Source organism: Centroberyx gerrardi, chromosome 1, assembly GCF_048128805.1.
Source record: "Centroberyx gerrardi isolate f3 chromosome 1, fCenGer3.hap1.cur.20231027, whole genome shotgun sequence".
NCBI classification, from domain to species: domain Eukaryota; kingdom Metazoa; phylum Chordata; class Actinopteri; order Beryciformes; family Berycidae; genus Centroberyx; species Centroberyx gerrardi.
Genome location: NC_135997.1, coordinates 28104198 through 28171309, shown reverse-complemented (window position 1 = coordinate 28171309; position 67112 = coordinate 28104198). Strand labels below are relative to the sequence as shown.

Genomic DNA, 67112 nt, shown 5'->3' with positions numbered 1-67112 from the left:
GACTGGTTTGCCGGCTGTTGCGTGCTGATATGTGGAGTGGATTTAAACGCTAAGTGCTGTAGTTTGATTAAAATCTACATTGGAGTGTTTACATCCCACAAACTCACATGAGGGAGGGAGCATAGCCTCAAATTCCCTGGAAATATACTGTATGTGTATGTGTGTGTTTGCAAGTGCATCAGAGAGACAGAAGCATGTTCTTGTGAACTGTGCATTACTGTTCCCAACCAGTCTGGAGTTTCAAACTGGCAACCTTCACGCCACAAACCTGCTTCTCTGACCTTTGCTGTGTGTGTGCGATATACAGAAGGAAAGAGAAGTAGCCTACATATGTTAACAGTGCATGTGGATTAGTGCCAGAGTTGGCTGATAGCTACAATGTAAAAGCCATTAGCCTGTGGCTTTATACGGCTGCTTTGCTCTAATTACACACATGATGGGTACCTGCTCTGATGAAGTGGGTGGCAGCAGCCTAGAGGTGAGAGAAACAGGCTTGTGGCAGTCAGCCTAGCAGAACAAAATAAACTGAGGTCCGGACTGATGCTCATCTTCAGCTATTTCTTCATATGTTCTTAACTGGTATGAACACCAGAGAAGAAGAGCGCAGGGAAGTCCATCATGCTATATTTACAGGGATGGAGTCAGATTTGGTTTTATTGTGACTGCTCACATCTAAATTGACACTCAGTGTAAACCTAAACATGGGTGCAGTGTCACGGTAGGGTAGCCTATAGGTGTAGTGTAGATGAGTATGTATCTGATCAATGTTGAGTCTTCTGGATTTGCCATGGACCAAATTCAACAAAACATCTGTGATGGGAGGTGCACACTTGATAACCCCAGTGCCACCTTTCCTTTAACATCAAAGCCAGGTTTCTCCGTAAGTACTCACCTGAAAATAGCACAAGGGACACTTACATCAATGTATTTCAATTCAAATCTAATCTTTCTTGTCTCTTTATAGTTGACAGCATAGTTTGCTATCAACAGCCGTTCCCACATATTTACAGTTCTCTACCAACTCAATTTCCTGCCTTTGATTACAGTGCGTCTGGGAAATCTATCAATCCATCTGGGAAATCAGTTTTTCTTTGATAGGAATGTAGAAACTTGATAAATGCTGAGCTACTTTTTTGGAAAGGATGTCATTTTTTCCAAGGACAGGGCTCAAAAAACGACGGGTCAGCACCTTGCTGTACACAGAGAAAAACGTGCCTTCAGCATTAACCTGCAAAAGAGGAGTTTTGGCCCAAATAGAGATATTGACCCTTTGAACTAATTGATGCCTCTTACAAAATGACTGATAGCACAAACTGGAAGCAAATTTTGGCACTCTTTAAAGGAGAGCTTAACTTAAGGGCTTGGTTGACAAATTCTGACACTTTTACAGACTGGATGTTCCTAGCTATTGATTAAGGAATTTCATGTATTGATTTTGTTTTGTCTCAACTGGATATTTAGCATTGTGGGAACGAACTCTTCACATACAGTTACAGTGTCTTGTTCATACAAGCATGCGCTGCCTTTCAAACTGGGTTTTCAGAGTGGAAATTTCCATTTGTGCGCTCTGAAAGGATTTCTCTTTGTTGCCTGAAATAGCTTGTCGTTGGATTCCTCGACGATTGGGGCTGTGTAGCTGTGTGTTAATCATGTCAGCCTATGACATTGCTAATCCATTCCCCTTCTGGAGCGCTGTGTCGAAACTCCACTGCTCTGTTCTACTGTCTTCAGTAGGCCTATATACCAGCACAAACACACACACATACATACACTCTCTGGATCACGTACCATAAACTAATAAAAAAACTACCACCGACTAGCCTGGTTCCAAAAATGGAAGGAATATGACAGGGACGATGGTAGCCTGTCCAAGGAGCTGTTACTTGACTGTGAAAATGGCTGCGGGAATTAGATCACATTATAATAAGGAAGAGATGTGAAGCTGGCTGTGACAGACATGGTGGGAGGCATAAAGAGAGAGATTGGCACAAAACGAACAACCATAGAAACAAATCCAGGACTTTTTTCTGCCATCCTTGACAGTTATTCTTCGTGTGCAGGCATTAGGCTATATGTTTATAAAATTATCAAAGAAAGAAATACAGAGAGAATGACAGTTGTAGGAACCTGCATACTAGCAGCTGACCTTTTCACCGCTCACTGTGACAAACCGACGCTTTGATCCAATTATAAAACACCACAGGAACAGTTTCCACACGTCTTTTGTCACCATAAATGGTGAAAAGGCTACTGTGCTCAGGCTCAGGCTTGTAGGTTTCATATTATTAATATTTTCATCAATAATTCATTGGTGCCCTTTTAATGTCTCTATTTAAGTCCATGTCCATGTTCATAATGTACCGTAATATACCGTCTTTCTATGTTGTCATTTATCTAGGAGTTAAAGTGGTAGTCCTTGAGTTTCTTGGTTATTTTTTTTTTATTTGTGTCCATCTTTGTTGCTCAGCGCTCACTGCTGTGGTGTTTCTGCACTGCACTTCCCAGAGATCACCTGTCAATCAAACAGTGTGTCCAGTACTGTTACGTCTTTTACCTTTTTCTGTTGATGAAGTTTGAGTTTCTGTAGGTGGCGCTCTTTTCTCTGTCTGTTCAGCCATGGTGGCTATCACTGCACGGCTATCACTTCTGTTAATTCCAAACAAACTGCTGGTACTGCTGCCAGAAACATAAAACACTTCTTTCTTCACCAAATTATTTTTCCCCAGGAAAGAGCTACCAGACAGCGGGTGTTTAGAACAGCAAATGTAAAAGCTTTCATGAACTGGTTGGAGGTTGAATCAAATTGTGTTATAGGCCTATCAATCATCTATAGAGAGTAGTAAAACATTTTTATATTAACATGTTGGGGATTAAATGTTACACAGTGTTTGTTCCCTTGTGCTGGTACCTACAGCAAACTGACCCTACATATATTACTGTGCAATGGACAGAGACGGTACAGAAAGGGGATAAAGAGAGAGAAAGAAAGAAACCGAGAGAGAAGAGAGGGAGTTAGAGGAGAGAGAGAGAGTGAGAGAGGAGAGAATACAGTGGAGGGTAAATCCTCTTTCCCCGCTGACTTTAATCTCTCCATGGGCTGAGTCTGGCAGTTCAGGCCTTACAGCGGCCGTCAATCAAGACGAGTGACAGCCGCCATGGCCCCTGGTGGGGGATGGGGAAGGCGGGGCCTTGCGCCACGTCAGCTGGACTGTAGTGTGTGTGCATGTGTGCGTATGTGTGTCTGTGTGTGGTATAAATCTCTTTTTCTCTCCATGAGATGAAAGAGGAAGTGACTCTCAGAATGGGATAGATGGAGAAAGACAGATAGGGTGATGAGCTGCATGGTTTTCTATCCAAGTCTTTTTTTTTTTTTTTTTTTAATTATGATGCATCGAATTGGAAATGAATGAATGGAAATGGCAGAATTTGATACAATTTCCTCAATATCTACCCACCATGACCTCAAGAAATGTCATGCTGCTGTTCCATGTCTGTCATGGTATGGCCTTTAGTTGGTGCATTAGAATGCTGCCAAATGCATTTCTTTGTTTTTGTCATTGATTGAAAGCATGCTGGCCAACATTAGCTGATACTAAAGAACAACAACAACTTGCCCAATAACAATACATTTTTGAAAGACTAGCTATATCCAGCTGATGGAAATTCATTTAATCTGTGTCTTATTTGTGTGACATTTCAACAGTAAGCGTAAAATTTGCTTGACAGAGGCTTTTGCAGTTGTGGCACAAATCTCCCAGCAACGACAGCTGGTGCCATCATTTAGGTCCATTGGCTGTGCACAAATAATGTCTAAATATATAACAACCAGCCTAGAAAGAGAGAGAAATCTAAAAATAAATTGTTTCTAAATTTAGGTTACTGTGACACAGTAAACTGTTGTTTTTAGCCCTAGTCTTTAACACTATGAGTTGTACTTTGAAAAGCATCAGTTAACCTGAACAAACTGTTGGTTTTTGGCTTTGTTAGCTAGCTAACTATCCAACAGGCTACCAAAGCAATTGACATTAATGTTAACATGCAACTGCTAGCCACTATAGCGCAGTGACGGTTAGCTCACCAGATTGTTAGCTAGCTAACAAGCTAAACACAAAATCGATTAGATGTATTAGTGCCGAAATTATCAGTCAAAAAAAGCTCAGAAATTGCTAATTGTTGACATGTCCAAGTTGTACGTTTAGAAACACAATCAGCTTTTCACAGCTACTGTTGCCTAAGAGCTGAGGACCTCCAACATGGCCGCCAGAGGATGTGTTAGGTCACCTGAAAGCCCTCTACAGAGAGAGAGACAAATACAGAGGGAGAAAAAGACTGACAGAGAGTGTGTTAGAGTGGCAGAGATACAGTGATAGTGTAGGAGCTGTGTCTATTTGTATTTTAGGCTACCACACTTTTCCACTAGAAAGCATTACCCTATACATTGGGTGATGGATGAGACGGTCAGCTGATAGGAAGTTAATGATGATAGAAACATAATCCATCAGGCACAGGTGGTGGGAGCACACGGTTTTTACCATACACACAGCAACCAAGTGACTACAGGATTAACTGGACTACCACGCAACCTTGAATAGGCTGCATCAAGAAGGCTAAACAGTGTAAATAATCAAACATTACAATAATCAAACATTTATGTATGGATATTGCTTCATTGAAAAAAGGATGCACATCAAGAACATTAGCAACTGGTTAATTGGAATATTGGTTTTAATTACAATAGTCAGTGCAGATAGAGAGAGAGATAGCATGAGAAAGAGTGACAGAGAGAGAGAGAGAGAGAAAGGAAGCTCAGGCAAAGCAATAAATAAAGTGAAAGGAAATGAGAAGAGAAGGAAGCAATATGTGTGAGTGAACAGGAAGCAGCTCTACCGCAGATAGACGAGCTACTGGCTGATCAATAACACAGCTGAAAATTACACTGGAAAGATGAATATGGCGAGGAGCGATGGGGAAATGAAAGACGAGAGCACAGCAGCAAATAACAGACTGACTAAAGCTCTGCAGGCTGACTAAAGTTTTTTTAATTTATTTTTATTTTTTTGCAGAAACATTTTGGTTTAGTTTATTATTTAATCCTGGACTCCCACTGGTCATGGAATAACTGGAATATCATGGAATTCAGAGAGGTCTCTTCCACACAGGCAAAGTCAGGAAATTCATAAAATTCTCTGGGGAATCCAGGGAATATCAGGGAATTGTACAAATGTGTCACTTTACAGGAATATAGCAGAACTTCAGATGGTGGTTTTTCTCCACAGCTCGCCCAGCTATAATGGAAAAAAGCAAGCGAGTCCATAAGAATATATTAGGTGTGATATGATATTGTGATTTGTGATATGATATTATCACATTTATGAATTTTGGGCGACTGTGGAACACTATTTGTGTGGTGGCAGAAGAGGGTCTGAATATATTTGAATGGGAATTTTACTTAGATATTGAGATATTGACACTGTAGATTTTGGTTATAGTAAGCTCTGTTATTGCTGCTGGTCTTTAAGGTGTGAACAATTACCTTTTCCTCTGTTTTGTTGTGACATGTTTCATTAAAGAATATCAAAAGTGAAGTTGTTTTAGTTTAGCAGTTTTTAGTTCTTTCCAGTGACTGTAGCTACAGATTCGTTAATTGTGATCAACTTAACGAAACGTTCAAACAGTGTGTGCAACATGATCTCAGTTTTAAAAAAAGACATTCCTTGTACAGACCCACAAGTAAAAACAGGGTAAGGAAATTACCTCCAGCAAATTTTGGCAGTGGTTGATTAGTTTGCCTATCTTACCAAGTAACCATCTGTTGTCTGGAGGTTCTTTTCTACTCTATTTCTACTGGACTTTTGTAATCCATGAGCCACTGAGGCTGGTGGAAGAAAGAGCCAGTTTCCTGCCCTGCCTAAAATACTTCAGTGGTTTCTACCTCCCTCCTCGCTATTCCTTTCCTAGCACTTCTCTTTCATAGCTGATCATTCTAGGGTCACAGGAATAGTTTATTTCCTCTACTGTCTGAAACCTTGCGCTATTTACTATAGCTTGCTTGGAATGTTGCTGATCTGTGAATTGAAGCTTTATTCTACTGTTGCACTCACTGTAAATTGCTCTGAATTAGAGCGTCAGCTAAATGGCTAAAATGTAAAATGTCAATGTAAATATTTTAAAGCAGTAGTGTGTATCAGGCATGGGACAAAAACAGAGAGAGAGAGAGAGAGAGAGAGAGAGAGAGAGAGAGTGAGAGAGAGAGATGGAATGAAGAAGGGAGAGAAGGGCTTTTAAAAGGCTATATTTTTGCTCCGTCTCTTTTCCCGGCACATGTTCAATTATTAAACGCCCTGACGACTCCGCAGGGATGGAGGGAGAGAGAGAGAGAGAGAGAGAGAGAGAGGGAGGGAGGGGCAGGGAGAAGGAACAAGGAGATACTTTATCAAACATCCAGCATCCAACATCGACTGTGTCTGACCTTGTGTCTCCTCACCTCACTCTTCTCAGAGGGATTGATTGATGGATTGAGTGATTGAGGTCCACCGGCAGCAGCAGCTGGTGCATCGACAAAATTCACCAGCTTTTTTCACGATTTCACCAGCCAGCCAGATTTTTAGAACATAACAGGATGTCCAAATGATAGCTGGGTAATTGACAAAGTGACTTGTGAAAAGTGACAACCCAGAATTCACCATTCACCATTTCACGATTTTACCGGCAAATAGGCCTATAGATTTTTAGAATAGAATGGTCAGTTACCTGCCCTGATATTATTGATACACACTTGCACTTTAAAATATTTAAATTAACATTTTACATTTTAGCCATTTAGCTGACGCTTTTATCCAGAGTGACTTACAATGAGTGCAACTGTAGAACAAGCTTCAGTTTCTAGATCACCAACACTACAAGCAACCAATAGTAAAGAGGTCAAGGCTTCAGAACCATAATGACCTGATAGAAATATATATATATTTATAGTTCTTAAAATGATCAAATGGACACTTCGAGGGTGTAGCAAAAATGTTGCACTTTGACCCATGTAAACCTGGTTTTGAAAATGTTGAAAGGTTTTAGGTGAGGCAGGGAACTGGCTCTTTCTTCCTGCAGCCACAGTGGCTGATGGATTCCAGCCACTTGGTGCCCCATAGCTACACTGTATATTGCAGTACATTAGATTACATGTAACTTTAATGATCCCAGTGGGGAAATTGGGATGGGACTCTTATATCTTATATCTGTGACAAGCCATATTACAGCAAAAGCTCTTCAACTTGGTTTCTGCAATGCAAACAAAAACACATTAGACACACAGATTAGATCTGATTGGATTAGATCAGATTATTTTGTGAAAACATCTTCCCAATTAAAAGGCTGAATTGTTCAGAGAAACAGTGAGAGAGAGAGAGAGAGAGAGAGAGAGAGAGAGAGAGAGAGAGAGAGAGAGATACAACGAGAAAAGCAGAGACAGAGTGAGAGAAAGGGATTCAGAGTGAGAAACAGAGAAAGAGGGAGAGAGACAGAGTTGAAAGAGAGTCGGATAAGATGAGCTCCACTCTCTTCAGCTCTCATCCTCTTCGTCCCAGCCAGCAGCAGCATGTAGCTCTGTAAGTCTGTAGACTAAAAGCTCCATACATTTTTCATAGACCGTACCTCAGTCTCCACTGTGTGGTTCTATGAAACATTGAGTGTCTGGCAGCGCTTCAGGGGAACCAAAATAGACCCTTGTCTCCGCCCTGATACTGTTTCTTCTTACCATTACAGTGCTGTAGCTCCTCCCTCTTACTTTTCAATTCTCTATTGACCCCTGAAGGGGAAATTTAGGGAGGTCAGAGGTCAGAGTCAGCTACAGAACAGCAGCTCTGGAGCTGGTAGGGATTCAGTGTCTTGCTCGAGAACACTTCAGCAGGGTGGGGGTTTGAATCCAGGTCCACTGGTTAAAGGACAGTGTCTGATCACGAGACCATCCTGCAGTACAATTTTTTTGCCTTTTAAAGCTGGAATCTGGGACTTTTTTCCAGTAATAAATAGTTATTTTATCCATCTGGACCGTGGCGTCAGATTACACAATACCAACAACACAGTACCGGGTTGGACTAAAGTCTGCTAACTATCCAGCCAGGGGGAGACAAAGCAGAGAAATCGCGGAAATCCCAGATTCTATAGTACTTCTTCCTGGACTAAACTAGCCCACAGTAAAAATGCTGACTATTATCAGTGTGTGTATGTGTGTAAATGCACATATATCAGTGTATGTGTGACTGAGACTGTAACCAGAAGTGAGGGGGAGGTTGAACTTGTGACCCTGCAGTTACTGGACCATCTCTCCAACCACTCAGCCACCTTGACAACAGCCAAGGACAGAAATAGGCACAACACAATAGTTGCATATGAATTTTTTATGAATCAACCTTACATGCTTTTTTGCTGTGTTTTGAAAAATAAACTCAGCTCGACTACATCACAGCAAAGTGAAAACAAAATCCAGCGACTTCCAGTGAGATCAATAGTAGACTAAGATTTGATTCCTAGATCACTGACATTACAAGAAACCACTATTAAGGAGGTCAAGGGTCAGAGCCATGCTGTTGCCCTCACAGTGCATTTCCCAGGCCAGGTTGTAAATATACTGATCCAAGCTTAGGCTATGTTGGGCAGGGGAAACCGTGGGATATCTTTGGTGTTGTAGTGGATAGAGGATTAGGACTTCCAAATCATGGTTGGTTACGTACCAAAGTGGATAGTAGTAGACAACCACACCACAAATTTACCAGAATTTGGCTGGTGGTAATTCCCACCCTGCATGGACTTCTGGTGTGTCTGCATAGAGGAGGAAGCTGATTTAATCAGACTGTGCAGCTATGTGGACAGGCCATTAAAATGACTGATAAACTCAATAAAACTGGTTTCAGTCTGTTGGCTGCACTGTGTGTGTGTGTGTGTGTGTGTGTGTGTGTGTATGCATGTGTGGATCAAGGCAATTAAAAACACATAGGAGTTAATCAAATGGGAGGGGAAAGGGTCTGTTGGTCTCTTTGTGTGTGCATGTGTTTGTGTGTGTGTGTGTGCGTGTGCATGTGTGTGTGTGTGTGTGTGTATGTGTGCATGTGATGTTCACAATTTTGATGATAGACATTAGAGAAATGTAAATGTCCTGGGTGTCCAGGGTTACATACTGTACATACAGACAAAACAATAGCAATTATAAATGTATATTTTGTAGTACAGTTAGTGTAATAACCTGTCTTTAATAACCTCCCTCTCTCTCTCTCTCTCTCTCTCTCTTTCCCAGTCTTCCTTGTTTGAGGTCAAGGTTCAACAGTCATCATGGCGGATGAAGCCGACATGCGCAATGAGCTGGCCGACCTGCAGACACGCGCAGACCAGATAGCCGATGAGGTAGAGGACACACACACACACACACACACGCACACACTTGCGCATTTGCCCTCAATGGTTCAATTTAAATTTGTTTGGAAAATTGTCACCTGATGTTAACTATAAAGGACCATGTAATCCTTCTAATCCTTCTAAATCACTAAAGTTGGGTTAGGTTTTTATGTACATGAATTTAACATTTTGAAATCTCTCAATCGTAAAATTGTGAACTGTTCTGTAAATCCAGAAATGGGATTGCATATGAATTACGTCCTTTTGGATGTAAAGGCCTGTTGCATTTCAGTGCTATTGCAGCATTTGCTGGTGCATTTCTGCAAGAACCTTGACTAAACCCCAACTTTCAGTTTGAAAAACACAACATGAACTGCAAAAGAAAGAAATGCACTGCTTCCGGGACTGAATCAATAAAACGTTGCCTATACAAATCATGTTTTACAGCTGAGGATACAGACTGACAAAAGTTAGAACATGATCCACCAATCTGTAAATCTGAAACTTTGATGTAAAATGAGAACCGAAGGCATAAATAATGATTTGCAATGGTAATGTGAGGATTTACTTGCAAAACTTGGGTTACAGTCCTTTTTCTGGAATTATAGAACCGAATTTGGGCTTTTTTGGGGGGGGGCATTGCGGCATTTCAAAATGTTCACTTCTCATATGGATAGTTTGGACAGAAATGTATCTCCAAAGGTTTTCATCACAGCAGCTCTTCACAGAGAACACTCTCCCTCTAGCTTGACCCTCCCTTGTTTTAGCTATTTGTTCTCTAAGTCTTTCATCAAGGCTGTGCATTTTTGGGGATTGGAGAACTTTGCCCTCTCTAATGAGTCGAGAGGAGCTCAGGAAGAGCAGATAATTCTGTGCAGCAGAATAATAGAGCAGCTCAAATGGCCCTATTAAACATTCATGAAGAGATAATGCAAGTCCGAGAGGCTCCTCGGATATGAGGGGAGACGGGAAGGAGGGAAGGGAGAGGGAGAGATAGCTGAAATGAGGAGGACAGAGGGATGGATGGATAGATGGACGGATCCCACTGAGCACTAGACGTGATTTCAACATCCTGTCTATGCTTCAGCTCTCATATAGCCCAGGATCCCTTTGGCTATGTATAGACCTGTTTTAGACAAAGCAGCAAATACATTATTACAGCTGTAAATATCAAAAATAAGCACCAGAGAAGTCCGTATGTACAAGATAATGCTTTATTTTTGTCATATACCCCAGAATACTAAGACATAAACCCTTTTAAACCCTTAGCCTAATTTTAGACATCTATAACCATTTGGACATCTTTTAAACTGCTAATCAATGTAAAATTGCTCCATGGGATGGAGGAGAGGAGAGGAGGGGAGGGGTGAGGGGGAAGCAGTAGATGAGGAGATTAGGGAGGTGAAGGAGTGAAAGGAGGATTGGGGATGAAAGAGAGTGTTTTGGTTAAGAAAGGGGATGAAATTAGAGGGATTCTGGGGAAAGTGGAAAGTTAGCAAACAAAAGGTAGAAATCAGATAATAAACCCTGGGATTAGAGGAGAGGAGAGGGTGAATTAAGTGGAGGGGAGAGAAGAGAGGAGTGCGAAGGAGAGGAGAGGAGGAAGGACAGAAGGGAGGAGATGAGAAGACAGAGAGGAGAAGAGAGGAAGAAGAGGAAAGGAGACAAGTCAGGAGGGATGAGGAGAGAAGAGAGAAGAACAATCAGGGGGCGAATCATGCTGTTGGAGTATCCATAAACTGTGCCTGTCTGCACTCATTGGAATATAAAAACTAATATTATTAAAATTTATTGCACGTTCTAATATATGAGTTCTGTTGTTCTCCAGATTACTTTGATCATGTCTTGTTCAGCCCTCAATTTGCTATTTTAACATGTTGAGACGTCTTTCTCTCACATCACAGAACGCTCAAAATTAATTGTAATTGCATCCCAAAATGCTACCAGGCCACCAGTAGAAGTCTGTGGTTTTACTGGACAGTTCCTACATCTGAATGTGTGCAACTCTATGAATATAAAGTAGGACAATGCTGAAAAAGAGAATTCATCCTATGTCAATATTCCCTTTTTTTTCTTGGCCTTGTGTTTGACTGACAACTTTGATAGTAACCAAGTAATGTGCTTGACTTTCATGCCAGCTATCAATTTTGTAGGTGTTTTTCAAATGGCGAATATCTCTTTTTTTTTTTGATTGAAAGTCTTCATTTGTGTTTTACCTTGAGAGATAGTTTAAGCCAAGGTCTACAGTGAGATACCAACAGTTTTTATTTAAGCTTTGAAAGAGGACGGCTATATTTGCTACAACTAAAGCGTTGCTCTCTCTCTCTCTCTCTCTCTCTCTCTCTCTGCAGTCTCTGGAGAGCACTCGGCGTATGCTGGCTCTGGTTGAGGAGGTGAGTCCAATGACACACATCACATTACCAGCCACAGTAGAGTAAAATCACTCACATGATTACACAAACAACGAGTCGCCTCGGTCTCATCACCTGTTGACATTTCCCAAGACCTTTCTCAAGACAGATAATAAAGATGAAGCCAGAGTCGGCTATATAAAGCGAGACCGCCTTGTTAATATTGAGTTTTACCTCCTTATTGCACAGCACACGGCTCATTTCTCTCAGGGGTCAGAAATCATTTTCTTTAACCTGTCTCCTCCCCTTCACTTCCACCTCATGTCTGAGGTGGATTTCCTCTGTGAAACCAATAAGGGATCAGAGCTTTCACCTGGATTCACCTGGTCACTCAGTTCCTAGGAAGAGCAGGTGGCTCTGATATTTAGTACACTTGATATATTGGACTGTCACTCTAAAACTCCACCCTCACTATAAAAGAGGAAGGACGTGGAAACTGTCGGAGCTCCTTTAATGTCACGGTGTGCCTACTGGCAGAAGGTCACTCCTGTCTCAGTAGTGTCCCGACCTTTTGTCCTGCGTCATATCTCAGAATAGCTTTGATAGTTCCAGCACTAACTGCCTCAGCTTTCTTGTCTTAAAGCAGAGGAGCAGTCCCCTCCCCTTTACAGCCTATTTCTCTCTTTATTGAAACAATAGCAAAGATATGAAAGTAAGGTTCTATTGAAATTCAATCCTAGGTCAACAGGGGTACATGTGGGTCCAGAGACAAGGGCCTTAACTACCCAGTTAGGTGTAGAAATAGATGGAGCCTTTGTTCTTGCTGTGTAAAGTGCAGCCTGAAGCCATTTTCCTTCACTTCTTCCATGTTCTCACAGACCGCTGTTGCACTGTAGCTTGTTCCTTGCCTTGCATACCTGGTAGCATTTTGGGTATGCAAGGCAATAACCTGTAGTCAGCTCCACCAATCAGAAGTCATGTAACACTAGCCTGTAGTCAGCTCCACCAATCAGAAGTAATGTATTAAGACAAGAGTCGATTGGTCCAAGATGGCGCCACGCCAGTGAAAATAAGTGAATTATGGTCTACATCCCAATTTAGAACCATTCGATTATTTAATTGAGACAATGAAATGTAAATCCCCAAATAGGATGACATCTAACTTTAAGAAGTACATCCTAAGTGATTCATTTGTGGTTTTACTGGCATCAGCTTTGCATTAGTGTTTGTTGGGTCTGGCCGCCACTTGCTGCAGCATTCCCATTGGCTCTGAAGACATGTCCCCTTCCTGACCCCTGGACCAGCCTCCATGTCTTAATGAGACAAAACAGTGAAGGGCAGAAAGAGACCTGGGTACCTGCCGACCTCCACAGTGGCCTGTGAGACAGACAAGGCTTTTCGCTGGCAGTGGCTGAATACTTGACCTTTCAAGATAATGCCAGGGGAATGCCATTTGTCCACCTCAAGTATGATCCTCTCCATTGGAGAAGTCCTGTGATTTGTTCTAGGACACCAGTTCTCTAGTGGTTCTCAGGTTGAAAACCACTGAAAGACACGGAGACAAATAGCAACTGAGTTGTGTTTGGCTGTCGGCGTCTCCTCCCTGTCTAGCGGCCGAGAGGCTCTCTATCCCGCTCACTTAGCATCTCTCCAGAGAAATAGGCTCGATATAGACTGCGATGGAGCAATATCCCAGCATGGATTATGGATGAGGCATGACTCCACATGCCTCTTCTGACAATACACTGTAGAAAGTATAAGACTGTCTCTGGGTTTATTTCTTTAGTTTCTGGCTAAAATATTCTTAATCTAACTAATCTAACTGACTTGGTTTTTAGCCTTTTGATGAAGCTAACCCTTTGACATCTTGACTTTTCATGTCTCAATTATTCAATGTGTGGTACTCTGTAAGCTGCCAATAGAAGCCTGACATGCAAACTGACAACAAAACAAAAGGCTGTTATGCCTCTTCATTCCTGACAAATAAAGGACATGCCAAATTTCGGTACAGTTGAGTGTTCAAATTATGCTGTTAAAGAGGGAGAATGATAATTTTATTGAGTACAAAGCATAGCACTGCAAAGACACTAGGAATTTTGTTTTAGTCACGAAGAAGGAGGAGACAACATTAGAATCCTTCCTTTTGTTGTCACTCCTCCAACATGAAGACTTGTCCCTCATAACCAGTACTAACCACTCTCTAATCACCCCCCCTCTATTTGACTCTGCATCAATGTCACTAAAACAAATTTCTGTACTTTTTACTTGCCAATTAAAATGATTCTGATGCTGATTTTACAGTACATCTTTCCCTCAAGCAGACAGTTGTAAGCAGAGCCAGTACTCCATGTCCTCTGTGTTAAATGGGCTTACTGTGAAGCTTACACTAATTGAATAAGTAAAGACGAGTCACAGCAGGGAGCACATTGGTGCAGTGATACCTGCTTGTTCAGTCCCTTCCAGGTCTGATGCTGCACTAAAACTATCTCCGATAACACTTTCTCAAACTACATGTCTGGAAGTGGTTTAGTTACTGTACAGCGCTCTGCTGAATAAAGCATTAAAGGAAGAGGGACGGTATCTAATCGGTCTCAGTTGTCCCATGCTGCGTCCTTCTGTGAAGCTGTTATAAACAATGCCATGATCATAACCATGGGCTCTCAATGGTATGTTAAGTAGGCTACAGAAGAAAAATAAAACATACAAATATAATGAAACTAAAATAAGTGAGGAAAATGATAGCCTCTCTGTAAACTTGTATTTTAAGAAGTTATTGAAAAGATGAAACTGATTTTGCCAGCCTAAGCTGTAGGTTCACCTTTGGTCTTTAGCTGTTAGTATATAGGTGGTTAGGTGGTTGAGGATTTCAGACTGCACAACATCACTGCACACTCTGTAAGAGATAGTTGATCTGTCTGGTTCTGTTGAGCGTTCTGCTCTGATGAGGATGAATATGATAGAGGCTTACTCCTCAGTCTTTGGTAGCGACTGTCTGGATCTTTGTGCAGCTGATTTGGAGGAGGCATCCTCTTCTTGTGACACTTTCCTGAGATTAATGGCACAACTGCACTTAATCCATAATGCATTTATGTTGCTGCGTTGTGTTCTACGCAAGGAGAATGCAACTTTAATTCGCTGATGAAATATTTTCATCACAAAGACATCACAGAGAGCGAGTAAAAGACGGGGTAACATAACCTTCAGTCCAGTTTATGCATGCATAATCAATGCATAAGTAGAATAAATCCACTACTGCTCTCCTTAAGTCTTATTTCTTCCTCTCTGTCATGATCAATCTAGGATCAGAGACTGAGGCTCTGACCTGTGCAAACTTTACTACTGGTTGGTTGTAATGTTGATGATCGAGAAATTGAACCTTATTCTACTGTTGTACTTATTGTAAGTTGCAGTGATGCATGTATTCTCATTGAAATGAATGAACTTCCATCAGAGAGCAACACAGTAAACGCATTTAGTGTGAAATACAAATCTCCTAGTAATTTATTGGTGACATAGTAATACAGGTGCCTGTGACAGCCAGCGGGAAATGGCCAAGTGTATCTCAAACGAAACATATGCCGTTTGATTGACACGTTTATCCAAAGTGCCTTACAGTACCATGGTGCCTTGCTCTGCCCAGTGAGCCACACCGTACCTTACTCCCTCAAACACACCAAGGGCAAGCTGCAATCCTGATGCCAGTAATGTCATCCAGGGAACATTTGGTTTGAGGCTTCAGGACTGAGTGCGTTATTAAAATTTAAAGGAGTTGCAGCTCATATGGCTGACTTGAGGATATATATATTGTGGACCTATACCATTGTTTCTAATAGGCCTGATTTAAGAGCCATATAGACAGCACAATGCAATTGGGTTTGACCATTAAAATCTTAAATCAATCTTAGATCAATTCAGATTTATTCCTTAAGTGTTTTTAACAAAACAGATTTGTTACAAAGTGCTTTACAGAGCAAAAAAGACACAAATACAGACAGAAACAAGAGATGATAAAACAAGGGATACTAAGAATAAGACTGGGAATAAGACTGAGTGCATCAAAACCCAAAGAAATGGGGCCAGAGCGTGCGTGTGTGTGTGTGTGTGTGTGTGTGTGTGTGTGTGTGTGTGAAATCAGTCTCGCAGAGTAGAGAGGAATTCAGTCTGTCTGTTCAACTCTGTGTATTTAAGCTGTCAGTCATGTGCTGTGAGCAGAGGGAAACAAAGTCACGCACAAAATGACCTCTGTCTGCCTCCTGATACACATTATATTTCCATAACACTTTACATATTGCAGAGGAAAAGAAAAACTGGGGTTGATCATTCAATATCTCTAAAATATTGACAATACAGACCGAAGTGTTTAAGCTGCCAACTACCTTTTTGAAATAATTTGTTTAGATTATATGCTAGGATTTTGTATAGGAGAGAAAGGGGGAGGTGAGAGAGAGAAAGTGAGAGGGGCAGAGGAAGAAGTGATACCGAGAGAGATTGACTGTGAGAGGGGGAGAGAGACCAAGTAAGAGAGTGAGAAAGATAGAGAGAGACAGACAGGGAGGCTGTGAAGGACATCAGTACAGATCAGATGTCGCTGTGGACCAGACAGTCAGCAAAACAGGAGATCTGATTGGACGACAGGGAACAGCGATGGGCCCGATGTCAGAGTATACATTACACAAGATGGACATGATATTTCAGTGATGCGGATGGTTAGATAGATGTGGAAAACACCACACTGCAAAAAATATCCATCTTAGTGACAAGTCATTTAATCTAGTATTGTCTTAAAATCTGATTTTTCTTAAAACAAGTAAAAAATCTGCCAAAAGGGTGAGATAATTTCACTTGTTTCCAATGCAAGTGGAATTATCTCACCCCACTGGCAGAATTTTCCAATTGTTTTAGGAAAAATAAGATGTAAAGACTGAAAGACTTGTTAAGATGGGCATTTTCTGCAGTGTAGATATACTATCTAAATCTAAATCTAAAACTATCTAAATCTAAATCTAAAACTATCTAAATCTAAATCTAAATCTAAATCCAAGGCATCCAGCTTAGACTCTTACATAGCTGTAGACGTCAATAGATACATTATCTAAATTTAACAGCCTGAGCCTAAAAGAAAATGCATAATATTCGTTTTTTATCCGTGTTTATGACCTGTGATACTCTGTAAAGCACTTGGTGATGAACCTGTTTTGTTAAAAGTACTTTACAAATGAATTTAACAGACAGTGAAGGTTCATCTAACACTAGCGTGACATCTCTGACACACTAAAAAAGACTGACAGGCCGACTGTTTAAGAAGTAAACATCACCTTTCACTGCCCTTACCTGCAGTATGTACACAGGATGCCTGGAACTGAGCAGTGTACATATATTTAATCAATGACTCAATCAACTGATCAATCTTCCTTTCTTCCTATAGCACATTCAATACCAAAAATGCAACTCCAGGAGATTGGTGTTTGTGTATCAGATATCACTTCGGGTTCTGGTCGACCAATAGCGGCACTGCAGGGAGTCATGTGGGTCATATTGGGTGAGGTGAGATCATCTCCACGGTGACTGAATTAGAATAGATTCCAGGGGACAGCGAAGTGGTCGGTTAGATGAAAAATCAATACCAGGCTACCAAGGACTCTGTCTTCCTGTCAGCAGACCTCTCCTCTGTACTTCCTTCTACTTGATCTCTTCTTTCCCTCCATTCTTGACCTATTTGTTATTTCCTGCCTGCATTCTCTTTGACCAGTTGTTTAACCTTTATTTAAACAGGAAAAGTTGATAATAATTGTGTTTTCTATTATGACTGTCATGGATACAGACACCACCTCTAATCTTTAAGAAATGCCTTTAACAAAGGGTTCGGAGTAGAAATATGTTACATGCCAGAAAGCTATTTTTGACTAGTGACTATACCTGTCTATTGAACAAACAGAAATTGAAGACATTGAACATCACTACCAGATTCAAGTTCTTACCTCATCACCAAATGTGCTTATAATAAAATGTACAAAATGGAATGCGTAGCTTGCCAGCACTGTACTGCTGCCAAGCATAAAAATGAGGAGAAGAAAGAAATTTTGGAGGATGACATGAGTTAAAAATATTCATGTCTATTATTAAAACTATTAATCTCAATTTGTCAGTGCCTTCCTTGTTCAATTTCCTGGGTAGCATGGGTATATTTTTGGTAGGAAAGCTGAAATATTAGCGCTGCAGTGCATCAGGTCACTACCAGACTCTGGTGACTCATGGTATGGCAGCGAGGTGTGAAAAAGTCCTATTAGTCACTCTGTGTGTGTGTTTAACTAGTCATGCGGAAAGGAAATGATGTCACCACATGACATCATGCCAATTGGCGGGGTCAGATATCCTGTCCTGTAGTTCTGTTGCCACAGACAGCCCCGCATGCCAGTGTTTTCCCATGATTCCAAGCAGAGTGGCATAGTGGTTAGAGAGGTAGCTCTTCAACTGGGTTCAAGCACAGGTACCTGCAAGCATCTGACCTGCCGAAGTGTCCTTGAGCAAGACCCAGGGGTGCTGTTGAGCCCAACCTCTGACCTGGCAAGCAACAAGAGTTTCCCTACAGATTTTCCCTCATATTCCCTCAAAGGATCATATCATTAGCGGTTCAAGCCTGTAGGACTGAAATCCTGTTGTTTTTGTTAGGATTTCTCTTCTTCTTTTTCTGCCTCGAAAGGAATTGTAGCTCAGAGACAAATCCATTATGCATATTTATTTTCATTTCAGCCATTACAGTTTTCCACCATTGTGAATTTTATGCAAAACCTTTTTTTTTTGCTATTTCTCTCGCAAAGTTGATCCAGTCTCCACAAAATTCCTATATAGCATAATTCCTAAATGCTTGATGCTAGAGTAATCAATTTGTACCTATATTTTTGGGATGGGCCCAGAAGTGTCAGATCACATTTGGTCATGCTGAATAGCGCCACCATCAGGACAAATTGGCAATTTTTCTAATGGTAATACGTCAGGCAGCATTTCATCTGCACTTGCAGGACTGTCCGTAAAATCGGGAGATGTAGAACTTTTCCATAATGATGAATCACGCTTAAATTCTCACCATCAAATCATTTGCCCCATGGGCTTGTACCCCACTAAAGGCTTGCAGCTATATTTATTATTTATTCCTGCTCAAAGGTCATAAAGGAACCTGTTTTTTTCACCTCCTACCATGATGTCTGCTAACCTTGATTTATCCAGAGAATACTTTCTGAACACACTCTTTCATCACACCCTAATTTCACACCCAGTCACTGATACAGATCCATGGCCAGCGGCAGATTTTTTTTTCACAGTCAATTTGATTGATACAAACGGTTACATCACTGGCCTTGTTTACTGGATCCCAGCGCTGGTCTCTATCTATCACAGCTCCAAGAAGGTCAGGCCACACTTTGATCCAAAATAGCTGATGCGTAAAATGAACGGCCTTTGGACTTTAATATCTGTCAGAGGAGGGCTTGGGCTCATAGATTGCATGAAGCTGTTGTTCTGCTGTCTGTACAGTTGTTGCTGTTAGTATGACAGCATGGTATGCTCACTGAACTGTGTTATTATGTGATAAAGCCCACTGTCGGCTTGTACCGGAGGAAAAGCAGTGTATGAGGGTGCGTGCATGTTTGTGTGTGTATGTGTGTGTGTGTTGTTTATTTGGGCATATACTGTATATATGTAGATGTGTGTGTGTGTGTGTGTGTGTGTGTGTGTGTGTGTGTGTGTGTGCTTGTGCCAACTCTGTGAGCCAAATCAAAATGTCAGATTATTGGAGCTTTGTCAACAAATCTCTGATACCAAGCCAGCTAACATAACACATATAGCACATGCCATTTGGTGGACACTTTTATCCCAGGCATTTTGCAGTATGATGTGTGAATATATTTGTATTCTGTGGCCCCAGTGCGAATCAAACCCTGGCAGTGCCATGCCAACATGCTCTACCCGGTGAGAGTGTGATGAATACGTTTCCATGCACTTCTGAAACTCCACTGTTCATGGTCGTACCATTTTCTCATACCGCAATCAAAGCTTCGAATGCTGTTTCTGTGGAATTACTTGCTCATCGCTGAGGAAGCAAAGCTCTTAGGTGGCATTTTATTAACACTGTAGAAAATAAATTGGACAAGCGCAGGATACATGATCACCGGAGTTGACATTTGCAATGACCTTCCCAATTAACTTCTATACATTCTTTAGGAATCTTTCTATCCGCTGTGGCTATTTCTGTTTTAATCACTATGTTCCATTCCTGGGTCAGTTATGAATTGAAATCTTCCCCTTTCTTTTGACTGTTTGCTTTAGTTTAAGAGAGATGTGGTAGTTGAACTGCTTCCACTCTGCCAGACAAGATCAATCACACTCGGAGAGTGATTTCAAATTGTAATTTGACCCAGTTCTCTGTCGTTCTGACGGCTCTGTTCTGCTCTGTTGACCTTTACTGATCTGTCACCTTTTTTCCTCTTCTTTTCCCCACTTCTCTTCCTTCCTCTTCTTCTCTTTCCATCTATTCGTTAGAGTAAAGATGCCGGCATCAGGACTCTGGTCATGTTGGATGAGCAGGGAGGTAAGTCGGTAGGGAGAGATCACTAAACACAATTTTTACTCTGTTCTGCTCTGTTGTGTCCTGATTCTCTTTTGCTGCTATTTTTACGCTGTATAATAGGAGAGCTGACGTCAACGGCACATCCGGTATAATTCTGTAGACTCCCATTCCAATTTATGACACTATAATTTTTCTACATTCTCAAAAATTACCTTTGTGGTTTCATTATTACTAAAACAGAGCTTTGCAATTTCTTTCATTATCTGCTTCTATCAAGCCCTTGACTGTCACATCAGTTTCAGCTGGTGTGGCCGACACTATTATACTGGATATGACTGATGAGCTAGCCTTCCGCTTTGCCTCCCTATAATACACTTTTATGCTTCTTTGCTAGACAAATGTATTACAGTGTGTATATTATGTTAATCTTATTTCAGTCTCATTGATGGCCATATTTTAGCCATGTATTATATTTAGCCATGTCCTACAAAGCAGTAGAGCAAGGATATACAGTACTTTAAAACTATGTAAGTGATTTTAACTGTGCTACTTTATCGGTGATCTTGCTGTAAACCTGGTTGCCATGTTTACCAGGACGGCATTTCCTCGCTGCCTGACCGAGAGGTCAGAGGTCAGCCGGTAGTAGATACTTTCACCTCGTCCTCTTTTGCGAGGGGAAACAATGATCAGTTTGACTGGTAATGACAAACACACATCTCTCTCATTCACTCCCCATCCACTCCAGTTCTACCTTTGAAGCATCCCTGGGTTATGGCTCGGCCCACCATTTAAAAAAAAAACATTTTTAGTACAAATGACAAGTAGTATGCAGTAACAGATGAGGTGTGTTAGTGCTCTGGTTTGTAGTAGTGCGGAGGGTAAATCAAGGAGGTCTTTTGGTATCGAAGAACAAAACTTTGAATTGGGGTTGGAGCTTAAAGGGTAACTTCGGTATTTTTCAACCTGGACCATATTTTCCCATCTTTTTGTCTAAGTGACTAAAGGGGACAACAATTTTTGAAATTGGTCCAGTATTGAGCGAGATCGCTTCAGCCGGCAGCCACGAAACGAGCTGCAATGTAATCCGACGGGGCAAATCGCTTTCGCTTGATCCGGTCTGTGTGTAACCAAGTCTCGCGAGAGTTGAGTTGTTGCAGGAAGTTACAGATAGACTGGATCAAGCGAAAGTTAAAGAAAAATGTTTAATTTCTCTGTAGGGTCCTTTCCATAATGTTGTCAGACACTTATAATAACAATCTGAGCCTGTCAGTGGCAAAAACAAGCACTTTTAGTGGACGTACATTGACGGTGCGATTTGCCCCGTCGGATTACATTGCAGCTCGTTTCGCGGCTGCCGGCTGAAGCGATCTCGCTCAATACTGGACCAATTTCAAAAATTGTTGTCCCCTTTAGTCACTTAGACACAAAAAGATGGGAAAATAGAGTCCAGGTTGAAAAATACCGAAGTTACCCTTTAAACTCTGGGTTACGGCATCTGAATGAACAGGTTTGGAGGACACACTCTGAAAAGTAAAAGAGTTCTTACAGACCTACAGGGGTTCTTCAGACTGCAACGAGGGAACCCCACAATGTTCCTTGAAGAACCCTTCATAAGACTTCATAAACCCTTAGGGTACTTCCACCAACCTCTAACAAATGGGGGTTCTTCAAGGAACCCTTAAGGGATATTTTTTCTAGGAACCCCTGATCAACCGCTAGTTTTTAGAGTGCAGGAGAGTGACTGATGCCTGACCTGGTTTAACCTCAGCTCTCTTCAGCAGTTCTCTTAGAATTCAACTTAATTACATAAATATTAAATACAAGATAAAATATTAAATGCCATTAAATATTTCATAGATAGATTGATGTGCTTGACACTGTGAGCTAGGCTGTGAGGCGGAGGCAGATACACATGGGCAGGGTGGGAGATTAACTCCAGCCACCAGCCAAATGCTGGTAAATTGTGCCTACTCTACCAGCACCATGATTTCCAGGTCCTCTTTCATTGTGAAAATGAAAGGGGCACCAGAGTGGCCTAGTGGTTAGACAGACTATCCCATCAAAAGGAGGTTACAGGTTAAATCCCCACAACTAAACACTCTGGATAAGAGCAGCATCTGCTAAAGGCCTAAATTGAATTAGCCATATTGACTTTTACGTATTTGTCTGTCTCGGCTGTCAACAGACGTCAATGTTCTGAGACTTAAAGGAATACACCAACTTTTTGACAGATTGTCCCTTTTATCAACCTACCTGTTAAGTGAGGAGAAAATAGACATCAAAATCCTCTCCTTTGCTCCATTGCTTCATGCATCTTTATGTAAATGGCGAATAAACTTGAAACTGTCAGTGCTTTATAGTCTAGGAGAAAACTTAGCTTGACCATTTTCAGTATATACACACACAGAGCGTCTGCCAGTCTCTCTTTAGGCCTGTTAGCTTTACCAAGTTAAAGGATTACACCATGTTTTTTTTTGGAAAATTGGCCTGTTGGTCGACTCCCCCTTACTCCTAGACTCTGTTAACACATACTGACCCAATGTTTCTGTACTTTAATGTGGGCAAATGTGTAGATTAGAGGCAGGTTTGTGTGGAGGAAGGTCTATGGATATGTGTGTGTGCGTGTGTGTGTGTGTGTGTGTGTGTGTGTGTGTGTACGTGTATTACCAAAGGGTTGTGCTTCGTTCCATGCGTGAAAGAGCAGCCTAATTGGCCTGTCAAAGGAACAGATCGCCTCTCTCTCCCTCCTTCCCCCTCCCTTCCTCTCTCTCTCCAGAGTAATGGCTGACACAGTGCAGCGCTCAGTGCTGTTAACATAGGACAGCAATCAATTCACAGATTTAAATTACCTCTGCCTCTCAGCAAATGTCCTCTACACCTGACCCCTGCCATCTGTCTTTCTCTCTCCTCTGTTTCTCTCTCTCTTCTTCTCCAGTTCACGTTCCTTCTCTTCTTTCTCATCGGGTCTCCTCTCGCATCGTCTTCCCTTTTCTCTCTTGATGTCTACCGTTTTCCCTTCTGTTCCTCTGGAGGCAACCAGAACAGTTGTACACAGGTCGCCTGGAGATTACTTTGGCTACAACAGTGTTATAGCTCTCTCTCTCTTTCTTTTTACTAATCTAGCCTTTCTGTTACTCAATCTCTATCTTTCTCTCAATACGCCTCTCTCTATCGCTCTCTCAAGCTATGTTTCCATCCAACTGTCCAGCAAATTTTATGTCACGAAAAAGGTGAATAAAATGTGTTTCCATCAGCTTGGTTGAAGCGAATAAATAGGCTTTCCCAATCTATAAAAAACAAACAAACATCCATGCGCAAAAAATTGAGAGTCTTTCAAGAATTGATTAGTACTGATCAGTGTTGGGAAAGCTGTTATTGTTGTGTCAGCTGATGTTGGCCATACTGATATTATAATGGCCATACAACTATACATGCATTTCAATCACTATTTATTATATGAAAAAAAAAAAAAGGCAGTAAAAAAAAAACTAGGGAATTCTAGTGCCTCTTGCCATTTCCATTAAGCTTTTTAAATTTGATACACCACAATTTGCAATAAAATACTTCTGTCTTCTCTCTGTTCAGTCTCTCTCTCAGTCTATTTTGCTGTATACCTCTCTCTCTCTCTCTCTCTCTCTCTCTATCTCTCGTTCTCTGTCCTTCCCTCCCGCTAACAGTGACTACTGACCGACCTACAAAGGCCTCTGTAATGTACTGTTGGAGGCCTCACCCTGTTAGTTTACATCAAGAAACCATGACGCAGCAGGATTTTTCCCTGCTTTTCTGGAGCCTCAGACAAAAACTCTGATGCCTAAAACAAGCTACAGCAGCTGGCCGGGGTGGGAAAAAAATAGGTTTCAAAGTCTGTGGTAATTAATAAGTCTTGTTGAGGTGTAAAGAGTGGGGTGTAACTAATCCCCCTGCCCTTCAAAACACACACATACAAATGCACACACTTGTATGTGCACTCATACGTACACACACAGGTTATCCATGCCAGGAGATTTGTCATTCCTTGCGGTGATGCATTACCCATGGTGGAGGCCTCACTGCAGCTAATGAGTCCCTCCCTGCCTGCCTGTTACATGCATGTTGACCTGAATTACACCTCAGTCAGGGCTGATAGATTGCGTCTCTGCCTCAGTAAGCCCCTGTGTCCACCAGGCACTTCTGATTTAGCTAGAAGTGCTAAACATGCTTTGGTTGTAGCCCCTGCTGTTGCTATCGGATTATTGAAAACCTATTTGGAGCACGGCACAGCTTTTAGCAGAAGCCGTGTAAAAGTTTGCGCCAATCATCTAGGTTGGCCCTGTCCTTTACATTATTCCTTACTGTACACAGTCAGCATAGTTGAAGAAAAACAGGACTTGTTTTTTTACCTTCAGAAAAAGCCAATTGCTGCCATTCATTCTTCCACAGAGCGAGATAATCCATCACAGTAAACATGAAGCCTTAATTTGGTTTTGTCAGTTTCTGTTTTATCATTATTTCATTGTGCACAAGCTGAGTGTTTTCATATCAGTGTATGCATTACATTGCACTCTGCTTACTGTCAATCACCTGATACTTGCAGGAAGAAATGGAAGTCTCCTCCAAATAATCCCTAAAACATGTCGCCTTACAAACTTTATTGTCATAGCCATTGGCTACTTTTTGTTAGCCCAGACAGCAGTTAATTTCACGCTAGGTTTGACACCATAAAGTTTGTATTGTAAAAATGACGATTGAACGTTGAAAAATCCAATTATATACAGCATGCATTGCAAAATGATTGGGGGGAATGTAAACTAGGCATAGACAGTAGTAAATGGGCCATAACTCTAAATGACACCGGTATTCTCCTTTAACTCTCAGCGCTGTGGGGAACATGCAAAAGTGGCTCCTATCCATTGAAAAGGAGGAGAAAAGAAGCCAGTGCTGGGAATAGGGAAGAGAGATTCCCAGTGGTCATGCAGTCTAAATACTGCATGCAAAATGCATCACCGCTACACAGAAGATGCTCACGGCTGTGATAGACCTACTACCACATGGAAGCTGTTTTTAAGAGGTTTTCAGCTGCCTTCTACATATTACAATCTATGCATTTCACCTGCTTGATTTATATTTCTTTGAGACACAAAGTTAGACATATTTTTTTGAAGGTGATTGGAGCAAGGATGTAGTGGAGGGTAAACCCCCCTAAACCAAGTTTACCCAGCTTTTAATTTGCTGGAATTTTTTGGGCATAAATCTTTATGACTTTATTTCATCGTATACATCATAGTAAGTAGTATGAAACTGATTTAAGTTACATAAAGATAGGGTTTTAAGGGGAAAAAGGAAAATCATGTTTTTCTTAAAGTCTAATTGATTTTTGTTTATATCGGTGGTTGTTTGCCTTTTGATGATCACTGACTGGAGGTCATAGTTCACTCAACTTTTTATTTACCACTACATCACTGGATTGGAGCATTAATGCTTGTCCCACTGACTCTCATCTTTTCCTGATTTTCTTGGATCAGTGCTCAAAGCTGACAGTCAAGAGGTAGATACACTTACACATAGCCAGTTAACGACACACGGTATACAACATATTAGGGAAATTTTCCAGATAGTTGCACCGCTCGTAAACAATCAATGTCTCAGTTGTGTGAGTCTCCATCTCCCCTTCATGACTGAAGTGGATTTAACAGGTGAAATCAGTAAGGGATGAAGCTTTCACCTGGATTCACCTGCTCAGTCTGTTTCATGAAGAGAACAGGTGATCCTAATGTTTTGCACTCTCAGTGGGGCCAGAACAGAAATTGAAAATAAGCTTTTAACCTGCCCTGAGTAGCTAAAGGATGGGGTTTACCATATAGGATAAAACAGTGAGTATAGCAAGTATAGGCAATCACTTGAAAGTAAATTAAACTTTCAATTTAGTATAGTTTTCTGTGATTGACAACTTATCCAATGCTATCAGAAGTGCTGTGATGCGGTAAACCCCACCCATGTTAAGTCTGGCCTGACTGTCAGGAACTGAGGAGATAAATGTGCTGCTCTCTTGCTCCCTATCTCTCTGTCACGTTCCTCCTCTTCTTAATCCCTCACTTTGCCTGGGATTAGCGCCGAAGGCCAATTAGTTGTTGTGTGTAGCGCTGTGCTGGTGAACTCCAAGGGATAACCCTCCTCTACTCACACATAGTAGTAATTTTCTGCTGTAATCTGAAAACTTATCTCTTCAGCAAAATAAATCACATCCTCTTCTTCCACCTGAATCACACACCCCTCTCCCATATCCTCTAATATGCTCATTTTAAAGTCAGAAAAATCCTTTCCTTACCTCCATCTGTTGGTGATGTAGGAACTGAAGCTTATTAAACTGTTGCACTCAGTGTAAATCACACTGGATAATGCCTAAAATGTGAAGAGACAAACATGGAGAGAGAGGTGAGACGAGTATAGGAGAGAGTGGAAGAGAGAAAGATTAAGGAGCATGTAAAAGCAAGACAGAGTTAGATGAGAAAGCTTTGTGATGGGATGTTTATCTCCCCAGTATCCATATTGTGGTTGATGGTGTCTGTCCCCCGTTCACTGAACCAGAGCCTCTGTATCTGTCTGAAATCATCTGTTGTTTCTGCATTGCCAGAACCCAGGGATCCTCCAAAACCCAGTCAAACCTGTACCCTGTATACTGAGAGCATCTTGGTATTAAAGACAAGGTTTGGGATTTTTAGAAGCCTCTCCTATATTGATCACTTTTCAAATCAGCAGGATCACCCTTCCTATTAATCTGATTGGCGATACAGTGTGGTTTCTGAGTTGCTGAGCAGTCCATTTCGAGTCCCCCAACCTGTTCATGTTGTTGCTGAGACTGATGGTGAGGTCAGAAATTATTGGGTTTGATGTTGTGGACTAGCTGTAAGGCTGTGTCGGTGCAAAATCAGGGTATAATAGGTGTATTGTAGATGCGTTTAGGTCTGATCAGTGTTGAGGAGACTAGTATGGGATGCCAGAACTTATTGCTGAATCTTCTAAGATTTTCTGGAGGGCATTTTATTGGACAGTCACAGTAGAGAGAGGGGGATGACATGACAAAGGATGCTGCAGTTTCATGGTATGCGCCTGAGCCAACTGAGGGACCAGGCCGCCCCTTCTTCAACCTTTAACCTTTGAGTTCAACCAAATGTCTGAGATGGGACGTACCCATTTGAAAACCCCAATGACATACCTGCTCACCCACAGGCCGTTCCTCTAGCATCCAAGACAGGTTGATGGGACTTGTTAGTCATTGCCCCTGTCTTTATCCTGTTTGTAGTGTGGAGGAATGTATACTCTCAATCTCAGTGGTCATGACTGTGTAGTATCGGCACATGCACCACCATTCACTTTTGGCCCCAAGCCTCTCCAGCCCCTCTGTTCATCCCTGTGATTCTTCCCCTGGGAAAGCTGCTTGACTTACAGCAGCAGCTCGTTCTTGGCTCCTTTGAAAAATCTCCTCAGCAGTGTAGACTCTGATAAAATGTGGTTGAAAATGTTATCATCCATCACGTTTTCCACACGTTTTCTACGTTTTTGTGCACTCTCATAACAAAACAGAGGGTGGAGCCAACAGAGAGCCATTCCGCAACAGTTGTAGTTTTCAAAATTTAACTCACTAGACATTGCAACTCTTGCAAAAACAAAAATATCGTAGCAGAGTTGGTATTTACAGTCCGAAGCACTGACACTTCTATATTTGTCTAACAAACTGCTACTAAATGTATGTTGTTCTAAAAATCCCAAACTTTCCCTTTAAGATGGGCCATGATCAGTAGCATAGGCTTCCAAAGATCCTGAACCTCCATTATATGATTGTCTTTGTCCATTGCAATGGGACTAATATGACTTTCCGCTGGAGGACGAGACGCCCCTCTCTACTAGCGGAGAATAACATTACTGCTCTCCCTCTCCTGCCCTTTAACCATTACCAAGATTGAGAGAGGATCTGACCTTGAATTAGAGCTTTTATAGCTCTATGCCCTATTGACCACCTGAGGAAGAACACACTCATGACTTTGTGTGCCTGACCGTGCCATAATGCTTTTCATCACTTCCATTACCGTCGTCTGTTTTTCATTTATTCATTGTTCATTCATTTGCTGTTAGTTACTCTGCCTGTCTGTCACATTTTCAGCCATTTTATATGTGTTTCTGTCTGCTCTGCCTGTCCCAAACCCTCTCTTTCTTTTCTCTTCGATTTCTTTTTGATCTCCTCTGGGCTGGTGTCTGATCCAATTCAGTCTATGGTGGTCCTATGAACTTTGCAGCATCAAGGGAGTTGCCAAAGTTATTTATATTTTAATCTAGCCTTTGTCTTTCTTTTGTTATCTTTCTTCTTTCCTCTACTGGGAAATTTACTGCTCTTTCTATCAATCACTCTATCATCTAGCTCTGCTCCCTCTTGGTGTGGGGCAGCGTTCAGACAGACTGACAAAATTTACAGCTTCATGTACAGATTCCTACTGAGATGAAACACTTATTCAGTAAAGCGATATTTGTCCCTTTGGATGGAGCTAGGAAACAAAATCTGTTGTAACCATGCAGTTCTCCCAAGTCAGCTGAATGCAAGGAAAAATGTAGCAACACTTGATGAAGAAAGATTTAAGTTTAAGTTTAGATTTGTTTATGAATCATTGAGTGTGGCTGTATTTGTCGTTCTGTTCTGTGTACAGAGAAACCCGGGTATTCTGCCCCTGTACATATCTAGACAGGAAAAAATATGGTTTGACAAAGTAGGTTTGCACTAATTAACGCTAACATGCTATCACAGAAACACACATAAATGCATTCATGTATGTGTGTGCACACGCAAGTGTGCGCACACACACACTTAATGCTTGTTGCCTGCTTTTCCTTTTGCATCTAGCCTATACATTTTGCCTCTTGCATTGTAGCCTGTAGAGCGCAAACCATCGAAACAAACCAGTCAAATTCATTTCACTGCTCTCATGCCTTTGTCCTCACCAGAACAACTTGATCGTGTCGAAGAGGGCATGAACAAGGTCAACGCAGACCTGAAGGAGGCCGAGAAAGATTTAAAAGATTTAGGACAATGCTGTGGTCTGATATGCCCATGTATTAAAAAGTAGGTACCGGCCGGGAGCCCCACGCTCTAGCCTGTCCAGTGCTGGTGGTGGTGGTGATGGTGATGTCTGATGTCTCTCTTGTCACAGTCAATGTCTTTTTTTGTCTCTTTTCCTTTGTCTTCCCTCTTTACGCCCCTTCCTTCCTTCCACCCGGCCCCGCTTTCTTCTTCTTCCTCCTCCTCCTCTTCTTCTCTTCTCACGTGCTTTCGTTCTTTTGGTGGGAAAAATGACAATGTGTTGGTAATCAGAACAACTGGAGCGCATCGAGGAGGGGATGGACCAAATCAATAAGGACATGAAGGATGCAGAAAAGAATTTGAACAATCTAGGACAGTTCTGTGGTCTTTGTTCATGTCCCTGTAACAAGTAGGTGCAGCCTGCGTTGCCTGACTGCATGTGTTTCAGTGCCTGCCTATCTGTCTGCCTGCTTGAGCCTTATGGTGTATAGAGCATGGTGAACTGTGGTGTGAGCAGTCAGGCCCAGAGCCACCACAACACACTCTCTGAACAGGCCCACTCTGCACCAACACAGTGCGTGTGTGTGTATGTGTATGTGTGTGTTTGCGAATGAGAGCGAGTGAAAGATTGTGTGTGTGTGTGTGTAGTGCATTCGCATGTGTGTGAGTGTGTGCATGCTTGAATGTGAGTCACTCTGCACAACAGATCAAATGCCACTACATTCACTCTCCAACCGCCATGGCTGTCGTCCTTAAAAGCCCTTCATTCCACAATGGATGAGAGATTCTCTTCCAGCAGGGATCAGCATCAGCAGGGATCTGGGCCACGGTATTCGCCCCCCTCCTACCCCCCCACCCCCCACCCCTCCTACACCCCCCATCACCCTCCAATCCCCTGCAGCGTGATGCTGTACAGCAGGCACACAGTTCAGCCCCAGAATCAATCAACCCGTTGCCTTCTCTCCCAAATTGCTCATTTGAATTTTCTCCATTTTGCTGTCGGGTGAAAACCTTGAAACCCTCAGTTTCGGTGTTTTTCATGTTTTTACTTGAACTGATGGATTACACAGTCCTCTGTGGTTTGAGAAGATGACCCCTGGGCTCATGCAACCCATTCAGAGCGAATTATATCATTTAAATACTGAATGGCTGTCAGGCTAAAACTAGGTCAGTTGTTCTTAGTTCCTGAACTGTTGGATGCAAAGGGGATGAGATGCAAAGGGTTCACCTGACAGATATTTTCAGTTTGGCAGTCAAAAAAGGGCTGCGATTCTAATCAAACACACAACCATAGTGACATTACAATAAAACATTTATGGTTTAAGTGACATTGTATTCAGCCAAGCAATCTGATAGGCCATAACGTGTGGCTTGGCATGATTTACTGGGTCCTATACCAAGTAGTTAACAATCCTTCTTGTTTTCTCATGTTTTTATTCTTATGTCTGTACATGTCTTTGGAGAAAACTTCGGTTTTCACTTCACTTTTCAGATAGTACACATGCATTGGTAACATTGTATAAAAGCCTTAAGGGCGTTCTTCAGTGTGTTTGCAGATAGGATGCAATAGGGGGCACAGCTGAATTTCCTATACCCAAGTTTAACTATAATCAAACATGTACAGTCTTCTACAGTGACTTTATAATCAAACACATAGTGTAAAAATACATTTTAGAGGAACATAACCTCCTAAAATGCCTTACTTACCTTACTACCTCTTTCAGCTTCCATCTGTGCCATATGACCCTCAGATTTCAGAGTTCCACCCCCTCCCCTCTCTCAGGACTGTCCTACATAAAGCAATATATCACACAAGAGTTGGGCAAACTTGTTTTTCGTGAAGGTAAATAACGAAGGATGGCTTCTGAATTCCTGTCAGCAATTTTGCCAAACTCCTGTATGATCCGTTCTCTGCCCTCAACAGTCAAACTATGGCCAGTGAGCCAAGTCTGAGCATACTGTACTCTAGGACCAGTGAATGTATTGTACACAGAGCTATAGAATATTCAAGTGACTGACAAACCAGTGGCTATATTGGTGCCTGAGTTGTGAATAATTTGCATTTGTGAGTGTGAAGCAGGATGCTGCTCAGTCAAGCTTCCCTGGATGAATAAAGATATGCCTTTATGATTTATGCAAATGCAGTGCCTGAGATAAATCTGTGATTTCATAACTCAGGTATCAATGTAGAATCTGCTGTTTTTTTGTCTTCTTGAGGACAAGCCCAAATGAAACCAGCACACATTTACTTAATTTTCAGTGGTATATATCTGTCTGAAATAGGTGGAAGAGTATCATTCCAAAACAACATATATCCATTCTGGAGAAATGCTGCTGAAAGCTGAAATTCATCAGTTGAAATTTTATAAACAAGATGATTCTTTTCTCCAAAACAGAGCAGAGAACTGGATCTTGAGATAAATTTTGGAATGAAGCTCTTCATGTTTTCTGTATGTGAAAGCAGGTGTTTTCGGAGTCTGCTGATTCCGTTTTGTCCAGCTCTTGTCTGTTCTATAGCTCTTATTTCCTCCCTGTCATGAACCACTTGTTATGTAATCCTCTGGTTATGTCATGTTTTTCATCAGATCTAGAATCTATATATGGCAGCCCTGGGTCAAATAGCATTTGCCAATAATTCTTGCTGTTTGTTTCAAACTGCTTGCAGTACCAGATGGGTGGGGTTTACCACATCAAGACAACAGTGTCACATAGAGACACCATGAAGAGTAAAACAAACGGCAAGAATTATATGCGACTGCTGTTTGACTGTATACAGTGTATCATCATACAGATCTATCCATCCAGATGAAATGAAGGGCTGATCACAGTTTTAAATCAGTCTACTGTTCAAAATGATCAACGTTCACTTTGGTTTTTGTTGATGATTTTCCACGATGGATCTAACCGGTTGGCTTTCTTTCACTAGCCTGAGCATGTTGATATGATGTGCTCTGATCCTGTTCCCCTCATGTGTGTTTTTACATGTTTCCCCTCCCCATGTCTATCATTGTGCGCTACGTTTCCTCGTGTATCCGTTCAACTTGAATGCGTGTTTGTGTGTGTGAGCAAGAGAGTGTGTGTGTGTGTGTGTGAGTGCTTGTCTCTCCTCAGTCTGGAGTCCTGTAACTATGTTTTGTGTTTGTGCTGTACTGTATGTGCTTGTGGGAGAGGGTTTTGTTGAGTCTGTAAAGGACCTCGATTACTTTCTAACACAAGCCACATGTGAGCTTATTGTGCTCAAATTCAATTGATCAGCACTCTGGATCAATTATTCACTAATAGATCAAAATTGCATGTATGTAAATACGACATACGTGGCTTGCATGTTGCTTTGGTAGGCGAATTGGCTTGACACTATGTTCTGCATTGCATTCTAAACATATATTCATGTATATGTTTTAATAGTGAGTCACTACGCAAAAACACATAGATATGTACATACACACACACACACACACACACGAACATGCATATACACATTCACGTGCACAGACACTCACACAATCACGCACATACACCCAAGCACATCTAAATTCACAAACAAGTGCACACACACACACACAAACACACACACACAGATCCACCCACGCTGACTGATGAATGTGTGTGTGGTAGGATTAAGGGCGGGGGCCAGGCCTGGGGAGGGAACCAGGATGGAGTGGTGAACAGCCAGCCAGGGGCGCGTGTGGTGGACGAACGCGAACAGATGGCCATCAGTGGGGGCTTCATCCGCAGGTAAGTGTGTGTGTGTATGTTTGTATTTTGTGTATGTGCGCTGTGTGGGCGGAGGGACATTGGTTTGGGTGTGTGTGTTTATGTGTGAGTAAGGGGGGTGGGTAGGTGTGTACGTGTCATGTACAGTTTACTGTAACTAGATATTTTTCCTAATATTCCCAACATCCCTGATGTTGTTTTTGACAGTGAAGAGCAGAGTGGGACTCATCCTTGTGACAGGTTACACATTTTGACCTTGAGAGGAGATTGTCCAGTTGGTCAGTTTAGTTAAGTGATGAGAACATAGACACCAAAATCATCCATGTGTCCCTGGTAGATCATTGGCTCCAGTGCTTCATGCTAACACTTTAGCATACACTGTTGAGTGATAGTAGGCAACTAGCATTATCAAAAAGTTGTTGGTGGATTTTATTGTATTACATTAGATAAATTTAGAAAATAGAAACATCATTGCCTCAAAAACGCCATATTTTTGGAACTATTTCTAGTCAGCAACCATGTATTCATCCGCTGTGCAGTGATTTTTAGCTGTGCACAATCTCCCATCACCCACCACCTTCACTTCCTATGGTGTGATTTTGTGAACTGTAGCAATAAAAAATTCTACGTCTCCACTCATATACAAAATCTTACATCCAACTCGATTATCATTAAGACCATCATTTTTGCCCTGCCTCTTTTGTTCAAGCAGATTCCACAATAATGGTGGCAAAAGATTTCTTGGACATTAAGACCACCAGGGATCCTCAAAATGCCCCAGCTTTTTAAAACAAGTCATAGTGTGAAAAAAACACAGGTGGAGTCACTTCCTAGGCTGGTTTATGTGAAGTTCCTCTAAAGGTAAAAAGGCATTATTTAAACCTAACAGATTTCATTTTTTCCCTCCTCTTTTCCGTTTTTTCCCCTCATAACTAAGCTTCCTCATAACTGAGCTGACAGCTAACAGCTACCGTCTGTAATGATATTTACAGTGAACTGTTCTGGACGAGTGGGAAAATGTTTTTGAATGACAAAATCGGGTAGTGTGTAAGTGGTAGTGTGCTTTGGACACACACTTGACAACCATGAGTTAAAACTGGCCGCGTGGTGTAGATGATGTTTATTGTATCCTTAAACGTCCCTCTGCAATATCTGAATTTCAAATTTCATTTCTTGGCATTTAAGAAAGCATTTAAAATGTGTTGTGTGTCTTCTCATGATTGTCTGCATCACTAAACATGTATGTTTGTGTGAAGCTTGTGCTTTCCAACACAACACGGCACACCTCAACACAAACAGTAGCCACCGCATAACCTTTGGGCGAAATACACTCCCACTTCCTCTTTCTCTTCCTTTGCGTTTCCAGGGTAACAGACGACGCCCGGGAGAACGAGATGGACGAGAACCTGGAGCAGGTGGGCGGGATCATTGGCAACCTGCGTCACATGGCCCTGGACATGGGCCAGGAGATCGACACCCAGAACCGCCAGATCGACAGGATCATGGAGAAGGTACCACGAGTGCTAGGGGACAAGCTACATATATCTTATCATAATATAGAATTATATATCATATATTATATATTTCTTAAAAGTGGGCAACATGAAAAACAAAAAAAATGTTTCAATTAATTTGAGACATTAAATTTAAATTTAAATTTGTATTTGTGGAGCTACACTGAGAAGATCATGGAGAAAATAGGGAGAGCGTTAGGGGACAAACTTACAGGCTCTGTCAAATTCAGAGGCTCGATTTATATTTGTGTTAATGGAGGTACAATGAGAAGATCAAGGAGAAGGTATGGATAGCATTAGAGGCCAAGGTTAATGCTGTACCACTGACAGGTTCAATTCAATTCATAGTTAAAACATTTGTTGTGTTTATGAAATTACAACAGGATAATTGCGAGGCTACATGTGCACATTAAACTTAATGTGCACAGAATTACAAGACTACTTACAATAAGAGTGTAGAATCCATTTGTATTTATGGAATGACCATTTTAATTGTATTTATGAAAGTACAATGACAGGATAATGGAAAAGGTACAGAGAGCAATAGGGAGCAAACTGAATGTGGTTAGATTTACAGGTTCAGTTAAATTCAGAAACTGTATTTAAGGAGAAGCAGTGGCAGGATTCTGGGAAAGTAAGTAAATACAAGATAACAAACCTAATATTGTTTTGGTGTCTAATGTACATTTGGCTGAGCCGTAGGATGCACTCATCTTGATTTTGAGCAGATTTATCCCCAGCACGACGCACTAATAGAGAAAATCTGCTTGACACACTAATGGAGAAAATCTGGGTGAAAATTCTCAGTGGCTTCGAACATCCTAATTGTGTATATTTGTCATGGGATGGCAACGCTGGTGCTACGTTGGTTCAAAGTGTCTCATCATCAAAGTAGCTCATCCCCACTGTCAGCATCTGCTTCACCACATGACCTGTGCGGCTATGCAACAGCCAGCACAACTATAATCCCTCACTCTCTCTCTTTCTTTTTCTCTTCCAGGCTGATTCCAACAAGACCAGGATCGACGAGGCCAACCAGCGTGCTACAAAGATGTTGGGCAGTGGCTAAACTGCAGCGAAAAGTGCTTTCATCCCCGTTTAACCCCCATTTCCACCCGATAAACCCGACCCCACCCCACCAAACCTGCAACACCCGCGGCCGCGCCCCTTCCTTTGCTCGACAGTCGGTGGCGCAATAACATGCTTTTATCGTGATACTTACTCTGTAGAGGTTTGCACACACGCACATATCAGACCTTCCTCTGGCCACCCCACCATCCCCTCCCTCCTCCTCTTCCTCTCCTTGTTGTTAACGTTGTTCTGTGTCGTCTCTCTTTGGCTTTTGTTAAGAAATGATAGTCCTGTTACACGTCGGCATACCCCCCCCCCCCCCCCCCATCCCCCCAAGGTTGTATATAGTGCTTCTTTGATGGCTTCATGGATTTAGATCACGTGTCCTGTTTTCTTTTTATCTCTCTCATTTTTTTTAAAGTATATGTGAAATATAAACTGTACGTACACCTCGCTCCAAAACATCAACCATTGCAGGAACCGCCCGTCAAAGTGCTGTCCTTTCCCCATGTCAGTATTCTGGTGTTGTCCATGTAAAACACACTGCATATCCATCAGTATAGATGTTGTGACGCAAAATGATAAGGCCACAGTGACTCACCATGACGTTATAGCCCTCACAGCTTCTAACCCAGGCTCCCCCACCGCTTAACTACAACTAGCCATTTAATGGATAGATGTATAACAATATTACATCTCTATAAGCAGACCCTGCACACTCAGCTGTTCTTTGTTTGATGAAATTAAACTTAAGTATTTGAGCCATTCGGACATGAAAACATGGCGGCTCCGGGCCACAACTGTTAGTACACCAGTGTTACCAACTCTATTGATGGGACAGTATTTACGCAGTTTGATGTGATGGATTGTACAGTATTCACCTTTTCCTCAGGGAGCTAAATCTGACCATTCAAAAGAAATGCTTGAATATTTAATTGACACATTGTAATTCACGATAATTGATACTATACGTAATGCACAGTATATATCATACAGCTCTGTGTGTGTGCAATAAATGTATTTGTACTTGGTCTGAACTGCATTGTTGGCGGGAGCCTTGTTTAACCATCAGAAATATATCAGGGCATTAGTCATGATAGTTAACACTTTGATTGATAGTGGAAAGGGGTGGAGCTTGACTGGAGGTCAGAGTTCAACAGCAGCATAACAACAGCAACCAATTCAATGATCAGACCTGTGAACAAAGTTAGGCTCCTCACAGTCACAGACATTGGCAGTGGGGTCAACAACCTCTGCACATGCTAGGCCAAACCTCTTTACCCACGATTCAACCCCAGCAATATCAAGTAGCGCATTAAGTGTGTTATGCATGTCCAACCGCTGCTAGAATGCACTGAATAATTCATTTAGCAAGACGAAAATATCTTAACATGGCAAGTGCATGCTCCATATGTAGGCCACACAGAGGAGAGGCCCATGTTTCCTGCCCCCTTGCAATAGTGCCACTCTTTTTGTTTCATGTCTATTTATCTTTCCAGACTGTGACCATCATTGTAAAATAATACCATGGAAAATGCCAATAAAAACATCATAACTGTAGAACAAAAATGAGCTTTGTTTCTATTTTTATGACTATTTTATGAATATGGAGCTGTGAGGCTCAACAGGTAGAGCATGGCACTAACACTGCCAGAGATAGGGGTACAATTCACAGTGGGGCTACCCACACTAACAAGAAAGAAAATATATATGTCAGCAGTCTTGGGATTGTAGGGGGCTTTGGATAAAAGTGTCCACTAAATTAAATGTGTATGCTTACATTAGGATCATGCAGACACAATGTAGAAACTCGATATAAACCTGGTTCGATGTATGTAAACATCATTCCATAAGCTCATACTCCAATTATGAGAAACCCGGTTAAGATGCCTGGCTTACTCCAATATTAAACAGTGGCATGGAAACTCTTATTCCTTTCACTTTTGGTTAAACTGTAAAAGCAGTTTTCTCTGTATGTTCCAAGCTGCTCTCAACTGTTGAGCCCCAAAAGGAATACAGCTCATGGGGTTAGGGTTACAAGGATGTTCTTTACTCCATGATCCTAGTTTTACTATTTATTTAATTATGCAATGATAAAACACAATAAGGCACGTTCTAGTTTGCTCCCTTGCTCAACAGCTTCTTCTCTGTACTAAAATGAAACAAGCATTTTTCTGCTAAAACTATTAACCAATGAGTGAGGAGCATTCATTGAACGCAAGTAAGATTATACATGGAGCATTTAGAATACAGGTTACACCAACCAAAAGTAAAATAAAGGTAATGTAGAATTGTCTTCATGCTTATAAAGAAATATATAAAGTCTAAATCTAAATTAGTTTTGTATAACTGGCTTTTACGGCATTGAAAACTCAGACCCTCACAGTGTTATCGGTATGTTTTTATGGAAACAAAACACATGGCAGCAAACAGTAGTTACTATTATAATGGGATTACTATTTCTTTCCCCTGTATTAGAAGTAACCTAGTATTGTTCAGTCAAAGGAGAGGGTAGCTGAATGGCCGCTGAACCTTTTAAGAATTTTTTGCTGGAAGACTGTCGTTTCTGTTGACGGGACACCACAGATGGACAGGAGTATTTTGGTAATTGGTTTATTCAGGGCAACAAGGATACTGAATCACAGGGTATCAAAGGTTCATGTAAACAGCTTAGCTCAAATTAGACCTTAGCCTGAGTATGGCCCATAACTAGGTTACTGTGAACGTAAACAAAGCCACTGTCAGGGCTAGGGTGTGCCATTCCACCCAACCATGCTAACATTTGCAATCAAAAGTTTGCAATCATGGTACTATAAGGCACTTAAGATAAACGTGTCAGCACTGTTGTGTTATTTTGAATTGTAATGAGATTTCGGCACATAAACTGACCAGGTAAGTTGTTCCTCGGAAGGTAAAATACAATCTGCATACACCAGAAGACCACCTACCTTTTTCATCATGTGAGAGAGTAGTGCTAGGACAAGAAATAAGAAACAAAACTGATAGGTAGAAGGGATTTTTTTCACTTCAAGGTAAGAGCATATTAACAGAGTGAACAAAGGAGAAAGATAAGGGAGAGGGGACATGATAGGGATGTGAAAAGTCTTGTGTCTCCTCAGAAGGTGCAGAGGTTTTGTTGCGTGGAAATCACACCCTTTAGTCAAATATCACCCTCTGTCTACACTCAGCTCATGTTACTCCAAATTTGCAAATTGCTTAAAGAGGTGTCTGATTTCTCTGTAGTGTTGAAGCATGAGTAAATTCCTTCATTGACAGAGTGGTGACAATTTTTAGGGCACTTCAATCTCCATACTCGAAACACAGTGCAATTAGAAATTTGTTTGTCACATATCCCTCTGAGACACACACACACACACACACACACATCCCACCAGAGCTCAGCTTTGCTAAGACAGCATGACCTACTTTCAAAGAAGAAAAATGAGGAAATATAATCAGAATCACTTTATTCAGCCGGTGCAAAAAAATGAACAGGAATTTTGTCTTGGTGATGTTAGTGTTGGGAACATGCTGACAACTCACGGTGACAAGTAATAATACAATGTGATACTATATTGATCCAAGTTGGGAAATTGTCTTTTCTTTTGCCCCCCCCTTCACAGTGAGGTCAGAGGTCAGCTACAGAACAGCAGCCATGTTAGGGATTCAGTGTTTTGCTCAAGAACACTTCAGCAGGGTGGAAGCTTGCCAACACATGGGGCTTGAACCTCAGTCCTTCAGTCAAAGTGTGGTTCCCTCCCTCAAATGCATACCAATACAAATATGTCAAAAATACGATCAAGTATGTCATGTCTTGTGTCCTGTAGGATTCCTGTTTTCTTGAAGCAGTGTGGAGAGAGAGAGAGAGAGGAGGAGGGAGAGACAGAGAGAGAAAGAGAAAGGCGGGACGTACAGCACATTACACTAATGGACATCTACTGTGGTGCCTTGGGCTTAGGGCGGATTAGAGTTTACCACGTCACTAAGAACATAGACACACCACACACACACACATACCCACGAAAGGGTAATCCTCTGGACCTGGGCTACATCCATTAGGCAGCTCCTGTACATGCATGTTATGTGCATCCATACATACATACATACATACATACGCACATACAATTACATTGATGGACACAGGAGTTTAATGTCAGACTAATATGATAGAAATGAAGAGTTATGTTCCAAAATGAGGTATCCACCATTTTTTTTTTTTTAAAAGTACTACGCAATGTTCATTAATTATTTAATCCAAAATTAATGTCATGTTTTAGAATGAAATCCCTAATTTTTTCTGTTCCTCAGTGCATGCTCTGCTATTATAAAAGCTCTTTGCTTGCAGACCAATCACTGAAACAACCTACATTGTTGTACACTAATGGCTTAGGAATGTTTTTTAAATCAATACCTCCCCCTAGCTGTAGACTTCAGTGAAGCATCACCTCTGCTGGTATTATATTAGTCTAGTTATGTCCAGGCCAGTGGTCTCATCTTAGGAGGGTTTTAAGGGTTTTAAAGGGTTTTAAACCACTGGTCTAGCCTATCATTTGAAAGAAACAACAAACAAGTTTTAGAAAATATTTCTGCTATCAAACTCCATTGTAGCTGTGCTGGAAATATCAACATGGCGTTGCGTCATCTATAAGTAGTAATAGGGATGAAGAAAAACAGAATGGCCTGTTGAAGATAGAAGACAGAAAAAAAAAATCAAATGAGCAAAATTGTATGTTGTATGTAAACAAATTAACAAAAATTACAGAAAATAAGTAAAAAGCAGCTCCTTGGAAAGTAGGGTTTGCAATATAAACATTATAATAGTATTTTAACATTATATCACTTTTCCTATTTCCAATCACCTTTAGAAAAGCGATGAAATATTCTATTTCAAGACAAAAAAAACAACCCAAAAAAGATGTTTTGACTTCTTAAATGATAAAAGTCTTAAATGTCTATGTTATATTTCTCTAACGTAAGAAGAAGATTAAGAGAAGTGATTTTGCTTTTCAAAGTTACATACAACATTTTTGCTGGGTCTCAATGAAATCTCCACATAGCACACAGTTTCAGGATTAGTTATAAGGTCTGATTATTTTTTTCACACTAAATGTTTCCTGGGAGAACGCTAGTTTTGTGAGAAAATGCCAAAAATTTTACAAGAACGCAAATGTTTCTCGGAAGAACGCGAAAGTATTTCTTTTTTTCTCGTCCATCTAGCCTATTTTTTTCTCCACCCCATTTATTTATTTTTTCTTCCATTTTATTTTTGTCTTCCCCATGTTCTCTTAGGGTCTCCATAACATCCATATGCAGTGATATTGGAAGGTTTTAAATATTTTTATTGAAAACAGTTTTAAACGACATAACAATGAGCATGTGGGTGTACATTTTTTAATTTTTTACCATAGAAAAGAAAAATGACAGTAAGGAACACTCACATTATACACATTATATACATTAAAGAAAGAAGAACAGAAGAAAAAACAGCAAACCCAAGAACCCAAACACACCAACATTTACACACCCCACCCTGGCTCAGTGAGAGTGAAGAGTACACATGCACATAACAGAATTTGGAAGTGGTGTTACTTCACACATAAAATAGCGACTCCTTACCTTCGTTACAAAAATCCACAGAAAACAGGAATCGCGGTAATGTCAGTATCCTAATCACAGCAAGCGTCCGTCGAACAAAAAATATGTGCTAACTCGACAAAAAATTATAGAACATTCATTGTTGCTGATTCTGAAACAGTCCAACCAGAACAGGGACGCTGGAAGTCAGTCAGAGTTGGGGGTGCTGAGAGAAAGTCTATATAATGACATAGTGGCGGACTCTATAGACATTATTCACCATAATCTGTGGTTTGGGTATGTTTAACACACAGTTATACTGTATGCTTCTCAGGGTTAAGGAGACGCTGTCCCTTTAAGAAAGTCTGGTTCTGAGTCTGACGTCAGCTCGACGTATGTTGGTTTTTGAGCGCAAAATAAACGTTTTTGTGTAGTCAACGAGAGAAGTCGTCTGTCTCACTTTCCTGCAACTTCTACAATGTCATATTAAATGCTGTGCAACATTCATGATTTGAATGGCCAACATTTTACACCAGTTTTAGAACATTTTACACTACAACAGACAGCAAACTTGAACACCAACATGCTGTATGTCAAAGCAGCATAGTACCATATTCAGCTATGGACAGTTCACACACGGAATGCAGGTTTATTCCTAATCAGAAGACAATTTATTGTTGAGTGAGCCATACAGGTAGTAATAGAACAAGGCACTTGAACTTTAACACACACACACACAGAGAGAGAGAGAGAGAGAGAGAGAGCGAGAGAGAGAGAGAGAGAGAGAGAGAGAGAGAGAGAGCAGAGCAGCACAAGAAGCATACAGCTTTATCATTTTCCCTTATGTAGTGAAGCCATGTCCATCGTGAAAACCAACCTGATTTGAAGGATCGGGTAAAGTTTTCGTTTCCAAAGCGCCTGGCTGGGAATGTAAACTCCTTTGGCTGGAAAGGCTCTTCACCAACGGAGTTAACGCCACCGGGGATTTGGCAGTTAGCTGCCATAGGACCATCCGGAGGGGGGGGGTAACGTTAGCATTGATGTTAGCACTGATGTTAGCTAGCTGCTGCTGCTCTGATCTCTCCTCCTCAGGGCTGCTGGAATGACAGGGGTCCGCCGGCAGGGAGTCGAATGTGTTCTGTAAGGGTTTTTGCTGTTTGGCTTTGGGGCCATTATTAAAGAAATAAGAGATTATTTTTTGAGACATGGTGAACACATGGTGGACATGGTGGTAACCCACCATTACCGGTCAGGAAAAACAACCAATTTGACACAACTGTCCCAATACTTTTGCATCTGACTGTATTATGTAGGCAGCAAGCTAACTATGTTAGCCTTGTTTTTAGCCATGTGTATTCCACAGGTCTGTCTGGTGAACCCAATTACTCTAACATTACATGCCATTCATCATTTTGTATTTCTTTGTAAATTAACTTTATTTTCATTTTTCAAAAAAACGATTTAAAAAATGATTTAAAATAACTTACCCTATACGCTATTTCTCATTCAATTTCATGACGTGTGTGGTGCATGGATTTATTAGATGAGGATGGTCAGATGATTGGCATGTATTATACCCAAATTAAGGAGAAGAGTTTACTTCCTTCGAGTGGACGAATTTGCACCGTTAGTCCTGAAAGTCTTGCAGCATTTGCAGTCATCGGTGTCTCTTGTCTATGAGGTTTGCCCTCTTCATGATAAAAAGAGACATCTCTTTCGTTGTTAGGAAATCTGCCAAAGAAAACTGCAGTCAACTGGTTAAGGATGGTCGGATGATTGCCATGTATTATACCCAAATTAAGAAGAAGAGTGTACTTCCTTTGAGTGGACGAATTTGCACCGTTTGTCCTGAGAGTCTTGCAGAATTTGCAGTCATCGGTGTCTCTTGTCTTAAGGCTACGAGGTTTGCCCTCTTCATGATAAAAAGGGACGTCTCTTTCGTTGTTAGGAAATCTGCCAAAGAAAAGTGCAGTCAACTGGTTAAGGATGGTCGGATGATTGTCATGTAGCTATTATGCCCAAATTAAGAAGAATAGTTTACTTCCATAAGAGTGGAGAACGTCACGCCGCGTTCAGTGCCATGCTGTATAAAGTAGAAGATGAATCAATGACTCATCTCTACATCATACATGTAAAAATGAAAACAGTAACTTTATGAAATGCAAAATACACTGCTAGTCTTACTTTTCAATCAGGGCCCAGCTAGCTATCTAACAATTCATGTTTTTGAAAAACAAAACATGCTATGGAGCATGTTTTACAATAAAAATCAAAGTTTATGCTCACCTTAATCAATTGAAGTAATGTCTCCACCTGCTAAATAAAATGCTTCTTGAGTAGTTTCACCTTGAAAAATCGATGTGAAACAAATCAAAAGAGAGGATTTGGAACGCAAATCCCATTTGGTACAAGACCACCAGTCCATTACGTACAAGACGATCCTCAAAATGAAACGGCACCGACGACGCAATGTTTCCCTTGAAGTTCCGCTTCACAGGTAAAACTTTTGAACCACTGTCTGTTCTTTGAAACAGTTGAACATTTCCAACTAAATACTTACAATCTCTCACATCTTACCTTGGGTGACTTCTACTGTGCATTTTCACGAGCCTCAAATCAACAGGGCATTGCTTTCGGTGTCCTGATGAAATATTCTGAAAGGGCAATGTCCTCGAACTGCAGCAATTGAAAATGTTATTTGTAGAGTCACCTTGACCTCTTCAGTGTAAAAGGAGACGTCTCTTTCATTGGAAATCTGCCAAAGAAAACTGCAGTCAACTGGTTAAGGATGGTCGGATGATTGCCATGTATTATACCCAAATTAAGAAGAAGAGTGTACTTCCTTTGAGTGGACGAATTTGCACCGTTTGTCCTGAGAGTCTTGCAGAATTTGCAGTCATCGGTGTCTCTTGTCTTAAGGCTACGAGGTTTGCCCTCTTCATGATAAAAAGGGACGTCTCTTTCGTTGTTAGGAAATCTGCCAAAGAAAAGTGCAGTCAACTGGTTAAGGATGGTCGGATGATTGTCATGTAGCTATTATGCCCAAATTAAGAAGAATAGTTTACTTCCATAAGAGTGGAGAACGTCACGCCGCGTTCAGTGCCATGCTGTATAAAGTAGAAGATGAATCAATGACTCATCTGTACATCATACATGTAAAAATGAAAACAGTAACTTTATGAAATGCAAAATACACTGCTAGTCTTACTTTTCAATCAGGGCCCAGCTAGCTATCTAACAATTCATGTTTTTGAAAAACAAAACATGCTATGGAGCATGTTTTACAATAAAAATCAAAGTTTATGCTCACCTTAATCAATTGAAGTTATGTCTCCACCTGCTAAATAAAATGCTTCTTGAGTAGTTTCACCTTGAAAAATCGATGTGAAACAAATCAAAAGAGAGGATTTGGAACGCAAATCCCATTTGGTACAAGACCACCAGTCCATTACGTACAAGACGATCCTCAAAATGAAACGGCACCGACGACGCAATGTTTCCCTTGAAGTTCCGCTTCACAGGTAAAACTTTTGAACCACTGTCTGTTCTTTGAAACAGTTGAACATTTCCAACTAAATACTTACAATCTCTCACATCTTACCTTGGGTGACTTCTACTGTGCATTTTCACGAGCCTCAAATCAACAGGGCATTGCTTTCGGTGTCCTGATGAAATATTCTGAAAGGGCAATGTCCTCGAACTGCAGCAATTGAAAATGTTATTTGTAGAGTCACCTTGACCTCTTCAGTGTAAAAGGAGACGTCTCTTTCATTGGAAATCTGCCAAAGAAAACTGCAGTCAACTGGTTAAGGATGGTCGGATGATTGCCATGTATTATACCCAAATTAAGAAGAAGAGTGTACTTCCTTTGAGTGGACGAATTTGCACCGTTTGTCCTGAGAGTCTTGCAGAATTTGCAGTCATCGGTGTCTCTTGTCTTAAGGCTACGAGGTTTGCCCTCTTCATGATAAAAAGGGACGTCTCTTTCGTTGTTAGGAAATCTGCCAAAGAAAAGTGCAGTCAACTGGTTAAGGATGGTCGGATGATTGTCATGTAGCTATTATGCCCAAATTAAGAAGAATAGTTTACTTCCATAAGAGTGGAGAACGTCACGCCGCGTTCAGTGCCATGCTGTATAAAGTAGAAGATGAATCAATGACTCATCTGTACATCATACATGTAAAAATGAAAACAGTAACTTTACGAAATGCAAAATACACTGCTAGTCTTACTTTTCAATCAGGGCCCAGCTAGCTATCTAACAATTCATGTTTTTGAAAAACAAAACATGCTATGGAGCATGTTTTACAATAAAAATCAAAGTTTATGCTCACCTTAATCAATTGAAGTAATGTCTCCACCTGCTAAATAAAATGCTTCTTGAGTAGTTTCACCTTGAAAAATCGATGTGAAACAAATCAAAAGAGAGGATTTGGAACGCAAATCCCATTTGGTACAAGACCACCAGTCCATTACGTACAAGACGATCCTCAAAATGAAACGGCACCGACGACGCAATGTTTCCCTTGAAGTTCCGCTTCACAGGTAAAACTTTTGAACCACTGTCTGTTCTTTGAAACAGTTGAACATTTCCAACTAAATACTTACAATCTCTCACATCTTACCTTGGGTGACTTCTACTGTGCATTTTCACGAGCCTCAAATCAACAGGGCATTGCTTTCGGTGTCCTGATGAAATATTCTGAAAGGGCAATGTCCTCGAACTGCAGCAATTGAAAATGTTATTTGTAGAGTCACCTTGACCTCTTCAGTGTAAAAGGAGACGTCTCTTTCATTGGAAATCTGCCAAAGAAAACTGCAGTCAACTGGTTAAGGATGGTCGGATGATTGCCATGTATTATACCCAAATTAAGAAGAAGAGTGTACTTCCTTTGAGTGGACAAATTTGCACCGTTTGTCCTGAGAGTCTTGCAGAATTTGCAGTCATCGGTGTCTCTTGTCTTGAGGCTACGAGGTTTGCCCTCTTCATGATAAAAAGGGACGTCTCTTTCGTTGTTAGGAAATCTGCCAAAGAAAAGTGCAGTCAACTGGTTAAGGATGGTCGGATGATTGTCATGTAGCTATTATGCCCAAATTAAGAAGAATAGTTTACTTCCATAAGAGTGGAGAACGTCACGCCGCGTTCAGTGCCATGCTGTATAAAGTAGAAGATGAATCAATGACTCATCTGTACATCATACATGTAAAAATGAAAACAGTAACTTTACGAAATGCAAAATACACTGCTAGTCTTACTTTTCACTCAGGGCCCAGCTAGCTATCTAACAATTCATGTTTTTGAAAAACAAAACATGCTATGGAGCATGTTTTACAATAAAAATCAAAGTTTATGCTCACCTTAATCAATTGAAGTTATGTCTCCACCTGCTAAATAAAATGCTTCTTGAGTAGTTTCACCTTGAAAAATCGATGTGAAACAAATCAAAAGAGAGGATTTGGAACGCAAATCCCATTTGGTACAAGACCACCAGTCCATTACGTACAAGACGATCCTCAAAATGAAACGGCACCGACGACGCAATGTTTCCCTTGAAGTTCCGCTTCACAGGTAAAACTTTTGAACCACTGTCTGTTCTTTGAAACAGTTGAACATTTCCAACTAAATACTTACAATCTCTCACATCTTACCTTGGGTGACTTCTACTGTGCATTTTCACGAGCCTCAAATCAACAGGGCATTGCTTTCGGTGTCCTGATGAAATATTCTGAAAGGGCAATGTCCTCGAACTGCAGCAATTGAAAATGTTATTTGTAGAGTCACCTTGACCTCTTCAGTGTAAAAGGAGACGTCTCTTTCATTGGAAATCTGCCAAAGAAAACTGCAGTCAACTGGTTAAGGATGGTCGGATGATTGCCATGTATTATACCCAAATTAAGAAGAAGAGTGTACTTCCTTTGAGTGGACGAATTTGCACCGTTTGTCCTGAGAGTCTTGCAGAATTTGCAGTCATCGGTGTCTCTTGTCTTAAGGCTACGAGGTTTGCCCTCTTCATGATAAAAAGGGACGTCTCTTTCGTTGTTAGGAAATCTGCCAAAGAAAAGTGCAGTCAACTGGTTAAGGATGGTCGGATGATTGTCATGTAGCTATTATGCCCAAATTAAGAAGAATAGTTTACTTCCATAAGAGTGGAGAACGTCACGCCGCGTTCAGTGCCATGCTGTATAAAGTAGAAGATGAATCAATGACTCATCTCTACATCATACATGTAAAAATGAAAACAGTAACTTTATGAAATGCAAAATACACTGCTAGTCTTACTTTTCAATCAGGGCCCAGCTAGCTATCTAACAATTCATGTTTTTGAAAAACAAAACATGCTATGGAGCATGTTTTACAATAAAAATCAAAGTTTATGCTCACCTTAATCAATTGAAGTTATGTCTCCACCTGCTAAATAAAATGCTTCTTGAGTAGTTTCACCTTGAAAAATCGATGTGAAACAAATCAAAAGAGAGGATTTGGAACGCAAATCCCATTTGGTACAAGACCACCAGTCCATTACGTACAAGACGATCCTCAAAATGAAACGGCACCGACGACGCAATGTTTCCCTTGAAGTTCCGCTTCACAGGTAAAACTTTTGAACCACTGTCTGTTCTTTGAAACAGTTGAACATTTCCAACTAAATACTTACAATCTCTCACATCTTACCTTGGGTGACTTCTACTGTGCATTTTCACGAGCCTCAAATCAACAGGGCATTGCTTTCGGTGTCCTGATGAAATATTCTGAAAGGGCAATGTCCTCGAACTGCAGCAATTGAAAATGTTATTTGTAGAGTCACCTTGACCTCTTCAGTGTAAAAGGAGACGTCTCTTTCATTGGAAATCTGCCAAAGAAAACTGCAGTCAACTGGTTAAGGATGGTCGGATGATTGCCATGTATTATACCCAAATTAAGAAGAAGAGTGTACTTCCTTTGAGTGGACGAATTTGCACCGTTTGTCCTGAGAGTCTTGCAGAATTTGCAGTCATCGGTGTCTCTTGTCTTAAGGCTACGAGGTTTGCCCTCTTCATGATAAAAAGGGACGTCTCTTTCGTTGTTAGGAAATCTGCCAAAGAAAAGTGCAGTCAACTGGTTAAGGATGGTCGGATGATTGTCATGTAGCTATTATGCCCAAATTAAGAAGAATAGTTTACTTCCATAAGAGTGGAGAACGTCACGCCGCGTTCAGTGCCATGCTGTATAAAGTAGAAGATGAATCAATGACTCATCTGTACATCATACATGTAAAAATGAAAACAGTAACTTTACGAAATGCAAAATACACTGCTAGTCTTACTTTTCAATCAGGGCCCAGCTAGCTATCTAACAATTCATGTTTTTGAAAAACAAAACATGCTATGGAGCATGTTTTACAATAAAAATCAAAGTTTATGCTCACCTTAATCAATTGAAGTAATGTCTCCACCTGCTAAATAAAATGCTTCTTGAGTAGTTTCACCTTGAAAAATCGATGTGAAACAAATCAAAAGAGAGGATTTGGAACGCAAATCCCATTTGGTACAAGACCACCAGTCCATTACGTACAAGACGATCCTCAAAATGAAACGGCACCGACGACGCAATGTTTCCCTTGAAGTTCCGCTTCACAGGTAAAACTTTTGAACCACTGTCTGTTCTTTGAAACAGTTGAACATTTCCAACTAAATACTTACAATCTCTCACATCTTACCTTGGGTGACTTCTACTGTGCATTTTCACGAGCCTCAAATCAACAGGGCATTGCTTTCGGTGTCCTGATGAAATATTCTGAAAGGGCAATGTCCTCGAACTGCAGCAATTGAAAATGTTATTTGTAGAGTCACCTTGACCTCTTCAGTGTAAAAGGAGACGTCTCTTTCATTGGAAATCTGCCAAAGAAAACTGCAGTCAACTGGTTAAGGATGGTCGGATGATTGCCATGTATTATACCCAAATTAAGAAGAAGAGTGTACTTCCTTTGAGTGGACGAATTTGCACCGTTTGTCCTGAGAGTCTTGCAGAATTTGCAGTCATCGGTGTCTCTTGTCTTGAGGCTACGAGGTTTGCCCTCTTCATGATAAAAAGGGACGTCTCTTTCGTTGTTAGGAAATCTGCCAAAGAAAAGTGCAGTCAACTGGTTAAGGATGGTCGGATGATTGTCATGTAGCTATTATGCCCAAATTAAGAAGAATAGTTTACTTCCATAAGAGTGGAGAACGTCACGCCGCGTTCAGTGCCATGCTGTATAAAGTAGAAGATGAATCAATGACTCATCTGTACATCATACATGTAAAAATGAAAACAGTAACTTTACGAAATGCAAAATACACTGCTAGTCTTACTTTTCACTCAGGGCCCAGCTAGCTATCTAACAATTCATGTTTTTGAAAAACAAAACATGCTATGGAGCATGTTTTACAATAAAAATCAAAGTTTATGCTCACCTTAATCAATTGAAGTTATGTCTCCACCTGCTAAATAAAATGCTTCTTGAGTAGTTTCACCTTGAAAAATCGATGTGAAACAAATCAAAAGAGAGGATTTGGAACGCAAATCCCATTTGGTACAAGACCACCAGTCCATTACGTACAAGACGATCCTCAAAATGAAACGGCACCGACGACGCAATGTTTCCCTTGAAGTTCCGCTTCACAGGTAAAACTTTTGAACCACTGTCTGTTCTTTGAAACAGTTGAACATTTCCAACTAAATACTTACAATCTCTCACATCTTACCTTGGGTGACTTCTACTGTGCATTTTCACGAGCCTCAAATCAACAGGGCATTGCTTTCGGTGTCCTGATGAAATATTCTGAAAGGGCAATGTCCTCGAACTGCAGCAATTGAAAATGTTATTTGTAGAGTCACCTTGACCTCTTCAGTGTAAAAGGAGACGTCTCTTTCATTGGAAATCTGCCAAAGAAAACTGCAGTCAACTGGTTAAGGATGGTCGGATGATTGCCATGTATTATACCCAAATTAAGAAGAAGAGTGTACTTCCTTTGAGTGGACGAATTTGCACCGTTTGTCCTGAGAGTCTTGCAGAATTTGCAGTCATCGGTGTCTCTTGTCTTAAGGCTACGAGGTTTGCCCTCTTCATGATAAAAAGGGACGTCTCTTTCGTTGTTAGGAAATCTGCCAAAGAAAAGTGCAGTCAACTGGTTAAGGATGGTCGGATGATTGTCATGTAGCTATTATGCCCAAATTAAGAAGAATAGTTTACTTCCATAAGAGTGGAGAACGTCACGCCGCGTTCAGTGCCATGCTGTATAAAGTAGAAGATGAATCAATGACTCATCTCTACATCATACATGTAAAAATGAAAACAGTAACTTTATGAAATGCAAAATACACTGCTAGTCTTACTTTTCAATCAGGGCCCAGCTAGCTATCTAACAATTCATGTTTTTGAAAAACAAAACATGCTATGGAGCATGTTTTACAATAAAAATCAAAGTTTATGCTCACCTTAATCAATTGAAGTAATGTCTCCACCTGCTAAATAAAATGCTTCTTGAGTAGTTTCACCTTGAAAAATCGATGTGAAACAAATCAAAAGAGAGGATTTGGAACGCAAATCCCATTTGGTACAAGACCACCAGTCCATTACGTACAAGACGATCCTCAAAATGAAACGGCACCGACGACGCAATGTTTCCCTTGAAGTTCCGCTTCACAGGTAAAACTTTTGAACCACTGTCTGTTCTTTGAAACAGTTGAACATTTCCAACTAAATACTTACAATCTCTCACATCTTACCTTGGGTGACTTCTACTGTGCATTTTCACGAGCCTCAAATCAACAGGGCATTGCTTTCGGTGTCCTGATGAAATATTCTGAAAGGGCAATGTCCTCGAACTGCAGCAATTGAAAATGTTATTTGTAGAGTCACCTTGACCTCTTCAGTGTAAAAGGAGACGTCTCTTTCATTGGAAATCTGCCAAAGAAAACTGCAGTCAACTGGTTAAGGATGGTCGGATGATTGCCATGTATTATACCCAAATTAAGAAGAAGAGTGTACTTCCTTTGAGTGGACGAATTTGCACCGTTTGTCCTGAGAGTCTTGCAGAATTTGCAGTCATCGGTGTCTCTTGTCTTAAGGCTACGAGGTTTGCCCTCTTCATGATAAAAAGGGACGTCTCTTTCGTTGTTAGGAAATCTGCCAAAGAAAAGTGCAGTCAACTGGTTAAGGATGGTCGGATGATTGTCATGTAGCTATTATGCCCAAATTAAGAAGAATAGTTTACTTCCATAAGAGTGGAGAACGTCACGCCGCGTTCAGTGCCATGCTGTATAAAGTAGAAGATGAATCAATGACTCATCTGTACATCATACATGTAAAAATGAAAACAGTAACTTTATGAAATGCAAAATACACTGCTAGTCTTACTTTTCAATCAGGGCCCAGCTAGCTATCTAACAATTCATGTTTTTGAAAAACAAAACATGCTATGGAGCATGTTTTACAATAAAAATCAAAGTTTATGCTCACCTTAATCAATTGAAGTTATGTCTCCACCTGCTAAATAAAATGCTTCTTGAGTAGTTTCACCTTGAAAAATCGATGTGAAACAAATCAAAAGAGAGGATTTGGAACGCAAATCCCATTTGGTACAAGACCACCAGTCCATTACGTACAAGACGATCCTCAAAATGAAACGGCACCGACGACGCAATGTTTCCCTTGAAGTTCCGCTTCACAGGTAAAACTTTTGAACCACTGTCTGTTCTTTGAAACAGTTGAACATTTCCAACTAAATACTTACAATCTCTCACATCTTACCTTGGGTGACTTCTACTGTGCATTTTCACGAGCCTCAAATCAACAGGGCATTGCTTTCGGTGTCCTGATGAAATATTCTGAAAGGGCAATGTCCTCGAACTGCAGCAATTGAAAATGTTATTTGTAGAGTCACCTTGACCTCTTCAGTGTAAAAGGAGACGTCTCTTTCATTGGAAATCTGCCAAAGAAAACTGCAGTCAACTGGTTAAGGATGGTCGGATGATTGCCATGTATTATACCCAAATTAAGAAGAAGAGTGTACTTCCTTTGAGTGGACGAATTTGCACCGTTTGTCCTGAGAGTCTTGCAGAATTTGCAGTCATCGGTGTCTCTTGTCTTAAGGCTACGAGGTTTGCCCTCTTCATGATAAAAAGGGACGTCTCTTTCGTTGTTAGGAAATCTGCCAAAGAAAAGTGCAGTCAACTGGTTAAGGATGGTCGGATGATTGTCATGTAGCTATTATGCCCAAATTAAGAAGAATAGTTTACTTCCATAAGAGTGGAGAACGTCACGCCGCGTTCAGTGCCATGCTGTATAAAGTAGAAGATGAATCAATGACTCATCTGTACATCATACATGTAAAAATGAAAACAGTAACTTTACGAAATGCAAAATACACTGCTAGTCTTACTTTTCAATCAGGGCCCAGCTAGCTATCTAACAATTCATGTTTTTGAAAAACAAAACATGCTATGGAGCATGTTTTACAATAAAAATCAAAGTTTATGCTCACCTTAATCAATTGAAGTAATGTCTCCACCTGCTAAATAAAATGCTTCTTGAGTAGTTTCACCTTGAAAAATCGATGTGAAACAAATCAAAAGAGAGGATTTGGAACGCAAATCCCATTTGGTACAAGACCACCAGTCCATTACGTACAAGACGATCCTCAAAATGAAACGGCACCGACGACGCAATGTTTCCCTTGAAGTTCCGCTTCACAGGTAAAACTTTTGAACCACTGTCTGTTCTTTGAAACAGTTGAACATTTCCAACTAAATACTTACAATCTCTCACATCTTACCTTGGGTGACTTCTACTGTGCATTTTCACGAGCCTCAAATCAACAGGGCATTGCTTTCGGTGTCCTGATGAAATATTCTGAAAGGGCAATGTCCTCGAACTGCAGCAATTGAAAATGTTATTTGTAGAGTCACCTTGACCTCTTCAGTGTAAAAGGAGACGTCTCTTTCATTGGAAATCTGCCAAAGAAAACTGCAGTCAACTGGTTAAGGATGGTCGGATGATTGCCATGTATTATACCCAAATTAAGAAGAAGAGTGTACTTCCTTTGAGTGGACGAATTTGCACCGTTTGTCCTGAGAGTCTTGCAGAATTTGCAGTCATCGGTGTCTCTTGTCTTGAGGCTACGAGGTTTGCCCTCTTCATGATAAAAAGGGACGTCTCTTTCGTTGTTAGGAAATCTGCCAAAGAAAAGTGCAGTCAACTGGTTAAGGATGGTCGGATGATTGTCATGTAGCTATTATGCCCAAATTAAGAAGAATAGTTTACTTCCATAAGAGTGGAGAACGTCACGCCGCGTTCAGTGCCATGCTGTATAAAGTAGAAGATGAATCAATGACTCATCTGTACATCATACATGTAAAAATGAAAACAGTAACTTTACGAAATGCAAAATACACTGCTAGTCTTACTTTTCACTCAGGGCCCAGCTAGCTATCTAACAATTCATGTTTTTGAAAAACAAAACATGCTATGGAGCATGTTTTACAATAAAAATCAAAGTTTATGCTCACCTTAATCAATTGAAGTTATGTCTCCACCTGCTAAATAAAATGCTTCTTGAGTAGTTTCACCTTGAAAAATCGATGTGAAACAAATCAAAAGAGAGGATTTGGAACGCAAATCCCATTTGGTACAAGACCACCAGTCCATTACGTACAAGACGATCCTCAAAATGAAACGGCACCGACGACGCAATGTTTCCCTTGAAGTTCCGCTTCACAGGTAAAACTTTTGAACCACTGTCTGTTCTTTGAAACAGTTGAACATTTCCAACTAAATACTTACAATCTCTCACATCTTACCTTGGGTGACTTCTACTGTGCATTTTCACGAGCCTCAAATCAACAGGGCATTGCTTTCGGTGTCCTGATGAAATATTCTGAAAGGGCAATGTCCTCGAACTGCAGCAATTGAAAATGTTATTTGTAGAGTCACCTTGACCTCTTCAGTGTAAAAGGAGACGTCTCTTTCATTGGAAATCTGCCAAAGAAAACTGCAGTCAACTGGTTAAGGATGGTCGGATGATTGCCATGTATTATACCCAAATTAAGAAGAAGAGTGTACTTCCTTTGAGTGGACGAATTTGCACCGTTTGTCCTGAGAGTCTTGCAGAATTTGCAGTCATCGGTGTCTCTTGTCTTAAGGCTACGAGGTTTGCCCTCTTCATGATAAAAAGGGACGTCTCTTTCGTTGTTAGGAAATCTGCCAAAGAAAAGTGCAGTCAACTGGTTAAGGATGGTCGGATGATTGTCATGTAGCTATTATGCCCAAATTAAGAAGAATAGTTTACTTCCATAAGAGTGGAGAACGTCACGCCGCGTTCAGTGCCATGCTGTATAAAGTAGAAGATGAATCAATGACTCATCTGTACATCATACATGTAAAAATGAAAACAGTAACTTTACGAAATGCAAAATACACTGCTAGTCTTACTTTTCACTCAGGGCCCAGCTAGCTATCTAACAATTCATGTTTTTGAAAAACAAAACATGCTATGGAGCATGTTTTACAATAAAAATCAAAGTTTATGCTCACCTTAATCAATTGAAGCTATGTCTCCACCTGCTAAATAAAATGCTTCTTGAGTAGTTTCACCTTGAAAAATCGATGTGAAACAAATCAAAAGAGAGGATTTGGAACGCAAATCCCATTTGGTACAAGACCACCAGTCCATTACGTACAAGACGATCCTCAAAATGAAACGGCACCGACGACGCAATGTTTCCCTTGAAGTTCCGCTTCACAGGTAAAACTTTTGAACCACTGTCTGTTCTTTGAAACAGTTGAACATTTCCAACTAAATACTTACAATCTCTCACATCTTACCTTGGGTGACTTCTACTGTGCATTTTCACGAGCCTCAAATCAACAGGGCATTGCTTTCGGTGTCCTGATGAAATATTCTGAAAGGGCAATGTCCTCGAACTGCAGCAATTGAAAATGTTATTTGTAGAGTCACCTTGACCTCTTCAGTGTAAAAGGAGACGTCTCTTTCATTGGAAATCTGCCAAAGAAAACTGCAGTCAACTGGTTAAGGATGGTCGGATGATTGCCATGTATTATACCCAAATTAAGAAGAAGAGTGTACTTCCTTTGAGTGGACGAATTTGCACCGTTTGTCCTGAGAGTCTTGCAGAATTTGCAGTCATCGGTGTCTCTTGTCTTAAGGCTACGAGGTTTGCCCTCTTCATGATAAAAAGGGACGTCTCTTTCGTTGTTAGGAAATCTGCCAAAGAAAAGTGCAGTCAACTGGTTAAGGATGGTCGGATGATTGTCATGTAGCTATTATGCCCAAATTAAGAAGAATAGTTTACTTCCATAAGAGTGGAGAACGTCACGCCGCGTTCAGTGCCATGCTGTATAAAGTAGAAGATGAATCAATGACTCATCTGTACATCATACATGTAAAAATGAAAACAGTAACTTTACGAAATGCAAAATACACTGCTAGTCTTACTTTTCAATCAGGGCCCAGCTAGCTATCTAACAATTCATGTTTTTGAAAAACAAAACATGCTATGGAGCATGTTTTACAATAAAAATCAAAGTTTTTGCTCACCTTAATCAATTGAAGTTATGTCTCCACCTGCTAAATAAAATGCTTCTTGAGTAGTTTCACCTTGAAAAATCGATGTGAAACAAATCAAAAGAGAGGATTTGGAACGCAAATCCCATTTGGTACAAGACCACCAGTCCATTACGTACAAGACGATCCTCAAAATGAAACGGCACCGACGACGCAATGTTTCCCTTGAAGTTCCGCTTCACAGGTAAAACTTTTGAACCACTGTCTGTTCTTTGAAACAGTTGAACATTTCCAACTAAATACTTACAATCTCTCACATCTTACCTTGGGTGACTTCTACTGTGCATTTTCACGAGCCTCAAATCAACAGGGCATTGCTTTCGGTGTCCTGATGAAATATTCTGAAAGGGCAATGTCCTCGAACTGCAGCAATTGAAAATGTTATTTGTAGAGTCACCTTGACCTCTTCAGTGTAAAAGGAGACGTCTCTTTCATTGGAAATCTGCCAAAGAAAACTGCAGTCAACTGGTTAAGGATGGTCGGATGATTGCCATGTATTATACCCAAATTAAGAAGAAGAGTGTACTTCCTTTGAGTGGACGAATTTGCACCGTTTGTCCTGAGAGTCTTGCAGAATTTGCAGTCATCGGTGTCTCTTGTCTTAAGGCTACGAGGTTTGCCCTCTTCATGATAAAAAGGGACGTCTCTTTCGTTGTTAGGAAATCTGCCAAAGAAAAGTGCAGTCAACTGGTTAAGGATGGTCGGATGATTGTCATGTAGCTATTATGCCCAAATTAAGAAGAATAGTTTACTTCCATAAGAGTGGAGAACGTCACGCCGCGTTCAGTGCCATGCTGTATAAAGTAGAAGATGAATCAATGACTCATCTGTACATCATACATGTAAAAATGAAAACAGTAACTTTACGAAATGCAAAATACACTGCTAGTCTTACTTTTCACTCAGGGCCCAGCTAGCTATCTAACAATTCATGTTTTTGAAAAACAAAACATGCTATGGAGCATGTTTTACAATAAAAATCAAAGTTTATGCTCACCTTAATCAATTGAAGTTATGTCTCCACCTGCTAAATAAAATGCTTCTTGAGTAGTTTCACCTTGAAAAATCGATGTGAAACAAATCAAAAGAGAGGATTTGGAACGCAAATCCCATTTGGTACAAGACCACCAGTCCATTACGTACAAGACGATCCTCAAAATGAAACGGCACCGACGACGCAATGTTTCCCTTGAAGTTCCGCTTCACAGGTAAAACTTTTGAACCACTGTCTGTTCTTTGAAACAGTTGAACATTTCCAACTAAATACTTACAATCTCTCACATCTTACCTTGGGTGACTTCTACTGTGCATTTTCACGAGCCTCAAATCAACAGGGCATTGCTTTCGGTGTCCTGATGAAATATTCTGAAAGGGCAATGTCCTCGAACTGCAGCAATTGAAAATGTTATTTGTAGAGTCACCTTGACCTCTTCAGTGTAAAAGGAGACGTCTCTTTCATTGGAAATCTGCCAAAGAAAACTGCAGTCAACTGGTTAAGGATGGTCGGATGATTGCCATGTATTATACCCAAATTAAGAAGAAGAGTGTACTTCCTTTGAGTGGACGAATTTGCACCGTTTGTCCTGAGAGTCTTGCAGAATTTGCAGTCATCGGTGTCTCTTGTCTTAAGGCTACGAGGTTTGCCCTCTTCATGTTAAAAAGGGACGTCTCTTTCGTTGTTAGGAAATCTGCCAAAGAAAAGTGCAGTCAACTGGTTAAGGATGGTCGGATGATTGTCATGTAGCTATTATGCCCAAATTAAGAAGAATAGTTTACTTCCATAAGAGTGGAGAACGTCACGCCGCGTTCAGTGCCATGCTGTATAAAGTAGAAGATGAATCAATGACTCATCTGTACATCATACATGTAAAAATGAAAACAGTAACTTTACGAAATGCAAAATACACTGCTAGTCTTACTTTTCACTCAGGGCCCAGCTAGCTATCTAACAATTCATGTTTTTGAAAAACAAAACATGCTATGGAGCATGTTTTACAATAAAAATCAAAGTTTATGCTCACCTTAATCAATTGAAGTTATGTCTCCACCTGCTAAATAAAATGCTTCTTGAGTAGTTTCACCTTGAAAAATCGATGTGAAACAAATCAAAAGAGAGGATTTGGAACGCAAATCCCATTTGGTACAAGACCACCAGTCCATTACGTACAAGACGATCCTCAAAATGAAACGGCACCGACGACGCAATGTTTCCCTTGAAGTTCCGCTTCACAGGTAAAACTTTTGAACCACTGTCTGTTCTTTGAAACAGTTGAACATTTCCAACTAAATACTTACAATCTCTCACATCTTACCTTGGGTGACTTCTACTGTGCATTTTCACGAGCCTCAAATCAACAGGGCATTGCTTTCGGTGTCCTGATGAAATATTCTGAAAGGGCAATGTCCTCGAACTGCAGCAATTGAAAATGTTATTTGTAGAGTCACCTTGACCTCTTCAGTGTAAAAGGAGACGTCTCTTTCATTGGAAATCTGCCAAAGAAAACTGCAGTCAACTGGTTAAGGATGGTCGGATGATTGCCATGTATTATACCCAAATTAAGAAGAAGAGTGTACTTCCTTTGAGTGGACGAATTTGCACCGTTTGTCCTGAGAGTCTTGCAGAATTTGCAGTCATCGGTGTCTCTTGTCTTAAGGCTACGAGGTTTGCCCTCTTCATGATAAAAAGGGACGTCTCTTTCGTTGTTAGGAAATCTGCCAAAGAAAAGTGCAGTCAACTGGTTAAGGATGGTCGGATGATTGTCATGTAGCTATTATGCCCAAATTAAGAAGAATAGTTTACTTCCATAAGAGTGGAGAACGTCACGCCGCGTTCAGTGCCATGCTGTATAAAGTAGAAGATGAATCAATGACTCATCTGTACATCATACATGTAAAAATGAAAACAGTAACTTTACGAAATGCAAAATACACTGCTAGTCTTACTTTTCACTCAGGGCCCAGCTAGCTATCTAACAATTCATGTTTTTGAAAAACAAAACATGCTATGGAGCATGTTTTACAATAAAAATCAAAGTTTATGCTCACCTTAATCAATTGAAGTTATGTCTCCACCTGCTAAATAAAATGCTTCTTGAGTAGTTTCACCTTGAAAAATCGATGTGAAACAAATCAAAAGAGAGGATTTGGAACGCAAATCCCATTTGGTACAAGACCACCAGTCCATTACGTACAAGACGATCCTCAAAATGAAACGGCACCGACGACGCAATGTTTCCCTTGAAGTTCCGCTTCACAGGTAAAACTTTTGAACCACTGTCTGTTCTTTGAAACAGTTGAACATTTCCAACTAAATACTTACAATCTCTCACATCTTACCTTGGGTGACTTCTACTGTGCATTTTCACGAGCCTCAAATCAACAGGGCATTGCTTTCGGTGTCCTGATGAAATATTCTGAAAGGGCAATGTCCTCGAACTGCAGCAATTGAAAATGTTATTTGTAGAGTCACCTTGACCTCTTCAGTGTAAAAGGAGACGTCTCTTTCATTGGAAATCTGCCAAAGAAAACTGCAGTCAACTGGTTAAGGATGGTCGGATGATTGCCATGTATTATACCCAAATTAAGAAGAAGAGTGTACTTCCTTTGAGTGGACGAATTTGCACCGTTTGTCCTGAGAGTCTTGCAGAATTTGCAGTCATCGGTGTCTCTTGTCTTAAGGCTACGAGGTTTGCCCTCTTCATGATAAAAAGGGACGTCTCTTTCGTTGTTAGGAAATCTGCCAAAGAAAAGTGCAGTCAACTGGTTAAGGATGGTCGGATGATTGTCATGTAGCTATTATGCCCAAATTAAGAAGAATAGTTTACTTCCATAAGAGTGGAGAACGTCACGCCGCGTTCAGTGCCATGCTGTATAAAGTAGAAGATGAATCAATGACTCATCTGTACATCATACATGTAAAAATGAAAACAGTAACTTTACGAAATGCAAAATACACTGCTAGTCTTACTTTTCACTCAGGGCCCAGCTAGCTATCTAACAATTCATGTTTTTGAAAAACAAAACATGCTATGGAGCATGTTTTACAATAAAAATCAAAGTTTATGCTCACCTTAATCAATTGAAGTTATGTCTCCACCTGCTAAATAAAATGCTTCTTGAGTAGTTTCACCTTGAAAAATCGATGTGAAACAAATCAAAAGAGAGGATTTGGAACGCAAATCCCATTTGGTACAAGACCACCAGTCCATTACGTACAAGACGATCCTCAAAATGAAACGGCACCGACGACGCAATGTTTCCCTTGAAGTTCCGCTTCACAGGTAAAACTTTTGAACCACTGTCTGTTCTTTGAAACAGTTGAACATTTCCAACTAAATACTTACAATCTCTCACATCTTACCTTGGGTGACTTCTACTGTGCATTTTCACGAGCCTCAAATCAACAGGGCATTGCTTTCGGTGTCCTGATGAAATATTCTGAAAGGGCAATGTCCTCGAACTGCAGCAATTGAAAATGTTATTTGTAGAGTCACCTTGACCTCTTCAGTGTAAAAGGAGACGTCTCTTTCATTGGAAATCTGCCAAAGAAAACTGCAGTCAACTGGTTAAGGATGGTCGGATGATTGCCATGTATTATACCCAAATTAAGAAGAAGAGTGTACTTCCTTTGAGTGGACGAATTTGCACCGTTTGTCCTGAGAGTCTTGCAGAATTTGCAGTCATCGGTGTCTCTTGTCTTAAGGCTACGAGGTTTGCCCTCTTCATGATAAAAAGGGACGTCTCTTTCGTTGTTAGGAAATCTGCCAAAGAAAAGTGCAGTCAACTGGTTAAGGATGGTCGGATGATTGTCATGTAGCTATTATGCCCAAATTAAGAAGAATAGTTTACTTCCATAAGAGTGGAGAACGTCACGCCGCGTTCAGTGCCATGCTGTATAAAGTAGAAGATGAATCAATGACTCATCTGTACATCATACATGTAAAAATGAAAACAGTAACTTTACGAAATGCAAAATACACTGCTAGTCTTACTTTTCACTCAGGGCCCAGCTAGCTATCTAACAATTCATGTTTTTGAAAAACAAAACATGCTATGGAGCATGTTTTACAATAAAAATCAAAGTTTATGCTCACCTTAATCAATTGAAGTTATGTCTCCACCTGCTAAATAAAATGCTTCTTGAGTAGTTTCACCTTGAAAAATCGATGTGAAACAAATCAAAAGAGAGGATTTGGAACGCAAATCCCATTTGGTACAAGACCACCAGTCCATTACGTACAAGACGATCCTCAAAATGAAACGGCACCGACGACGCAATGTTTCCCTTGAAGTTCCGCTTCACAGGTAAAACTTTTGAACCACTGTCTGTTCTTTGAAACAGTTGAACATTTCCAACTAAATACTTACAATCTCTCACATCTTACCTTGGGTGACTTCTACTGTGCATTTTCACGAGCCTCAAATCAACAGGGCATTGCTTTCGGTGTCCTGATGAAATATTCTGAAAGGGCAATGTCCTCGAACTGCAGCAATTGAAAATGTTATTTGTAGAGTCACCTTGACCTCTTCAGTGTAAAAGGAGACGTCTCTTTCATTGGAAATCTGCCAAAGAAAACTGCAGTCAACTGGTTAAGGATGGTCGGATGATTGCCATGTATTATACCCAAATTAAGAAGAAGAGTGTACTTCCTTTGAGTGGACGAATTTGCACCGTTTGTCCTGAGAGTCTTGCAGAATTTGCAGTCATCGGTGTCTCTTGTCTTAAGGCTACGAGGTTTGCCCTCTTCATGATAAAAAGGGACGTCTCTTTCGTTGTTAGGAAATCTGCCAAAGAAAAGTGCAGTCAACTGGTTAAGGATGGTCGGATGATTGTCATGTAGCTATTATGCCCAAATTAAGAAGAATAGTTTACTTCCATAAGAGTGGAGAACGTCACGCCGCGTTCAGTGCCATGCTGTATAAAGTAGAAGATGAATCAATGACTCATCTGTACATCATACATGTAAAAATGAAAACAGTAACTTTACGAAATGCAAAATACACTGCTAGTCTTACTTTTCACTCAGGGCCCAGCTAGCTATCTAACAATTCATGTTTTTGAAAAACAAAACATGCTATGGAGCATGTTTTACAATAAAAATCAAAGTTTATGCTCACCTTAATCAATTGAAGTTATGTCTCCACCTGCTAAATAAAATGCTTCTTGAGTAGTTTCACCTTGAAAAATCGATGTGAAACAAATCAAAAGAGAGGATTTGGAACGCAAATCCCATTTGGTACAAGACCACCAGTCCATTACGTACAAGACGATCCTCAAAATGAAACGGCACCGACGACGCAATGTTTCCCTTGAAGTTCCGCTTCACAGGTAAAACTTTTGAACCACTGTCTGTTCTTTGAAACAGTTGAACATTTCCAACTAAATACTTACAATCTCTCACATCTTACCTTGGGTGACTTCTACTGTGCATTTTCACGAGCCTCAAATCAACAGGGCATTGCTTTCGGTGTCCTGATGAAATATTCTGAAAGGGCAATGTCCTCGAACTGCAGCAATTGAAAATGTTATTTGTAGAGTCACCTTGACCTCTTCAGTGTAAAAGGAGACGTCTCTTTCATTGGAAATCTGCCAAAGAAAACTGCAGTCAACTGGTTAAGGATGGTCGGATGATTGCCATGTATTATACCCAAATTAAGAAGAAGAGTGTACTTCCTTTGAGTGGACGAATTTGCACCGTTTGTCCTGAGAGTCTTGCAGAATTTGCAGTCATCGGTGTCTCTTGTCTTAAGGCTACGAGGTTTGCCCTCTTCATGATAAAAAGGGACGTCTCTTTCGTTGTTAGGAAATCTGCCAAAGAAAAGTGCAGTCAACTGGTTAAGGATGGTCGGATGATTGTCATGTAGCTATTATGCCCAAATTAAGAAGAATAGTTTACTTCCATAAGAGTGGAGAACGTCACGCCGCGTTCAGTGCCATGCTGTATAAAGTAGAAGATGAATCAATGACTCATCTGTACATCATACATGTAAAAATGAAAACAGTAACTTTACGAAATGCAAAATACACTGCTAGTCTTACTTTTCAATCAGGGCCCAGCTAGCTATCTAACAATTCATGTTTTTGAAAAACAAAACATGCTATGGAGCATGTTTTACAATAAAAATCAAAGTTTATGCTCACCTTAATCAATTGAAGTAATGTCTCCACCTGCTAAATAAAATGCTTCTTGAGTAGTTTCACCTTGAAAAATCGATGTGAAACAAATCAAAAGAGAGGATTTGGAACGCAAATCCCATTTGGTACAAGACCACCAGTCCATTACGTACAAGACGATCCTCAAAATGAAACGGCACCGACGACGCAATGTTTCCCTTGAAGTTCCGCTTCACAGGTAAAACTTTTGAACCACTGTCTGTTCTTTGAAACAGTTGAACATTTCCAACTAAATACTTACAATCTCTCACATCTTACCTTGGGTGACTTCTACTGTGCATTTTCACGAGCCTCAAATCAACAGGGCATTGCTTTCGGTGTCCTGATGAAATATTCTGAAAGGGCAATGTCCTCGAACTGCAGCAATTGAAAATGTTATTTGTAGAGTCACCTTGACCTCTTCAGTGTAAAAGGAGACGTCTCTTTCATTGGAAATCTGCCAAAGAAAACTGCAGTCAACTGGTTAAGGATGGTCGGATGATTGCCATGTATTATACCCAAATTAAGAAGAAGAGTGTACTTCCTTTGAGTGGACGAATTTGCACCGTTTGTCCTGAGAGTCTTGCAGAATTTGCAGTCATCGGTGTCTCTTGTCTTAAGGCTACGAGGTTTGCCCTCTTCATGATAAAAAGGGACGTCTCTTTCGTTGTTAGGAAATCTGCCAAAGAAAAGTGCAGTCAACTGGTTAAGGATGGTCGGATGATTGTCATGTAGCTATTATGCCCAAATTAAGAAGAATAGTTTACTTCCATAAGAGTGGAGAACGTCACGCCGCGTTCAGTGCCATGCTGTATAAAGTAGAAGATGAATCAATGACTCATCTGTACATCATACATGTAAAAATGAAAACAGTAACTTTACGAAATGCAAAATACACTGCTAGTCTTACTTTTCAATCAGGGCCCAGCTAGCTATCTAACAATTCATGTTTTTGAAAAACAAAACATGCTATGGAGCATGTTTTACAATAAAAATCAAAGTTTATGCTCACCTTAATCAATTGAAGTAATGTCTCCACCTGCTAAATAAAATGCTTCTTGAGTAGTTTCACCTTGAAAAATCGATGTGAAACAAATCAAAAGAGAGGATTTGGAACGCAAATCCCATTTGGTACAAGACCACCAGTCCATTACGTACAAGACGATCCTCAAAATGAAACGGCACCGACGACGCAATGTTTCCCTTGAAGTTCCGCTTCACAGGTAAAACTTTTGAACCACTGTCTGTTCTTTGAAACAGTTGAACATTTCCAACTAAATACTTACAATCTCTCACATCTTACCTTGGGTGACTTCTACTGTGCATTTTCACGAGCCTCAAATCAACAGGGCATTGCTTTCGGTGTCCTGATGAAATATTCTGAAAGGGCAATGTCCTCGAACTGCAGCAATTGAAAATGTTATTTGTAGAGTCACCTTGACCTCTTCAGTGTAAAAGGAGACGTCTCTTTCATTGGAAATCTGCCAAAGAAAACTGCAGTCAACTGGTTAAGGATGGTCGGATGATTGCCATGTATTATACCCAAATTAAGAAGAAGAGTGTACTTCCTTTGAGTGGACGAATTTGCACCGTTTGTCCTGAGAGTCTTGCAGAATTTGCAGTCATCGGTGTCTCTTGTCTTAAGGCTACGAGGTTTGCCCTCTTCATGATAAAAGGGGACGTCTCTTTCGTTGTTAGGAAATCTGCCAAAGAAAAGTGCAGTCAACTGGTTAAGGATGGTCGGATGATTGTCATGTAGCTATTATGCCCAAATTAAGAAGAATAGTTTACTTCCATAAGAGTGGAGAACGTCACGCCGTGTTCAGTGCCATGCTGTATAAAGTAGAAGATGAATCAATGACTCATCTGTACATCATACATGTAAAAATGAAAACAGTAACTTTACGAAATGCAAAATACACTGCTAGTCTTACTTTTCAATCAGGGCCCAGCTAGCTATCTAACAATTCATGTTTTTGAAAAACCAAACATGCTATGGAGCATGTTTTACAATAAAAATCAAAGTTTATGCTCACCTTAATCAATTGAAGTAATGTCTCCACCTGCTAAATAAAATGCTTCTTGAGTAGTTTCACCTTGAAAAATCGATGTGAAACAAATCAAAAGAGAGGATTTGGAACGCAAATCCCATTTGGTACAAGACCACCAGTCCATTACGTACAAGACGATCCTCAAAATGAAACGGCACCGACGACGCAATGTTTCCCTTGAAGTTCCGCTTCACAGGTAAAACTTTTGAACCACTGTCTGTTCTTTGAAACAGTTGAACATTTCCAACTAAATACTTACAATCTCTCACATCTTACCTTGGGTGACTTCTACTGTGCATTTTCACGAGCCTCAAATCAACAGGGCATTGCTTTCGGTGTCCTGATGAAATATTCTGAAAGGGCAATGTCCTCGAACTGCAGCAATTGAAAATGTTATTTGTAGAGTCACCTTGACCTCTTCAGTGTAAAAGGAGACGTCTCTTTCATTGGAAATCTGCCAAAGAAAACTGCAGTCAACTGGTTAAGGATGGTCGGATGATTGCCATGTATTATACCCAAATTAAGAAGAAGAGTGTACTTCCTTTGAGTGGACGAATTTGCACCGTTTGTCCTGAGAGTCTTGCAGAATTTGCAGTCATCGGTGTCTCTTGTCTTAAGGCTACGAGGTTTGCCCTCTTCATGATAAAAAGGGACGTCTCTTTCGTTGTTAGGAAATCTGCCAAAGAAAAGTGCAGTCAACTGGTTAAGGATGGTCGGATGATTGTCATGTAGCTATTATGCCCAAATTAAGAAGAATAGTTTACTTCCATAAGAGTGGAGAACGTCACGCCGCGTTCAGTGCCATGCTGTATAAAGTAGAAGATGAATCAATGACTCATCTGTACATCATACATGTAAAAATGAAAACAGTAACTTTACGAAATGCAAAATACACTGCTAGTCTTACTTTTCAATCAGGGCCCAGCTAGCTATCTAACAATTCATGTTTTTGAAAAACAAAACATGCTATGGAGCATGTTTTACAATAAAAATCAAAGTTTATGCTCACCTTAATCAATTGAAGTAATGTCTCCACCTGCTAAATAAAATGCTTCTTGAGTAGTTTCACCTTGAAAAATCGATGTGAAACAAATCAAAAGAGAGGATTTGGAACGCAAATCCCATTTGGTACAAGACCACCAGTCCATTACGTACAAGACGATCCTCAAAATGAAACGGCACCGACGACGCAATGTTTCCCTTGAAGTTCCGCTTCACAGGTAAAACTTTTGAACCACTGTCTGTTCTTTGAAACAGTTGAACATTTCCAACTAAATACTTACAATCTCTCACATCTTACCTTGGGTGACTTCTACTGTGCATTTTCACGAGCCTCAAATCAACAGGGCATTGCTTTCGGTGTCCTGATGAAATATTCTGAAAGGGCAATGTCCTCGAACTGCAGCAATTGAAAATGTTATTTGTAGAGTCACCTTGACCTCTTCAGTGTAAAAGGAGACGTCTCTTTCATTGGAAATCTGCCAAAGAAAACTGCAGTCAACTGGTTAAGGATGGTCGGATGATTGCCATGTATTATACCCAAATTAAGAAGAAGAGTGTACTTCCTTTGAGTGGACGAATTTGCACCGTTTGTCCTGAGAGTCTTGCAGAATTTGCAGTCATCGGTGTCTCTTGTCTTAAGGCTACGAGGTTTGCCCTCTTCATGATAAAAGGGGACGTCTCTTTCGTTGTTAGGAAATCTGCCAAAGAAAAGTGCAGTCAACTGGTTAAGGATGGTCGGATGATTGTCATGTAGCTATTATGCCCAAATTAAGAAGAATAGTTTACTTCCATAAGAGTGGAGAACGTCACGCCGCGTTCAGTGCCATGCTGTATAAAGTAGAAGATGAATCAATGACTCATCTGTACATCATACATGTAAAAATGAAAACAGTAACTTTACGAAATGCAAAATACACTGCTAGTCTTACTTTTCAATCAGGGCCCAGCTAGCTATCTAACAATTCATGTTTTTGAAAAACAAAACATGCTATGGAGCATGTTTTACAATAAAAATCAAAGTTTATGCTCACCTTAATCAATTGAAGTAATGTCTCCACCTGCTAAATAAAATGCTTCTTGAGTAGTTTCAC

The 67112-nt window shown here is 40.6% G+C and overlaps 1 protein-coding gene across 2 annotated transcripts; it reads left to right on the top strand.

Moving 5' to 3' along the window:
* Window positions 1-9318: 9318 nt before the first annotated feature.
* On the top strand, window positions 9319-35808 carry LOC139910135 (synaptosomal-associated protein 25-A-like). 2 transcript variants are annotated; one of them, XM_071897355.2, is made up of 7 exons: window positions 9319-9390; window positions 11733-11774; window positions 20268-20316; window positions 29633-29750; window positions 32957-33076; window positions 34422-34566; window positions 35570-35808. In XM_071897355.2, the coding sequence occupies exons 1-7, from the start codon at window positions 9319-9321 to the stop codon at window positions 35636-35638; spliced, it is 615 nt and encodes a 204-aa protein (XP_071753456.1). In that variant the 3' UTR covers window positions 35639-35808. The 2 variants fall into 2 exon arrangements, with proteins under 2 accessions (XP_071753456.1, XP_071753457.1); XM_071897356.2 differs by lacking the exon at window positions 29633-29750 and adding an exon at window positions 29266-29383.
* The last annotated feature ends 31304 nt before the right edge of the window (window positions 35809-67112 follow it).

Coding starts and splice junctions, on each gene's coding strand:
- LOC139910135 (XM_071897355.2), top strand. CDS start 9,319: ATGGCGGATGAAGCCGACATGCGCAATGAGCTGGCCGACCTGCAGACA. Junction 33,077..34,421: donor AGTGGGGGCTTCATCCGCAG/GTAAGTGTGTGT, acceptor TTGCGTTTCCAG/GGTAACAGACGACGCCCGGG. Junction 34,567..35,569: donor TCGACAGGATCATGGAGAAG/GTACCACGAGTG, acceptor TTTCTCTTCCAG/GCTGATTCCAACAAGACCAG.